The sequence below is a fragment of the Mixophyes fleayi genome, chromosome 1 (assembly GCF_038048845.1).
Source record: "Mixophyes fleayi isolate aMixFle1 chromosome 1, aMixFle1.hap1, whole genome shotgun sequence".
NCBI lineage: Eukaryota > Metazoa > Chordata > Amphibia > Anura > Limnodynastidae > Mixophyes > Mixophyes fleayi.
In genome coordinates, this window is record NC_134402.1 from 238,380,179 (window position 1) to 238,438,862 (window position 58,684).

At 39.3% G+C, this 58,684-nt stretch overlaps 1 protein-coding gene across 2 annotated transcripts; it reads left to right on the plus strand.

The window, feature by feature from the left end:
* The first annotated feature begins 18,457 nt into the window (after positions 1-18,457).
* On the plus strand, positions 18,458-53,289 carry GNE (glucosamine (UDP-N-acetyl)-2-epimerase/N-acetylmannosamine kinase). Of its 2 annotated transcripts, none has more exons than XM_075208078.1 (12): positions 18,458-18,667; positions 41,601-41,800; positions 42,650-43,101; positions 43,624-43,776; positions 43,896-44,108; positions 44,473-44,560; positions 44,649-44,859; positions 45,326-45,455; positions 48,908-49,129; positions 49,682-49,864; positions 50,790-50,906; positions 51,283-53,289. In XM_075208078.1, exons 1-12 carry the CDS (start codon positions 18,614-18,616, stop codon positions 51,516-51,518), a joined length of 2,259 nt encoding a protein of 752 aa, XP_075064179.1. In that variant the 5' UTR covers positions 18,458-18,613; the 3' UTR covers positions 51,519-53,289. The 2 variants fall into 2 exon arrangements, with proteins under 2 accessions (XP_075064179.1, XP_075064169.1); XM_075208068.1 differs by lacking the exon at positions 18,458-18,667 and adding an exon at positions 32,025-32,145.
* The last annotated feature ends 5,395 nt before the right edge of the window (positions 53,290-58,684 follow it).

A 58,684-nucleotide genomic window follows, 5' to 3' on the forward strand; every position in this document is an offset into this window, starting at 1 on the left:
AATTTATCTAATGGGCTTGCTTCAGTTAGTGGAATGGCAGATAACTTTTTTGCAGCAGCAGCAGCTGCAATGTTCTACATGCGGTCGCTGAATGTTGATAATGCCCAGAAAAAACCTGCACACACAAATACCCTTTTTTAAATATAGATTTGACCCTTCCAAAATGGACAAGTATTGAAAAATAGAAAAGATTACAATATGTAATGTTTTTGGGGTGCAGAGCTGCCTGCTGACCCTCACAAACACTCTTTTATAAATATAGATTTCACTGAATAAACCCTTCCAAAATGGACAAGTTGTGAAAAATAGAAAAAAATTAGAATATAGAATAGAGTTTCTTGACAGGATCTGCTGCTGACCCTCACACGTATATACTTCACACTGACACACAAAAAACGTTTTTTAATATAGATGTCACTGAAAGACCCTTTCAAAATTGACAAGTATTAAAAAATAGAAAAAAGTTTTTAAATATATAGCTTTTTTTGACGGGGAAGACCAAGCAGCAACAGGTAAGTGGGGATGGCAGGACTGGGAGGCATCCAAGGCTGAATGATTATTTTTCCAAAGCACATCGCATCATTTAATTTGATTTTTAAAACAAACTTATTCACCGGTGGAACAATGTTGTTCCAATTCTGCAGTGTGTACGCACTTACGGCCAGCAGTGTCCATAGATCTCTATGGAGTGTGCAGAATCATGATTTTTCCGTCTGATGGCTATGACAGATGAAAGTACAGATTTGAAGGTAAATCTTGTAAAACGTGTCTAGTGTGTACACATGAATCTGCATCCTGTAGTATATGTTCTCATGCACATATACTACATCTGAGTCAGCTCATTAGATTTCAACATGCTTCCTGTTACCTGATAAAGCATAATTGCTTTTAATACCAAATGTCTGCAACTTATGGAAGTTGATGTTAAAAATCTAATTTGTATATTTTCTTGTTTGGACTTTATGCAACAGTTGCATAATTGGATCATAGGCTGCTATAAATGTCCCTTAAAGATCATGTGATAGCACATTATTGTTGTATATATAGACAGTATATATTGTTAATGTGCCATGCTATTGCCAACACTTGATAAAGGCGGAGGAGTCCTGAAGTGTTGTGCTGACTCACTTGTTTCAAAATGAATATGCTCTGAATTAGAGCTTGGAATACATCCCTGAGTGTAGAATATCTTATCTACTATTTGATTAACATTGATATTCCTACAGTATCTGTGTTTGTTTAATGCAGCTTGGAAAATTAGTTTACTAAATTCATCATAAATAATGCTCAATATACAGTATGTTTCACAAATTGCAAATAATCACATTAAAACATTGCAATTATAAACTCATTTTTATACAAGTAGCATTAATATATAATTTAAACGTGCTTAAGTAACAATTATTTAAATTTCTCTATCTCACCTATTATCAGCGTTTAATAATGTAATCAGTTCAGTATTTGAAATCATCTTGGAGTTCTATGAGTTCTTTGAATTTGCTTGCACAGAAAACATTCCTTTTTACAGTTACTAAAAGAAACTTGTGCTACGACTATTTCTAGATGAAAGTGCTTGTATCTTACCTTCAAGACAGGCCAGTAGTAAAAGTTATTGCTGCACTCTAGTATAAGTTCTAAAATTACTGGCTTAGCCAGGTAGATTTTTGTCTTCTGTCCAGCAGAGATATTCTTAAAAGCACACACTTGCTTTAGTATATGCAAATGAAGTTGGGTGACATTCACAAATATGTAAAAGTTTCCATAATTCTGTATATGAGTAGTAGGATAATTCATCCCAAAGGTGTTTGATGGGGTTGAGGTCAGGGCTCTGTGCGGGCCAGTCAAGGTCTTCCACACCGAACTCATCAAACCATGTTTTTGCAGTCCTTGCTTTGTGCACTGGAGCACAGTCATGTTGCAATAGAAAAGTGCCTTCCCAAACTGTTGCCACAAAGTTGGAAGCATAGCATTGTCCAAAATGACTTGGTATGCTGCTGCATTAAGATTGCCCTTCGCTGGAGATAAGGGCCTAGCCCAAACCCTGAAAAACTACCCCATACCATTATCCATCCTCCACCATACTGCACAGTTGGCATAATGCAGTCAGGCAGGTAACATTCTCCCGGCATCCGCCAAAGCCAGACTCGCCCATCTGACTGCCAAACAAAGAAGCGTGATTTGTCACTCCACAAAACACATTTCCACTTCTCCACAGTTATTATTATTATTATCCTTTATTTGTTTGGCGCCACAAGGGTTCCGCAGCGCCGTACACTGTACAAAACAGTAGACTATACAGGGTAAGACATTACTGAACAATAAACAATAAATACCAAACTTCAGAGGCTCCAGGCAGGCTAATGCAGTAAGGACGGAGCAGAAGAACAGGTATGGATACAGGAGGGAAGAGGGCCCTGCTCAAGTGAGCTTACATCCTAAGGGAGGGTAAACAAGACTCAGGCACAAAGGGAGTCAGTTGCTGCATATGGGAGGGAGAAGGGGCCGGGAGGAGAGAGGGGAATATGGGTTAGGTGGAAGGATGGTAGGCTTTAAGGAAGAGGTGAGTTTTAAGTGCTCACTTCTTAAGTGCACAGTTCAGTGTTGGTGTGCTTTACACCACTCTATCCGACACCTGGCATTGGTCTTGTTGATATGAGACTTGCATGCAGCTGCTCGGCCATGGAAAACCATTCCATTAAGCTCTCGCCACACAGTTTTTGTGCTTACATTAATTCCAGTGTAACTTCTGAACTTTTCAGTTATGGAATCAGCAGAGTATGGGCGATTTTTACACACGATGCGCCTTAGCAGCCATTGACCCTGCTTAATATTCAGCAGGGATGAAATTTCATGAAACGTTTTATTGCAAAGGTGGCATCCTATCACAGTACCACGCTTGAAGTCACTGAGCTTTTCAGAACGACCCATTTTGTATCACAAATATTTGTAAATGGAGACTGCATGGCTAGGTGCTTGATTTTATACACCTCTGGCAACGGGTCTGATTGAAACACCTCAATTCAATCATCAACATTTATTGATATAGTGGCAGCAAATTCCATAGTACTTTACAATTGGGAACAAACACAGAAATAAAACAATACTAGGTAATAATGACAGAGAGGTAAGAAGGCCCTGCTCGCAAACTTATCATTTTGCTTTGGATTGCATCTTGAAGCTTTGTAAATTCTGCATAAATACTTAACTAGTATTACATACATCATTAGTAGATTTTAGTATATTTTTAATCACAGGGTAGTCATTTGAAACATGGACTCCACCAACCTGTTGGGATTCGTTTATCTTAAACAAGTATGAAACTGGCGTTGCTAGTCAAATCTCATCCCTCCCTCTATTTAAGGACACTATGAACAAGGTGACCAACATACGGGCAGAGAAACACCGGAGAGTTACAGAGGAGGAACTCATTCTCCACATCAGATGATCCACATGACAATATGAGTGCCACTGACTAACTGAATAGCGGGCTAATTGCTGTCTTCAAAACTTTCTCTGCCTGGCAGAGACATGCACAGAGAAATACATGTCACAGAGACAGCCCGTGCCACATGCTGGCATTTTCCGTGTGCACCCCCAAAAACCTTGTGCCCTGTCATGGGAAACCTCCTACAGTATAAATAGAACTCGTGTCTGTTTATTTCTCATTCAGCGTCGCATTCCGTCGTTTGTTGTTGGTTTCTTGTTTTGCCAAGCCTGTGGATTTATTTTGGGGTCCTTGGGACTGAAGATAAGCAGATTTCTCAAGCAATTTTGGAATATATTTTTGGGTACTTTGGACCGAGGTAAGAAAATCTTTACATGGGCTTTTGAGTACAATATGGGGTCCTTTGGACTGAAGAAAAAAAGTTTGTTCACATGGACATTTGGATACAACATGGGGTATTTGGTTTTGTTTAAGTATGGTTATAAGTCTTATTGTATTGAAAGCATTGAAGATTGGATCCTATACAGATGAAGATATCTGCTGGTAAGTATTTAAGGTTTTATTATTATTAATAAATAGATGTGGTTATAACAAGGGAGATGTGTTTTATTTTAGGGGTTTTTATTTTTATTAAAGTAGTGTGGTGATAATGAGGGTGTTGTGTTTTTTATATTTTAGTTTGTGGCACTACATGGCTCAGCAAGTCCTGGGTGTCAGGGCATGGCAGCACTTGTGGTTCTCCTGGCTGCCATAGGTATGCTGGTGCTTGTAGTTCTACAACCACCAGCATGGCCAAACTTAATGGCAGCTCGGGCTGGCTGGGATTTGTAGTTCCACAAACTACATATATTCCACATACTTTATTACCCTACACCTACCGCATCAGGATGTAGGAAGAGCCCTAGTGCTTTCAGCACTGGCCTGGTTCTTCCTAGAGTGGGTTGCACAATTTTTTGCAGACCCCCACTCCCTAGGGAATCCAACCTAGTTCTGAACAGCCTGGGGTTGGTTTGTCAATATGGCAGGGGACCCCTGCCGCGTGTCCCTCTGCTATAGTGCTACCCACCCGGCTGGTTGGCCTTGTGCTGGTTTCGTTGAAATCAGGGGGACCCCATGCATTTTTTTTCCCCAATGTCTCCACAACCAGCACTATCCTACCACAAGTAGGGTTAATACTGTTTAGAGGGGGGTGGACCCAATGTGTTTTTTTATAATCAATTTGTTTTACACAATAAAGAGCCGGTGGGTCAGGTGGCTGTAATGCCACACAATCTGCCGGCTCAGCAGGAGCTGACAGATACGTACCTGCAGCACCCATGTAGTAGTGGAGGGACAGAGCAGCCCTGTGCTCAAATTCAACAGGCCACAGAACCTGTGATCTGTGGCTTGATGAATTCAGGCGCACGCAAAGCTGAAATACAGGCGTCATATTCTGAGCGCAGGTTGCGCTCAGAATACATGCCCTAATGAGTCAGGCCCGTTGGGCGTAATTTACACTCAAAATGCTGTCCATAAAAATAGTATTTTTATGCCCATTATGCCATATCAGAGGTATATGGAAGGCATATTGTTGACAATATAGCATTTCTATGTCAGTTCATTCATTACAATCCTGATGTTATAACTTAGACATATCACATAATAATAAGACATAATTGAGCCATATTCAAAAAATTTAGATGTCTCAATTATGTCATCTATTATTATGATTATTAATATAATGTGATATGTCAAAGTTAGAAAATCATGATCGTAATTACAGCGACTCTAGATGGAATGGCTGTAAGCCACCAAGAGACTATGACAAGCTTTATTAATTATGACCACACTTCAATTAATAGTACAAGAAGCACAAGGAAAGTAAACACCTGGACTTGCCTCTGTCTCACATTTGTATGTTCCTACCACCATTGGTTCTGATGTTTCCCATACACCATGGGGGCTATGCAGTCAATACCAGTAAACAAGACTTTTACAAATGACAGCACACAACAAACAGCGAGAGAATTGAGCTACTAGATTCTATTATCGTCAGATAATTCTCGGTGCAAGGCTGCAGGAATGGATCATCTTCATATCCTCCAATTACTAATTAGTTAAGTTCTTATTACACAAATACGTGTTACAATCACCTGGGTATCTCCAGATATTCTACTATACCACTACTTTAACAGTTCATTTCTCATACATTGTAACAGCACTATCATTGTTATCAATTTAGTGGCAGGAAACTCAGCCATCTTAGTCACATTAAACAACACTAGCACCCACTCTAATCTGCAGACTATCTTCCTAGTTGTCATACTTATCCTATATCTCACTACATTGTAAGAGCCTTCCTTCCAGAGTACCCCTGTGATCACAAAAATCCTCAGGAATAACATACAGACTTAATTTTGTCATTGGGAGAAGAGGGTGAACAGATAAATAGTATCCCTAGAAACATCATAGATATTTATAAATGCACCTGCAGCTTCCAAGCCACAACATTCCAAATGGGAATGAAAAAAGGGTGACCTTGGTAATACTTCAAGCTGTAAGGGGCAGCAAACTGAATCAAGTAACCCCATTATCTGCAATATACCTCACTTTCCCCAAATGGCAATAATGATGCTGCTAATATCTTCTCCATCTCTTACAATGATGTTGTCAAGGCTATTAAGGAAACCATGGAGCCACTAATGCAGGCAAAAGCCAGCTAACTTACAGCTGCCATACAGGATTTGAAAGAACAACTATCACACACGGTGCAGCAAATTCATTTTAATGAACAAAGGATTGGGGAAATTCTACAAGACATTGTCATTCTGAAAGCACACGTTTCATCCTTATAAAAATTCCAGGAACAGATAATAAATTAGCTTGATGACTGTAGTGATCATAAAGGGATTACGCTTATAAGGCTTAACCCATCACATAATTGTAGGGAATAAGGCATAAATCATAACTGCAGTGTAAATATGTTATATCAAATAAATCCATTGATAAATTGAGCTACTAAAGTGTAAAATGTGAAGTCAGAGAGTCTGTTGTGTGTGTATTTGGTGGCTCTGCACATCCCAGTGTTATAAGATAGCAGTGTCACCTGTGGCAGCTTCAAAGACACCTGCAGTGAGCTATATCCTGGCCTAGGATGGAATTTTGACACCTGAACAGACTTTAAGGAACCACTCAGCATGGTGTCTGGTTCAAGGAGACCATGTGCTGACTTGGCTATATTTTATATAGACAACAATAATTCATTTTTCAAATATGCCACTTAAAATCAATAAAAGTAGTGATCAGCCGCATATTCCTCAATAGCGTGTTGAAGGGCAGCTCATATGTCAAATTAAGAATTCTACCACACAGAGAAGTTGAGGAAATGAGTATAAGTTCAACTGATACCCTGTACCTAGGTCTGTTTCGTATCAATAGATGGGTGAATTCATAGGGGATCTATTAATAATTAAATTGGGTCTGTGTGACACTCCACAGAAAAGTTAGGTCACATAGTAGAATTGAGTAGTAAATCAGGCAACATGCAAATGGTGATTGTAAAAAGTGTCACACACCACAAGCCCCCTGGCGGTTCCAAGTCAAGAGTGCACAGAGGGCAGTTTGTGACAGATAAAGGGGTTCAGGAGCAGTTTCCTGACAAAATAGAGGTGATATATTGTATGACTATTGGAATATATGATAAGATTTTAAATCAGGGAGTAGCTAGAGAGGGCTTATACCTGATAATGACCCAGAGAATAGGTCCAGTCAGATTAATTTATGTTTAGTTGGACTATCGGAAACTACAAAGGGTCTGGCACTGGACAAGTACTTGTCATCCACTCGCCATTTTTCAAATCCCAAAAGACCATAGGGCAATAATTATGGAACGGGCCATCAATTTGGCCCTCCAGAAAATAATATGGACCAAAGACCAAGAAAGTTATATTTAAATGACTGAATTTTGCACACAAAGTCTTACTCTGGTTTGCAGCCAAATCATTGGGCTCCATATTTTGGGAAAATGGACGCCTTCTCTTTTTTCAAGATTATCCCCCAGTATATACAAGATTGATCACTGCAAACAAGAAATTTGTGTTGCTATAACCATCTTATGACTGTGGATGACACAGGCTCATTTCTGGACAACGAGGAGGCAGTCTATTACCCATGGCTGATGTCGTTACGTGACTCCAATGCATATCGGATCTCTTCGGAATAGTGATCATTGCCATTCTTATGTCTCACAAGGCTATTCCTTTTATATAACTTAATGCAATATTATTTTTTCTTCTCTCGGTCCTTCTCATCTCTCTTTTGACATTTTTTATGCATAGTTGGTGTATAAGTATTATTACACGATTTGATGCTTCTTATTCTGCTTGAGGCACAGCACAATCCTTTCATATTGTCTTGTTCCCCATAGACACGGGACAGCATAGGGTGCACTCATTCCCCTCAACTGTATTTGGCCATACTTTATTTTATTACCATATCCATTTCCATCCTATTTTCCTCTTAGATTTGTTATTGCTATTGTTACTGATATTGTTATTCGACATTATAGAATTTGCAAACTTTAATGTTATCACGCCACTTTGTGATGGCGACATCTGTTGTGATACGGAGGGTTTTTATTTAGCCAGATGGTTCACTCACTCTCGACTAGGCTCACATTTGAGACATCTCTCTCCCATCTCATCAGCTTAACACACCTCCCAGCTTTTGATTTTACTGATTTCACTGTTTTAAGATTTCTCCTATTGTTTCTCTTTCAACTGACAACGGAAATTATTTCATATACTAAACAATACAGAAGGGATCAATCCGAGGCATATCTGGCAACACAAAAGGGATTAAGAGATGCACTTCATAAAGTGAAAGCTAATCCATCTTCTCGATATAAGTTCATATATCACCAAAAGAAAGAATCTTTTGACAAAATAATATCTCAGTTGGGAATAACCATGTCAATAGGGGGAAATTTCAGTTCTATAAACATTTTAACAGTGCAATTATTAAATTTCTAAACCAGGAAGGGACCCTGTGGATCCAACCTTTTATTGCCAAATATCTCTATTAGACGTGGACTATAAAATCTTCACCAAGATTCCAACTGAGTGGTTAAAAATAATTTTACCAACAATCATCCACCGAGGTTTAGGGCCAACAATCAGTGAACAATGTTAGAAGCTACTGACGATAATGCAGGCAATTACTGATTTGGGGACTCGAGACTCAAATCTTGTGATCTAAGGCATTTGACCTGGTGACCTTGTTTGAAGCTCTCCATAGATTTGGGTTCTCCAAAAATTTTTACAACAGTCTTGCTCATATTATATAGTAACCATCTACGCAATTCATAGCTGATGGCTACATCTCTATGCAATTTCCAGTTCAAAGGGGGACCAGACAAGGGTACCCTCTCTCTCCATTATTGTTTGCACTGGCGATAGAACCTGTAGCGATTGCTATACAGGACAACACATCTTACTCAGCAACAGTGACTTTAAGTTGGCACTGTTTGCTGATGACATGCTGTTGTTAGTGTCTTAGTCTGAGGTTTTCATCCTGTGTAATCTGGAAACTATCCATACTTTTGGTAGTTTTGCAGGATACAAAGTCAATGTCCATAAATCAGAGTTGATGCCTTTGTCAGGTACAGAACATATCCTTAATTACCCTGAGATTATTGCAATTTAAAATTTCGAAATGTAAATTAAAATACTTGGGAGTCCACATTACATCTCATTTGCATAATTTATATGGAAAAAGTGTCACGCCAATTATCAAGAAAATTGAAACCACCCAAAATCATTGGAAAAAATGTATGCCTTTCCCTCGCTGGGAGGCATGCAGTAATTAAAAGTGTTATTTTCCCTAAGTTAGTATATATCATACTAATGCTCCCAATTAGTATATCTAAATCTGAGGCTTAAAACTTTAACAAAATGTTTCTAAAAATGTTATGGCAAAACAAGAAACCTAAAATAGCTCGAGCCAAATTAATTCTTAATAGACTACAAGGAGGCATCAGTTTTGCTGACATAATAGCCTTCACAGCGGCTGTCTAAAAACTTGGAGGATGAACTTTTTGCCCACTACTCGAGGGTAACCTTGCTCCACTTGCCAAAATCACTGATTCCAAACCCTATACAGCATAATATACTGTTCACCCAGACTTATGAAGCATATAACTAAAAAATACCATTGAGACACTGACCACACTAAATATATAACTTTTTGAAGAAACCTTCCTTTTGACCCTAGCCTAGATAAAACCACCTTCCTCATGTGGAAGAATAAAGGGATAGATGCTATAAAGAATATCGTTGACCCAGGAGGCACGCTTTACACTTTTCAAAAACTCAGGGAGAAAAAAACTCCCAAATAATCAATTTTACATGTATCTACAAGCCTCACATTATACAATCATCATCATCATCATTTATTTATATAGCGCCAGCAAATTCCAATGTCTATTACTCAAAATAAAATTACTTTGCTGGCACCTGACACGTTTGAGTCACTATTACACTTCCTCATTAGAAATACAGAATTAGATACTTATATGATGATTTGATACCAACTGACCTACACTTGGTTGGTCCAAGAACTTAACCGCATGGCAAAGAGATATCCCTAGCTTAGCAGACCCATTTTAGACCACTTTGAGTAAATAGTGAAAGCCCTTATATCGGCTAATTTATAAGAAATACACTTTAAAACAATTAATAGGAAGTATTTATTGCCGAACCAACGGAAACATATGGTAGACAATGAGATGGGCCGTTGCCCAAAGTGCAAGCTCTCTACCATTACAAAGAGTTCAAAATCTCAATGTGCTATATTAAACTGCCAGCTAAGTTTTCAGAATTGTGTGAGCACCAATTACATATGACATTATATGATAATTAATCACAATGAGGCACTGATGTGCTGCTATTTCTGGATCCTCTAGATATGGTTCATCTTTGAAATTAGTTATCATCTTCTAAACTACATCTTGACAAAGCAGCCAGCAATGTCAAGAAGTAGATTGTGTGGCTTAATATATTTATTCAAATTTGAAGCACATAATTATTAGCATGAAAATCACACTTCTGTGAAACTCTCTTTACCATCCAGCACAGTGATTTGTATAAACAGAGAAAAAACAAGTTTGCAGGAATCTATGACCTGCAAACTTGCTTTGTTCTAGGTAAATAGGATTACCACCTAGCAACAGCTATTGGGTTAGGCCTTCTGGTGGCAGGGAGAGAAGTGAAAATAAATTTTCACTTCCCTGCTGCATACAAAGCAGGCAGTGTGAGTGCACACATACACCCATGATTATGTGCACATTTGTTAACACATGCGGCCCATAGTCATATTTTTCAAAGCCTTACTGATGGCAATCCATCCCTAGTGGAGGGAGAACAGAAAAGGAGAAACAGTTGTAACTTCCTGCTCAGGGATGAACACAAATAGCATAAAGTGTGTTGGAACCACTGCTGGATGTATACTGTAATATAACATATAAAGTTATATAATGACAAAGGTGTGAAGTAACAGAGTGTGAAAGATGAGAATTAGCTATCTGTGGAAACTATTGTGAAAGTTAATATGGTAAAAAGTATATATTGATCAAACTTATAAAATGAAAGTTGCTTTACTTTGTTTTCCTGAATATAATACTGACACAAGTGTTTTTTCTGTTTCTTTCTCATGTGAATATGCTGAGCTATATGTCAAACAATCCAGATATCAGAAAGGAATATCTGTTTTACAATACGCCCAGAGCCCGTGGTGAAAATGAAGACAATGAACTATCCTTGGAGATAAGCAGTTACAGGCCTTAACATCTTGAGCAGTGACTAAACAAAAAGATGTATAGACTCTTTGCTGCTGATACTATGTCTAATTTCACTGTGAACATGCAATAATTTCTAGATAACAAATGTGCCTGCGAGCACACTTATCATGTATAAATAAAGCGGTCTGACTATAGGGCAGTCAGAATTGATTCTCATTCAGCCCTGCAAAAGACTGAGTGTGTCTCTTTCCTATCGATCGATAACCCATTTATTGCACAGGTACCAGAGCTGATAAGTTACACTATTGGGGTGTAACTCTGACACTATAACTCTGGAGCTCTGAACAATATTACACTGTGGGAAAACTGTCAACTGTCTTAGAAATCTCCATCCTTGTTGCTTAAACTGCAATGTGAAATTGAGCTTCATTTTGTCTTCTTAGGCACTCGTCTGAGGTCTCTTCAGGCCCATTGCTGCGCCCAGCGGAGACAGCAGAAAATACAATAACAATATTAGCCAGATATTTCTCAGATGAAACAAGAGACAAACAACAAACCTAGCAACAGGTGTAGGTTGGGTAGGAGGGTAGCTGCTGCTAGTTGGCAATCGTACTTCTTTAGACTGAAGCAAGTTTGTAAACTTGTATTTGTAGTCTGGTCAGACTACCACATACCTAATAGTTGTTCTGAGAAACTCAATCTTTTGTACATCAGAGGGTCTCTGTAATGTTTCACAAAAGTCTGAGCAAAGGACCAGCGAGCAGCATGCATAATTGCTGAAAAGGTATGCCCCCTCCCTGTAGTGTGTGAATTTGTATTGTTACCGGCTTCTCTCATAGTCACGACAATCCACCCCCTAATAGTGGAGAACCTCACAGGCTGGAAGGTTTTCCTCAGTAGGAGAGCTGCATAACTCATTAGATGATCCTGACCAATCGGAGGCCTTAAGGGGTGAGACTAACAACTGAGGATTGAATGTGATTGGATGACAATTCCATCTGTCAGAACGATAATAGCGATAGACTATTGGTGTATGACACAATACGTCACTGGGGGGCCTGACCCTTACCCTACATAAGAAATGACAGTAAGTCACTCCGGCTGGCCTTGAGAAATCCATTAAAGCGAAATGCGCGTTGGCCTTCGCTCTACTACCACTACCTTCTCCGCTGTGACTCCTTTCATTTAGTCTTATCCCATGATCATCCCCAGATTTATTATAGGCAGGGACTTTCACAGATACCCCTGATCATTGGGATATAGCTACCGATTCTTTATTAGGAGATTTTAAGGGGTGGAAGATTGGTTAACATTCTGATACTGACCATAGGGATCTTTGTACAGACATCCTTGTGCTCATCATAAGTACTATTATAATAGCTATCTAAATGACTCCTTATTAGATAGTCGCAAATAATCTACTATTGAAGGAATGTACTGACCAGCATTATCTAGATTTAGCGAGCACTATTAGTCAGTCTCATATTAGTGGGACTATCAATACTCCTCTTAATAAGAATCAGACTAGTCTGTGATTTTAATATATACCCAATAAAATATTGTGATTTTAATAAATTCTGTATTATTATTATTATTAATTTTTATTTATAGGGCGTCACAAAGTGTCCGTAGCGCCGTACAGAGACAAACAATAGGACAATACAGGGTAAAACAGCACGGTACAGTGAACAATAAGCACTGTAACTAAGAAAGCTCAAAGCACAGCTAAAGAGACAGGCTGAAAGGTTAAGGGTGAAGGATATTAGCACAAGCTGAATACCTGTGCCCAAGAGGGTGGGCGCAGCTGACAGGTAAGAGCCACTGCAGAGAAAAGCGAGCGGAGACAGGGAGGCATAAGGTCCAAGAAGGAGGTGGGCTGAGTAGCTGGAGAGCAAAGTTAAAAGTGGTGGAAACAGGAGGAGAGAGAGCCCTGCTCAAATGAGCTTACAATCTAAAGGAAGGAGCAAGACGCAAGGGTGATACAGAGATAGATTCACATGAAAACAATAAAGGAAGGGGGAAGAAGGGATGAGAGAGATGTAACCTACAAGGTGGGTAGTTAAGCGGATGACTGAAGAGCTTTTTAGAAAAAGTAGGATTTTAATGCCCGTTTGAAACAGCACAGATTGGAGGATGTTTTGATGGAGCAAGGGAGAGCATTCCAAAAGAGGGGGCAGCTCGGGAGAAGTCTTGAATGTGTGCATGAGAAGAGGTAATCAGAGAGGAAGAGAGGCGACGATCATTGGCCGATCGCAGTGGGCGGGAAAGAGTGTGAATAGAGATGAGGTTGTAAATGTAGGGAGCAGTGGAGTTGGCGAGGGACTTGTATGTGAGGGTGAGGAGCTTGAAAAGGATTCTGTAAGGAAAGGGGAGCCAGTGCAGGGCTTGGTAGAGGGGGGAGACAGAGGTGGAGCGGCGAGAAATGAAGATAAGTCTAGCAGCTGCGCTGAGTACAAGAGTACTCAATAAGACTTCAGCCTGGAATGCCCCACTTATATACCTAATTTTTTCTTTTCTCTATACATATTCATTTTTAGTGTTTGGGTGCATCCTTCAGGCTCGTTACACTGTCTAATAATGTCCTGAACAATCAATTTAGACAGAGATTAAATTGGGGCAATTCCTGAAAACCGAAGGTCCACATCTCCAATCAAAACGCCATGCTGACAGGCAGTGATACCAAACACACAGGACTACGGCACTTCACTTTCACGTCAGCGCATGAGGGGAGGTTGTTTTCTTCCTTTTTTGCCTGTAAGGATTTCCGACAGGTCAGAAAGATACTCCCCATCAGAGAGGCTGTGAGGATAAGGTAGGCCTACAAGCAGAAAAGCACACGCAAACTGGTCTCTACTATCTTGAATCAGATTTAATTCTATGACGGACTGATTGAAAGTAAATATTTTAGTATGCCCATTCAAGATAAAATGGTATCCCCCTGGAGACTGTGTTAACCAGGGGTCTATAATGTGAATGAAAACCTGCTCTTCTAGCCTCAAAGGTCAATGCTAACAGGGACCCAGTACAAGTGAAGCAGGCAGGACCCCCCCATGCTCGATGCCCATCTCACTCTGCCCGGTGGACACAGTGGTGGAACGATGGTACGCAAAGCAAACACATGCTACGCCCCTTCCCTGTTGGTGGACTGTGTATTTTTCTCCTACCTGTTATTGCAGCATACACAACCTGCTGGTTTCTTTACTGGATCCTGCTATGTTGTGACGTGTTTGAAAAATATATAGGTGCATGAATTATGGAAAGCCAATCAAAAAGTGAACACAGTACATAACACAGATCACACAGTATATAATACAGGGTTAAGTACATATTATAGGTGGTGAAAAATCCGACACGCTTTATTCCTACAAATAAAATCCGAAATGTGACCAAAAACTACTAGAAAATAAAGAGACTTACCTGAAAACCGAAGGTCCACATCTCTGATTGAAGCGCCATGCTGACAGGCAGTGATGCCTGTCAGCATGGCGTTTTGATTGGAGATGTGGACCTTCGGTTTTCAGGTAAGTCTCTTTATTTTCTAGTAGTTTTTGTCACATTTTGGATTTTTTTGTAGGAATAAAGCGTGTTGGATTTGTCAGCATCAGTGACATGATTATCACCAATAATACATACAACTGACCTTCAAAAGAGCTGCATATTACTTTAAGTTTGAGAATGAAAAAACATCCCAAAAATGACCTTGGCACACCCACATCACTCATCACAAAATGCCCCTCACTTCCTCCAAAATAGTCCCACATGCTCTCAGACCCCCATTTGCCATAAAATGCACCCACATGCACTCAGACTTCCACAAGCTCTCAGATGCCTTATCTACACCAAAACTCTCCCACGCGCCCCTTAAGCCTGCCCACATGCCTCCCAGACCTCTACACACATGCCCTTTCCATGCCATTAGACCACCCTACATGCTCCACAGATCTATCAAAAGGTTTATTACATGTCCCTTAAACCTCCCCAACCCTTACATTCTCATCAGAGCTCTCTACATGTCATTTAAATGCCCATCAGACTTACCAAATGCCAGCTACTCAAGCCTCCACATGCCCATGTAAACTTGCAGACTCCTTGAGACTGCCATTGGTGAGATCCAAATGAAAATTCAGACTGTCACATAGATATTCATTGCAGAGTGCTCCTTCCTAAGCTCACTATACAGTGACGATGGGAAGATGAGTGTGACGTGAGGACACACCATCACTTGACTGGTGTGTACAGGGCAGCTGTCATTGTTGTGAGTGGAGCAGGTTTCACACACTGGGCTGGTCATTCAGAAAAAACACAGAGCAGCTTCCTGCAGCCGGACTCAGCGTCGGCAGGCCCCTGACTGATCAGTGGAAACCAAATTCTGGCTAGCCAAACTGGGTATAGGAGAATTATTTGGGTTATCTGTTCCACCCTGATCTTGTGCAGGACCTTCAACAATAGGGCTGGTTGGGGAAATGTATAGAAATGCCTCAGATCCTCCCATGAAAATTAACATTGTGTTCATCTTCCCAACTTCTTTTGTCCATACTTTGAAGATAAAACTAGGGGTCTGTGCATTGGAAAGGTTAGCGAAACAAGGTCCACTTCTGAACTCTCTAAAGTGTTTACTATCTTTTAAAAGATTTTAGAGTACCACTCTGTCAATTCATCTATTAGACATATTTATACGAGAAAAGTTTATTTAAAATATTTATATTTATAATTTGGAGATGCTTAAGTGAGGTGCTTATAACTTTTCGGGTAACAACTGATGTCTGAAATTTTTCTCTGCCTTTCACGGGGTGAAGATGAGTGATATCACCTGAGAAAATACACAATAATTACTGCATGTTTTGCAACTGAATAGGTTTTCTACAGCTGCCTATACTTTACTACAGTTAAAAAGGGTTCAGTTAAGCCTTTATCTAGTGAACATACATTTAAAAGTAAGACAAAAGAGGTACTATGTAGCACAAAGGTAAAAATATAAAGCAGTAAATGGGAAAAAATAACACACAATAACAAAATTTTCAAAATTCACGCCAAATTGAATTGTCCACATAATGTTAATCGCAAAGCTGAAATCTGCCTCTGCTATTCAGTTAATTAAGCCAAAACCCAGGCAGTGGGACTGGGATATAATGTATGTGTGGTGGTCGAGTACTGATGGGAAATCCTTCCCTTACCTTGTCTCCCAGATACGAGTCAGGTTCTTTTCTCTTTTGGATATCCGGTGGTCAGGAGATAAATACTTCAATGAAAGGGACAAAGATTGGTCAAACAACTTGATTTTATTGAGAATGCAGTAAGGATAGTTTTGGTAAGACACCGCGCCACTGACCCCTTCAGCTCAATAGTAATGACAAAATAATGCATCTGATCAGCATAGAGCACAATAGCATTTAACATATAACATACACCTGGTGAGTATAAGGCAGAATAACAATAACATCTTCAATACACATTGTCTAATAAGGCACACTGGTAATCACAGTTACTACTTTCACGTTAACAATATCTGACTGGTGATGATGCAATAACCATCAATAATAACCCATCAAGACTCTTACGGTCACTACCGCGCCCACTAGAGGGCTACTTCTTATTCAGGTGTTTGGGGTACCGTGCTATTCCCTATGGGTCAGGCGCCCCACTTTTAGCATCTACTGCTGAGTTAACTTGAATTGCAGCGGTACCACTAACACTGAATGTCACACCTTCAATATTAATAAATCAATTCTTAGGTAAATCACATAACATTAACATCATCTAAAACATTTGGTGCACCAATATTATCCCTGGTAACGTTACCATATTTTCCACTCAGTCCTGGGCTGCCCTGTGCACAGGAATTTGGGTAGTGTTCCAATGTCCTGCAGAGGTTTCCATCAAGGGTTAAGTATTGTAGTAGAAAGCAGGGCTGTTGCTCATTTCAGCCACAAGATGGCGCTCTTCTCTCAACAGTCAATGAATATGAGCACATGTGCTCTGCAGCAGGGTATATTGTCCAGATATCAGCACACACACACACACACATACACACACACACACACACACACGATATAGCTGAAACGACCGTCTTAATTGTTCCCTGCAGCCTGTGTATAGGTATGATCTGGGGTGAAAGCTCTCACAATCCTTCCTTGTACAAGAATGCAATGTCAGTTTTGGATAGATTCTCTCATCACTCTTCCCTCTGACACTGGGGTGTGTGCAATACACTGAAGGCTGAGGTTTTACCTTGAAAAGAGTTCTGTAGTTAGTGAATACCGTCTTTGGCGCCCCACTGCGTGTCCCCAGCTGTTCTCCGTCCGCTTTGCTGCAATGTCACAGTTCTGGCAGCAGCTTATCTTCTCTCTGCTCGGCTGCACATCCTTCCCCTTGTTCATTCTACCATGCTGCTCTCTCTCTCTCCCTTCCTGCACAACCTCTACCTGTTACTCCCCCAGCCAATCAGGGCCTTCATCCTCCTCCTGTCAATCACTCCTGGGCACAAGGTTTCAGGAGCACAATTAACCCCTTGTAGCCCTGCATTTTAAAAGCATTTATGCACTCCTCTGTGCTGTTCAACAGGGCTTTGGGGTACCACATTTGGATGTAGCTTGAACAGAAAAGGGCAGAACCAGCTGTTTGGAACCAAAAAAAGTGGTGCCAGTATTATTACTCAGTACATTATCTTTTCAAAACCAAGGGTTGTCAGGAGGACTATTAAGCTTTTTAAGAGCCTTTTCCTTAGTCACTGACCAAACTGCAGACAGTAAAACTTCCAGGTAATATAAAAATAATAAATTACAAGTTTTTAATATTATTATTTTACATTTCACAGATAAAACAAGATTTGTTCTTCTCAAAAACTAGTTGCTATTATCCTTTTTTAACAAATATATTCAGAGTTGAAACCACCTCAGTTTGTAACTTGATTTCCCTGACCATAAATATTGCAATTGTTACTATGCTAAGCTGTCATTGAATCGGAGAACCATAATAACGCAAATACTTTAACCCCCGTGGACATTCATGAATAAATGCAGGACAGCTTGTTGGGAAAAATGTAAATATTTTCACCAGCTGTTTCTCTTGACATATAGCTGAGCATGGAAAGCTATTACTGCAGTTTACTATGTCAAGCAAAAAGGTAGTTGATTCAAGTGGTGTACTGAAGGGAAGAGGAAAGAGGCGGGGGCAAGCCAGTCTGCTAGATGAGAGTGAAGAAGTCACTGCTTCATTAGCATATGTGGGCGTGGCTACGTCCTCCGTTAAGAATGGAGTGCAGATGCCAATCAAAGAAACTACATTTACATCAAGTACGGCTGCAGGGTGGATTAAAAGAGCAAGATCACTAGAGGCAAAACAAAGGGGGAGCAAATCACTACAGTCTACATACAGCAGGAATCCAGCTGATCGGAATGGGGAGTGATCTGCATCCTCGTAACGGAAACAGCACTATGCGGGGTCCTCACGTAAGTCAGATGTCCCGTGTTTCTATTGTCAGTAGACTCCCCATGGTGCAGAGGCCTGGGAACGTTTTGGATGTCATGTGTATTGGGTAACAGTGGGTGTGTGGGACCGAAATGTGTGTGTGTGTAATTTATAGTGCAAAGCTCAATTAGATCCTACACTGTTAGTTATACTGTGCTACTGCCACGTCCTTGCCGTATGTTCTAAGACAGCACTTTACTACATACATGGCACATACAAAGACGATTCTTTTTACTGTGTTGTATGACAGCACCCGGGATCTGGACTGATTTGTCTAGTCTTTCTGTTATTGTTCACTTGTCTCTTAGAACGTTCTTACAAACAAATGGAACCAGTTCAAAATCCTACCACGTAAAATCTAATGTAGCCATAAAACGAAATATATTTGTATAAGAGGAACATTCTGCTTATGTTTAAACCTTGACATATTTGACTTATTTCCCTCCTGAGTTGCATTTGGACACACTCTAATGTATGAAACATGTTAGCCCTTTGGAAGTTACTGTAATCATAAAACCAGATAAGCTTTTGAATATTTGTGCAAGCTGCTTAATAGTTTCGTTTTATATTAAGCTTATTTAAAATGGAGGTGATATCATTAGGAAAATGATTCACACAATATTTTTTTTTAATGTAAAAATATGCAAGTACAAAAAAATAAGAATATTTCCGTATTTGACCTATTGTCAATATGTAAATATTTTAGCAAATAAAAAGCATTTTATTTTTATTTTTTTATTTATTTCATAATAGTAGAAATAAAATAGCATAGTAAAATGTCAGGGAAAAACAATGCACAGTTGTTTTAGGTCCCTATTTATTAATGTCTGCTTTTTTAACATGGTTCCCTTCAATCCGTATCACAAAGATAAGGACTGAAAGATTGTGTGTATTTATTAAAAAACTTTAACAGGAAAAGCAGTCACGAAAAACTGCTGTTCCTGCGGAGACCCGTCTTCTATTTTTCCTATGGTCACTATCGCAAAGTGACCATCTTTGCGATCGTGACCGGAGGGGAGAGCAGTAAGATGTGGTAAGCAGTAAGTAAGATCCCTCTACCACAATGCTTTCCTCATAGGAGCAGAGCTGGCGTACATTACTGTATGTGTAAATGCCTTTTCATCACTTGTTAAAATGTGGAATAGAGCAGTCCTCATGACATCTATGTATTTCGAAGAAAAAAGGAAGAGCAACTACTAATAGATTTGCAGGATACTTAGATTTGCGTCTATTCTCCGAAAACGGCAGTAAACTAAATAAATAAATAAAACAAAAATGAGTTCAGATTTAATTTCCATACAATAAATATCACATTTCTTAAAGGCCTTTTTTTCATTTTTTTCTGTTAATTTTTCTGATGTCATAATCATCATCATCATTTATCTGGTTATACAGCGCCACTAATTCCATTAGCATTGTACAGAGAACGCACTCACATCTGTCCCTGCCCCATTGAAGCTCCAAATTTCTTAACACGCAGACAATTAATCTACCAGTATGTTTTTGGATTGTGGGAGGAAACTGAAACACCCCGCTGAAACCTCCGGGGAGAACATACACAGATAAGGCCATGGTTGGGAATCAAACTCATGACACCAGTGCTGTGAGGCAGAAGTGCTAACCACTAAGCCACTAGCATCCTATTTAGCGTCAATTTTACAAGGGACTCCTTTATTTGGTCTGTCACCCATTTTAAAAAAAAAATTTTTTACTTAGAGATCAATGATCTACATCTTATATCTGCATCACTGCACTTCCATACTGTATGTAATAGTACTCTACTCTCTTATCAGACATATGTTTAGATGGGGAGAGGATGTAAGAAAACTCGCTGTCTCCCACAGAAATGTATTTATCCATATGTAGACAATAAATAGAACAAAAACAGACTATATTTTAAATTAGTTTCCCTGCACGTAGCACACAAAAATTGAGCTCTGTGTCCCTTTAATAAACATGAATTTAAGAACATCGATAATCGTGGAAACTTTCTAATTGTCTTTAACTCCAAAATTGTCATCTTCATGAAATATCTTCTGCATTCTTATCCAAAAAATGTTAATAAATAGGTAAACCTCCCAACATTGTCCTGGAGGTAACTGGGACAACAATGCACACAGAAAAAGGGGCACGGTCGGTCTCCCTAGGCTTCCTATCATAATCAACCTCTTCTTCGATTCTGACCGTATTCCCAACCTAGATCATCGCTACATTTTCTTTGCGTGTACTTTCTTTCCCCTACCCCTCACCTAATCCCTCTTCCCGTCACCCCTACAACTTTGTACTTTTCCACTCTTTCCTCTCTATCCTATAAACCCTTTCCTTCCCTTCCTGTTTAAAATGTTAAAAACATAACATTACTACGATACAAGACCGGCACACAACTGATTTTACAATGTAAAAACGTCATTGGGGAGTGTTTACTACTGGCATTGTATATCACGCTTTGAACAGCTACATGCCCCATATTTGTATATATGTTATTTCTGGACTTCTGAATTTTTTCTGTATATTTCTGTATTCTTATGTACTCCGATGTTTTTAATAAAAAAAGTTGTTTTTTTATTTATTTATTTTTAAAAGTGGGCACGGTCACGCCATATTGGTCCCATAAAAAGGCTTTATATTGTTGCACCATCTGTTCACCATGGTGATGTATTTTCGGACTTCTCGGGAATAGGGATGTGCCGACTTCCTGGATGGCTGGACAGTCCCCTCAAATTGTGACTGTCTTGCCTAAATCAGACATTTGGGAGGTGTGACATGTCAAATTATCCTCTGATGTAAATCTAGCCAGTACATGTTGATTAAAACCGTTCTGGGCAAGATATACTGGTCATAAACCAGGGGCGGGCTGGTGACATGGGGAAAAAAAACTACCACTCCCTTTCCATGTACACGCTTACAAGTCTTAGAAAAATGTCAATATCAATGTCTTTGAAATCACCTGTTTTCTGTTTCCTTGTTTGAATTCAAATTTGGCTTGACATCATTCCATTGTTTACATCACATGTGCAATTTCTGCTCCAATTTTTTATTTGATTTCCTGTATTGGGATTTTGTGTGGATTGGATCCCTGGTGCAGAGGGCTGCATGTAATTAATTGCACCGATTAACCCATATATTTTTTTTTGGGGGGGGGGGGGGGGTTTGTATGTGACACCCAGTTGAAGCTATCTATTTGTAAAACACAAATAACAATAAAAAAAAGTGTTCACATTTTTACAGCCTTTTAGAATGTATATGTATTTCCAAAACATTAATTGCACAACAATATGTATCTTTGACAGCCAGATCCGTGACTGTTTCTAAATCTGCATTATTGCTAGGTGTGTTAATATTTTATCTGTAGCTTTGACTCACTATTTCAATGTCATGTTGCTTCAGTAAGTGTGAGTATTTTCTCAGGCATATGCACTGAGAAAATGGGTAAAACACAGGTAAACTAACACAGGCTTTAGATAGGTATTTTTCACATGTTTTATATGTGATGCATTTTTACCAATACTATCAGTATACTACTACTACGCACGTATCTAGGCTTTGCATATTCCAGAATTCATCAAGGCGCGCATTTCAAGATACGTGTACTGTTGAAATCGGAGGCAGATCTGCTGTGCTCTACTACACAAGATGCTGCAGGATACGTCCAATACCTATGTGGATCATAAATGTGCAAATAAAACCCACAGGGAAAAAAATATTGAATAAATGTCACCTGGTAATAATATAGACATTAATGGAAAAACAGTTAAATGTACGTGATTGCAAACACATGTTATAGCATGTATACTAGACTGTCAACACTACTCATCAGAACTTAGACTTGCTCTTTAGCTGGAGCAAGAAATACGGCAGAAAAACAAGTAACTTTCAGACGATCAGAGCTTGAATTGGACGTGGCTGTGCGTGCTTGAGTTTAGCACGCCCCTACTTTTAATTCACTATGGCAAAATGCCCCTTCCGCGCTCCAGTTCACTCCCTGAAATCATAGGCTGTAGTAAGTGTCCTTTGCGTACAAAGATGCAACAGAGATAGCTGCGTTCATGGACGTATCTACCTGTGCTGGGCATGCGCAGAGTGATTTTGTGGACGATACGCACAAAATCAGCAGATACGTGCCTTGACGAATCAGGCCCCCTGTGTTTAACAACTTTGAAATGATTAATTGGTATGAAACTAGAAATTTTTATGATTGTCATATTTTAATATCAGCGTAACAAGACTATAGAAGGCCTCAACTCTTACACAATCAAAAAATTCATATGGCAAGATGTTTAAATCAGTTTTAGGGAAAGTAAATATGAACTGTATTATTCATTTTTATTTAAATAGTGCTAGTATATTCTGTAGTGCTGTAGGATTGTGGGGTATATGGAATAATATAGTCCAATACAAATGTTTTTTCAAGAGATTACAGTTAGCTAAAAGATGTAATTATTTCCCAGGTCAAAGGCGTGCAACATACAGAGTGCAACCCCAACTGGGGCCAGTAAACCTTTTAAGTACAGTTTTGTACTAAAAAGGTTGCATGTATTGGTATATTGCTTTTAGTATAACTGAAAAGAAAGAAGTGGAGACTGAACAGTTACCTTTGGTAGGTGAAGTATTTTTTTTAGAAAGTAGGATTATATTATTATTATTATTATTATTATTATTATTGTGATATGATTATAGTTAGGTACCCAGGAGTTTCCTGTACTATATATACAAATAAAAAACAGGCTTGTAGTTTGTATATTTTCGTAATTTGTTAGTAAATATAAGACAATTGTGTAATATTGAAACGGTTATATTTATGCCCCCAGTCACTCTTTGTCCCTAATTGTGTGAAACTACCCTGTAACCAGTAACCAGTTTACAGGACTGGTCTATAAAACAATTCAATATTCTACAGCAGTGTTTATGACTCGAGTCCTGGCACACACCCGTCAGCTCATGTTTTGAGGATTCTAGTCTGTGGAAACAAGTAGGATAATTACTGACCCAGCCAAGTAGACTAGGGCAGTGTTGGCTAACCTGTGACACTCCAGGTGTTGTGAAACTATAAGTCCCAGCAAACCCTTCCAGCAATAAACTGCTATATATTGGCAAAGCATGCTGGGACTTGTAGTTTCACAACACCTGGAGTGTCACAGGTTAGCCAACACTGGACTAGGGGGTATATTTACTAAACTGCAAGTTTGAAAAAGTGGAGATGTTGCCTATAGCAACCAATCAGATTCTAGCTGTCATCTTGTAGAATGTACTAAATAAATAATAGCTAGAATCTGATTAGTTGCTATAGGCAACATCTCCTTTTTCAAACCTGCAGCACGATTAAAAAAATACTGTTGGGGGGTGCGTGAGAACTGGAGTTAAGACTGCTCTGTGTTTTTCTTTGCTTATGCAGCAATTTACTTTATCAGATCTTCACTTATTATTCATACTGACCTGTATATTTAGAACAATTAAGAGAGTTATTAAATTAAATATATGAATTAAGCATAATTATGCCCTTCAGTAGTACAACTGCAATATACACTAGGTTTTGGATTTCATATAAGTAACTTAACTCTTGCATCAAAATAATATATCTGTCATCCTTTGACATCACTTGTCACGAACACGCTCCCAACTTCTGTGACTTTGGGTGTTTACTGTATGAGGTTACACACTATTCCATCACTCAAGTCTCTACCTATCACACAGGTTATAGACCTGCTGAATCGCCCCACAACAGGGCTCTTACACCCACACACACTTCAGGTTTACCACCACATATTGAATACAGGCAATAGAACCCCAATATACTGTCCCACACTGGCACACAAGGCTTCTGGCTACCCACAGGTTAGCAAAGCCCGCACCAGCAATCAAAGGATTAACTCGTCACACCTCCAGACTGTTACACAAATGTAAATTCAAGAACACTAGGCTTGTTAGCCAAATGTGTTAACAAATCACAGACCGGCACTCAAAGGGTTAACTTGGTCGAGCTATATTATTCTTCTTTATTCGTTAGAGTATCAAGTACGCCACTTATTAATTATAGATTTAATATACAAAGGGCATTCAGATATAAAAAAACAATTAATTAACAAATGACATAATATACACAAGCAAAACAGTTTAAAATAAAAATTATTACATTCAGAGTATAACTTACATGATTTGTATAATCTGTGCCATGGGCAATTGGCTTGGGAGATGGACAGCTTATCAATGTGGATTGATTTTCCCAAAAGACTGACAATTTGCCACTTCCCAACACAGGTTTTTTAAGCAAAAATGAAAGGGGATGGCCTTCACAGGGGCAGTGTTTATGCTAAGAGGGGAGTCAGGGATGTCCCCTGGGTGTCACTAAATATTCCAAAAGTTTTGACCTTTGGCAACTCTCCACAGATATATCCCAGAAACATAGCTCCCCCTTCAATAAACCGGTCATAATCTCCCGCACATTTAAATACCAAACATGATGGAATTATGACAATGTGACATACCTTTCCCAAAGACATGTGATTTATAGCTGTTCCCTGATACCGCCAGTACCTGTCATTCACAACCCTGATGTGAATTCTGCCCCTCAGTATGGAGTGGCACCCAGATTTCCCAAAATATGAACTATGAAGACCTTTTCCTTTGAAGTTCATATTTCTATATACCCGTATAGGCAGCCTTCAAATGCTGCCTTTGTCTGCAAGGATGTCCAGCTGTGAACGGCCCCACAAAGTCTATTCAGGTGTCCAAAAAACTAACTTGTGTCAGGATATAGCTCACAGCAGGGGCCTTTGAAGCTGCTACAGGTGACACTGCTATCTTCTAAAATGGGGATGTGCAGAGTCACCGAATACACACACAACAGACTTTCTGACTTCACATTTTACACTTTAGTAGCTTAACTTATCAATGGATTTATTTGATATAACATATTTACACTGCAGTTGTGATTTAGGCCTTATTCCCCACAATTATGTGATGAGTTAACCCCTATAACTGTAAGTTCTCTATGCAAAACAGAATGATCAGATACAGCGCTTCATACAATTGCAGCAAGAAAATAGCTTTCAACAACCGTACATAAGTTGGATGGTATATCTAATCTAAAATAATTTGAAAGACACTTTCTGCGCTATTGGTTCCCCATCCCACAAAGAGATACATATAACAAGTATGGTAATTAAGGCTGATATGAGCACAGGAAACAGCAAACAACTAATTTGTCAGGGGATAGAGTAGAGCGTATTCGGTTGAATAGCATTACGCAGCAAAATACAATAAGAATGCTACAAAGTATAACCGATAAATACGCGCTTCCTGGATCCAGGGACAGTCGTCAAAGCTTATGTCTGTCACAGAGGTCAGTATATCCACAGTTTGGTTACAATGAAACAATGATGATGTCACAAGTTTATTTGCAAATAACACTAAGAAAGTTCTTCATTGGTTTATGGTTTATGATGTTCCAGTAGACTGCTGGTCATAGGTCAGTTCAATTGATCTACTTTGTAAAGGTGGGGCAACTCCAACTGTTGCATATGTGTCTTCCCGCCAAATAATCAGTTAGAACTGACCCTTAAACAAAGTGCTTTTGAATATTAATCTCATTATTCATAACTAGCGATCGCTATGTGTGATCTCTCCTCTGTTGATACTGGATTTCTGCTTGTAAAATATGGATTAATATGAGACCAAGCTCCACACATTTCTGAGGACCTGAACCATAAATACCTTTACTGTAGTTTTACCTATGTATAAATAATCTCTAAATTGGTTATCTATAAATGAATGTGGGTTGGAACTTTAATAAATGTGTCCTATCTACAAATGTAGGTGTGAATGTAAGTGTATGTGCTGTTTACCTGTGCGCACGGTAAACCAATATTAATCAATTTAGCCGACTTTATCCAATTATTCGACTTCGACAGAGCATAGCAGACTTACCCCAGATTTCAGAAGCACACGTATTTAGAGATCATGAATTCAGGAGTACACAAAAACAAAATACGTGCGTATAATACTGAACTTGGGTTGCGCACACAATACATGCCTTGATGAATCAGGCACTTCATCTTCATTTGTGGAATCAAATAAATAGAGGGTAAGGGAACAGGTTGTTGCTCGAGGAATAGGATACCATTCATATTCATCTGAAAAGTCTCAAAATAGGGAGAAGGATTTTGGAGCGGTAGGGAGAAAGATTAATGGTGGTTGGTGGGGTTGTTAAAAGGAGGTGTCCATCCCATCCTCCTTGTCTGTGGGAGGGTTGAGATGAGAATGTTATGTATTCAAGAGATTTTTGGGGGTTAGAAGCCTGAGCAGAGTTAAGACATTGGCAGTATTTGTTTGGAAGTGTCCGGAGCATTTTGGTAGGCATGATAAAACAGCAATACATTTCAGAATGACAGTACATTTCCTTTGTGTGCTGCAGAGGTTGTGGTTGACTCTGAGAAGAAAGATTAGCTACAGCTACTTTATCAAAAGCTGCTAGTGTGTGATTAAGGTATGTGACTGCAAAATAGGACAGGATATTGTAGATAGTGGGAAGACAAGTTTTTGCAAAAAGATGAAAAGCTGTTGAAAATTTGGTGCAAGGAATTCATGGGGTGTTACAAGATTAGATTAGATCACAGCAACATGCTAAGAGAAGAGTTTAAAATTCCAGATACCATGTACTTTAAAAGAGGGTGATGTGAGTGATGGAACAGGTAGAACTTTAAATGTGCATGTGACTGGATCACTATTAAATACCTTTTTGGAAAAATTTATTTAAAGCAAATGGGGCAGGGCACTTATTTATGTAATTGCACATGCACTTATTTTTTTATATTGTTTATATTGTGAGATAGGTAATCGTTATTTCTGAGACCAGGGGAGGAAATTTGTCTCTTGTCTTACCTTGCTATAGGATATGCCTATTTCTGATGTATATATCTGATACAATGAGCCTGTGTTTACCAAGACTTTGGTGTATTGTGGCTTGGGGAAGTGGCTTGTTGTGGGTCCTTTTGTTTTTCTGTGGATATGTGTATTTGGCGACTGTCTGAAGTATTCATGCCAGTCAGACCTTTTGACTTGCTAGTGGGTCTCCTGTCTCTGACATAAGATCCAGGAAATTCACAGCAAGGTTTTTAAGAATTTCATAGCTAAGTATAAATATTAGTGGCTTTGCAATGTATGTAAATCAATGTTTTGGTAAACGGGGTTACATCCTGATTCTAAAAATAGCCTATGTCAGAACTGTATAAAATATGAGCTGTGTGAGCATGTAATGTATCATTCTTCTGACTTCATCTGACCTGATCACCCTGGTACCTTCAGCTAGGGTGAGAGAAAATAAACGATCTTGCTTCAAAGGTCTGCTTGGAAACATCTTCAATATCGCTGTATTCCTGTGATCTACAGATTAGACCCAAATCTAATCCGTTCTCCGGCTGTGTCTGAGGTTTGGACCCAAGCTTTTCCAGTACCACCGCTCTGCCTGCTACCTATGCAGCCTGGTTAGTGTGATAGGCCAGGGGGGATCCATTCACAGAAACCCGGATCCATAGTAAGAAGTCCGGAGTTACCAGTCCGGGTACACCAGCAACGAGGTACACTAGCAGCGTCATTTACCCAGAAGAAACCCGGTACTGGATGCCGGTAAGGAGTCCAGTGGTGGCAGCATTATAAGCCCCTCCTACTGCGGCAAGAGCGCTTTTTGGATAACGAAAGGGAACGGTGGCAAAGTAAACCCAGCCGGTTCCTAGCAACAACAGACAGGGTGGCATAGGCGGTCCATCCTGTCACAGTGCATAATTAGCAAAGGAGAAGTCCAGCTCCTCCTCATCTGCTTACAGACCTGTAGATGTGGGTGAATTAGAGACCACAGTGTGAAATACGTCATGGTTAAAAACAGAGCGTGCTTTCCAAAAGACACACTTTAAGGGGTATATTTACTAAACTGCGGATTTGAAAAAGTGGCAATGTTGTCTATAGCAACCAACCAGATTCTAGCTGTCATTTTGTAGAATGTACTAAATAAATGATAACTAGAGTCTGGTTGGTTGCTATAGGCAACATTTTCAAACTTTTTCAAACCTGGGTTTAGTAAATATACCGCTAAGGATCTTGAAATTGACAGGATACAGGTGATATGTTTGAAGATTTCTATAATGTGAATAATCAGAATGAAGAGTATGGAAAATGTTGGTGACTGGATTTTTGATAAATCACTGACTTCTAGAAGGATAGCGGTAAGGAAGATGATTGTAAGGTTGAATGGGTTTTATTTGATGCCAACAGATTGAAGAATGTAGATTGGAAGAAGTTCATTAGAGTTAATTAGAGGTGGAGTAGTGAGCTAAGAATATGGATGCCAGTTGTAAAGCACTGCTCTGTATGCTGATGCTATATAAATAAATGTTAATAAATAACATGTATACAAAGTGGTGTGATGCAGGTAGAGTCAGGGATGTTGTAATTCTAAGGTGAATTCCATAGAGGGATAGTAAGAAAGACTGATTGTTAAACATTGTGAGATTTGAAAAGGGCTTGAGAATGGCAAGAGAATAAGGCAAACTAAAGTAAATAGTGAGAAATAAAGTAAGCACGTTGCATTGTCCAGTGTGAGAATACAGTTTCTGGACGTAGTAAATAAAGCTAGCTGCTATCTTTGGATGTTGTTCAATACTGTGCACCTGTATTGCTTAACAGTGAGTTCATATGCATTTGTAAATAGATCACTTAAAAAAAGAATAATATATGCATATTCCTTGACTGGCTTTCAATATAGTTACAATTAAAGAACCATGTTAGCAAACTGGCCAGCCGATCAAAGGCATACATGTGCAGAGAGGTAGAGCTACTAACAATCAAGCTAGTATAGTATCAAGTTCATCACTAGTCAAGAGTTACCATAAGGAATAATGGTAGAAACATACCTGTAGGTCTCTGAATCTTCCACCTAGTCATAGTCCGTGCTGACAGTGAGACAAGAGGGGTACATGGAGCGAATGTGTACCTATCTAGCAGGAGTTATACAAACATTAAAGGGTTTGTAAACCTACATGTTAAGGATATCCTCAAAACATGACATACCAAGAATACTTGAAGACTTGTTGAGTATTCCTGCCAAATACAAATTCGATTTGACAAAAATGCAGTTGGAACTGCCAGTACCAGTTACCTTCTATCCCCTGAACATGCTTTGTACACTACCTGGATACTCCCTATGGAACTGTTTGTAATGCTTTTTAAAACTGCTTATTGATCTGACCTTTATTTTGATGCTCTTTGTGAACTCACTGAAACCTATCATCACTCATTTATACCCGCTCTCTAAGGTGCACACTTTGTATTATTCACCTTGGTTTACTAAAAACATCTTTGCCCTTTCTAATGTTTAAGTATAACCAGTTTCTTTTTGTCATTCCTTATTAATCTCTATTTGCAACTGCCCACCTCCATTGCCCTATACTGCTTGATTCAAGTACATCAATCCAATTCCTTTATTCTCATTCCTCTCATTGTGAGCACAGCGACAACTAAACACTCTTCACCAGATCCTTTTTTTAGCCTCACCTGTACCACTATTATCTCCTATTACTTACCTACCCTACCCTGATGAAGCAGTTTATTTATACAATACTACATTCACTGCAGCCACAGACAAGGCACCTTGCATTCAACCAAGACTGCCATCACTAAGGTGACCAATGATCTGCTACCATCTAAGTTAAAGGGTCACTTTCTTGTCCTCTTCCCCTCACGTTTCGCATTACTTTATTCCGTTCTAAATGCTGCAGCGACAGTGATCTTCCTCTCGTCGTTCTCATCCACTGCACCACTCTCCAAGGGGCATATTTAATAAAGCACGATAGTGCTTTTAAGGGGTCATTAAGGTGTCCTCCTGTCCTCTGCAAATTTATTAAGGGTGCATCGCAGCAGATATCATGCCTATCTGCTGCTTTGCATTCCTCTTCGTTTTTGGGAGCAGTCACCATTCAACAGAATGGTGACTGCTCCTGGCCGCAATCTAACAAGTCCCGAAAAAACATTTTTTTTCGGGAACTTGTCATGTTAATGTACGCCAGCGCTGGCGTACATCATCGGAATTGAAGAAATCTAATGCTGTCAGCTCTGCTCCGAAGAGCAGAGCTGTACAGCGCATGTGTGGAGGGATCACATGATCACTCCCTGTCACTCAGCGCGCTCTCTGCAACTATCGTTGCAGAGACAGAGAGGGGATCTGTGTGCGCATGTCCAGTTCTTGGAACTGGACATGCGCAATTGAAGAGTGAAGAGAAGACCCGGAGACAGCGCTTCCGAAGAGGGGGGTAAGAATGATTTTTTTTATCACTGAAACAGCAGTTTTTTCGGAACTGCTGTTTCTGTGCAGGGCTGTACATAAATGTGAGAAATAGTTCAATCCTTATCATTGTGATAAGGATTGAAAACTACTTTTCACTTTATGTGAATATTGATAAATGTGCCCCCAAGTCCCTACAGTGACTCCCCATAACTCCAGAATCCTGTTCAAGCCACACACCTTCAAAGCCCTTACCAACGTAATTCATGTCACATTGCACAGTGGGACCATGATGACTTCAGGGAGAGGAAGGTGGTCTACTCTCCTGGGAGGATGGGAGGGGTTCTTGAAATTCTGGAGTCTCCAGAACGTTCTGGGAGAGTAGGCTAGTGTGCTTTGGCAAAAAATACTAAGGTGAAGCTACAGTAGTCCTGTAGTCCATACTACTAAATATTCTATTAACATATTAAATATTACACCCACATTGTATTATTTAACTAGTCCAATTTATCAGCCACAGTGCATAAATCATATTGCACATAGTTAATTACCAAACACATTATACAGAATCTGGAATGGAAAGTCTGTGGAGGAGTGGCATCAACACTTGCACAGTTTGTTTCAAACAGGCAAAGTGGGAAAGACAGAGGGAGTGCAGTGTAGTAGTATCACAATAAATGACTGGAGACATCACAGGGATTTGTTCTACACAGGTTAATATGTCAGCTATGCTGTGTCACAAGCAGAAAGAAGTGGTATACTACATGAAACTCTTTGTACTACAAACCAGTTCAATGAACTAGAAACGCAAATATTGGAGCTCAGGGTCACCTGGCAGCGCAGGGAGCTGTTAACATTACACATGACAGTATTTCCCGGCAGATACTGTACCACTCCCATTATGTGACGGCTAAAGAACGCAGGCGGCGGATGTGCCCGCCCACTGACTCTGGTGCCGAGCTATTGGCGGACAGCTGGCTCAGCCCACCACAGAGTCATTTCGTGGCGCTTGCGGCCGGTGCTCTATGTAATTATATGCAGCTTCCCCGCGAGCCTCCGCCCCTCCCCCTTACGTCACTGCAGAGCTTCCAGACCGCTTCCCGTCTTGCCGTCCTGTCTCGTGCCCGCGCACTATCCAATCCGCGTTACCTCGAGCTCACAGCGCGACCCCGGTACCCGACACCCCTGCAGGTAAGACGCCACGTTGGAAACCCAAATGATGGGCGTCACAGTGTGTCGGCACCATTAGGGGATGTTGTGCGTGTGTTTCTTATTATCAATAGCCTGTGTCCTCCCTCTGGCACATTCTTTGCCCATAGCTCATTCCAGCTGTATGTATAAATGAGCATTGCATTGATGTCTCATTGCCTTGTATCTGGTCTATATAGTTGTACTTGGTAGTTTTAATTGTAATTGCAAGGTCATTTAGCTCCCCACAATAATGTAAATTAAACCTTTTAAATTACTAAAATGTTGGCTATTTTTTTTCCCTAAGGTATGTACTGACCAGTGCTGCTTTGATTTGAAGGTGAATGCTACATAAATGTTAATCATAAGATCATTTTAATAATCACTATAGCTAGACTCGCACAACAGAGAGACCAAGGGGGTATATTTACTAAACTGCGGGTTTGAAAAAGTGTAGGTGTTGCCTATAGTAGCCAATCAGATTCTAGCTGTCATTTTGTAGAATGTGCTATATAAAGGACAACTAGAATCTGATTTGTTGCAATAGGCAACATCTCCACTTTTTAAAACCCACAGCTTAGTAAATCGGCCCCAAGAATTCAGTTGTGTGCACCATCGTGGAATTTCTGATATTGTTTAAAACTGATTGAGCATTGTTGCAGTATAAAGATTAGGGAAGTCCTGAAACATAGTCTATGAATAGAGCCTGGGTGATGGTGGGCTTCATTCTGCTGTGTGGTTGGATTTGGAACACTTTTTCAGTATAAAGCAAAATTCAATGAATATTTTACAGAAACAAGTTAGAAGACTTCACTCATCTCTTTTACAGTGGTTATGATCTATTTTGTAAAGGGCTGATGCTGCGTCCTGTAAACCCAGCACAAGATCCAGTGGTAGTAGTTATGCCACCTGTGGGTATGCCTGCCCCCCAAGAACAGTGATACATGGCCGCACTTGAATGCTGTAGTTGTACATCTAGGAAAGAGCAGTGTTATTAACAGTTGATTTTGCCTTAGTGACACATTGAAGTGAAGTGTAAACAGTTCTGCCCTGTTACCCAGGAGCATTTGAACTCTAAAGATGATGCAGCATTTTCAGGGCTGAATCGCTACTTTTGACACAGGATGAGAATTTCCCATTCACTGTAATGTGTCAGCACTGTAGTGGTTCAGCTCTAATGTTGTTGTTTTGTAGCCTGAAAGCCATAATCGGATGCTGTCATTGATCCTGCTCTCAAAAGGATTTGTATACCTTCATGTTAAACTTGGCAGCCCTCATGTACCCCTTTTTTTATCACATTGCAGCAACTCACTGACAGCTCTCAGTAGAAAGGGGGCAGATTCTTGCTAAATAGTGAATGTGGCTCCTGAATGGAAAGGATTTCCATCAAGCAATTCAAGAGTTGCATTGACTAAATCCTCCTTGTTCTAGCTGCTTGATCAGGTAGGGTCTTTTGACACTTTTTATTATAATGTTTTCTTTATAACGCACAACAAATTTTTTACAGTGCAGTATATAGTAGGCAAATAGAGTGCACATTTAATAGTGTAACACAATTTACAGAGCTACAAATACGTTTTATACAATGACCAGTCAACAATGAATTAACTGGCTATAAACAGAGAACATAGATTTGCAGATCCAGCTATCGAAAAGACGGTGAGGATGTGATAAGTAGCACCTGCATGAAGTAGGCTTGTGCTCATGATCATGGGCTCAAGATACAGGGCTGGGGAGACAGACCTAGAGGTACAATAGTATAAAGGAAAACACAAGGAAAGAGGGCCCTGCTCCTGAGAGCTTACATCCTAGAGGGAAGGAGAGACACAAATAGGGTGGCACTGAGTAGGGAGGAGAGATGGTAGCAGAGGAGTTGGGTGGAGGTTGGCTGATGGGCTTGAATGAAGATATAAGTTGTGAGGGCACGTTTGAAGCCTTAGATTAGCCACTACACTCTAAAGCCTTAGGGGCATATTCAATTGTTGGCGGAAACTCCGAAAATCTTGCGCTCCGTGCACTATTACCGTAATAACGGTAATAAAAACCGTCAGGGATATTCAACAATTGAATATGCCCCTTAGGGGCCCCTACGGGGCATATTCAATTGTTGAATATCCCCGCCGCGTAAAAACTATTACCGTTATTACAGTAATAGTTAGCTGGATTTCAGCTCGTGGCTCAGGGAGCTGCGAGCTGAGATCCAGCGAGAAAACTACCGTAATAACGTTTTTTTCCACGCACTATTACTGTAATAACGGTAATAATGCGCGGACCGCGAGATTTTTGGCGTTTCCGCCGACAATTGAATATGCCTCTGTGAGTCTAATAGCGCATGACAGTGTGTTCTACAGGTCAGGAGAAGTACAGGCAAAATTATTTCAGTCTTTCAGACATATTGAGTTTTAGCAAGCGCTGGGACATCCAGGATGAGATGGCCAAAAACCAACTGGAAACACGAGGCGGGGGGAGATGAATTTGGGTTTTATCAGCATACAGATGATGTTGAACACCATATGAGCTGATGAGATCATCAAGTGGAGAGGTGTAGAGGTCAAATAACAAATACTCGTTGGACTCCAAAAGGTAAGGGAAGAAGGGTGAAGTGGTCAAAAAAGGAACAGTTGGTGAGGGAGGAGGTAAACCACGAGAGGACAGTGTTGCGGATACCGATGGAATGGAGGGATCGCAAGAGAAGAAGGCAGTCAAAGGCAGCAGAGCGGTCAAGAAGGATAAGTGACCCTTCAATTTAGTTGTGAGAAGATAATTGGTGAGGGCAGTTTCTGTGGAGTGGAGAAAGCCAGATTGATTTGGGTCAAGGAGGGAATAAGAGGAAGGCGGTGATACGGTTGTAAACAACCCTGCTCAAGAACCCTGTAAGCAAAGGGAAGGTTGCTAATTAGGGAAAAGGGCATGGTCAAGGGAGTTTTTTTGTGTGTGCGGACAGACAAGGGCATATTTAAAGGAGGAGGGGAAGGTGCCAGAGGAGAGGGATAGGTTGAGGTGGTGGGCAGTGTGTTAGCAGGCACAAAATAGGTAGACAGGAGGGGGGGGCGGGCAATACCTGTGATTCCGTTCCAGCAAGTGGCGCATAAAGATGGAGCGGGAGCCCCTCACTGCAGTCGGTGTGCCTAAGTAAAAATAGGTGTACAAAGTGTACACCCATTTTACGTAGTTCGCATGGTATACTGTTTGTTTTGTTTGTAATTCACTCATGATGCCAAGTCCACCTGAAGCAGTGCATTCTGTAAGCATCTTAATCAGCAATGGCAGTATTCTTCCTAGAAAATTTTGCTAGCTGAGAGGGGGCAGTGTAATACTTTGCAATACTATTGAAAAATGTTGGAGGCAATTGGACCCACCTGCCAGGACTGGTCAGACTGGTGGTCAGTGGTCTAACACACACTGCTGCCTGTAGTACTCACATAGTGCCTATTCTAATAGGAAAAACAATGGTTTATTCTATTATTATAGGACTCTGTTGTACGCCAAGAGCTGGGTGGCAAGTATAAACAGTCGGGTGGAGCACCCTGGAAATAGGTGCTGGGGAAAACCCTGATTGGCAAGTCATTCCTGCCAATTTTTTGTCTTGGTTGGACTATATAATTTAGAAAAAACAGAAAATCCCACAGCGCCTTTTGGTCGGCTATATAATTAAACATGTGTTTTGTAGGAAAGCATAAACCATAATAGAAGTACACAAATAATTGTGAAGTAATTGGAACCTGAACAAAAGAAACAGTCTAGTATTTTTTTAATAGGAATTGAATGGTGGTAACATTTTGAACTGAAGACACAGCTTCAGAGTTGATATATTCCTGTAAAGGAATTTCAGGAATGTTGTAATCCAGACACAGTAAGACAAATGTTGCTTGTAATACAAGTTATGGTAACACAAACCATCTGAAAAGCTGAATGACAGCATTTGTACTATATACCAGGTTATTAAATTCCTGACTTCTATAAATCAAATTCATTAATTTAGAAAGATAATTATCGCTGTAGCCAAATTGCTGGTCAACATCCAGTTTAAAATAGATTTTTCCCAGCACAAACTTTGTATAGACCAACAGTAGTCTAAGAAGTATATATGCCTTTTCCTAACTACTGCATACATTTTCTGTTTCTATATTTTTTTTCTAACTTGTCAAAAGTACTTGATTCAGTGTCTACACTAAAATAATTTTGAGCACTATAAAAAGAACACCCCAAGGTTGTAGAGCCTGTAATTAGGACTTATGACTGCTGGTCACTTTTGCAAAGGAGGTGTTTGCGCACACTCGTGTTTTTGTCCATCAGTAGACACCTGAGGAAGTGAGAGCACAGCAGTCTGAAGCAAGTGTAGCCAGTCCACTAGTGGACCAATGTTTACCAATGGCCTGTCTATTCAGATATATATTCATTGGCAAAGTACTCCTGGTTGTTAATGCAAATATCTAATCTGATTATGTGGCGGCAACTTGATGCATTCAGACATGGTTCAGTTGTCCAGACCAAACACCAAAATGGGTAAGAAATGTGATTTAAGAGACTTTGACCGTGGAATGACTATTGGTGACAGACGGTGATTTGAGTATATGAGAAACTTTTGATCTCCTGGACTTGACAGAGAACGGTGCAAAAAACAACAAACAAAATCCAGTGAATAGCAGTTCTGTGGGCGACAGTGGTATGCAGAAAAGCAACACTGAATACACAGCACATTAAACTTTGGAGTGGGTGAGCTAAAGCAGCAGAGGACCACATTGGGTCCCACTCCCAGGAAACTTGGGCCACAGTAGGCACAGGCTGACCAAAACTGGGCAACTGAAGATTGGACAAACGTTGCCTCATTTGGCAAATCTCGATTTCTGCAACGACCTGCAGATGGTAGGGTCAGAATTTGGCATAAACATTGATCCTTTCTTCCTTGTGTCAAAGGTGCAGGCTGGTGGTGGTGTAATGGTGTGGAAAATGTGTTTTTGCCACACATTAGGCCCCATAATACCAGATGAGCATTGTTTAAATGCTGCAGCCTACCTGCATGTTGTTGCTTACCATATGCATACCTTTATGGCCACAGTCTACCCATGTTCTAATGACTAGTTCCAGCAAGATAACGCGGCATGTCATAAAGCACACGTCCTCTCAAACAGGTTCCACGAACATGACTGAGTTCAGTGTAGTCCAATGATCTCTACAGTCACCAGATTTCCATGCAATAGAGCACCTTTGGGATGTAGTGGAGCTGGAGATTTGCGGCATGGATGTGTAGTTGACAAATCTGCAGCAACTGCGTCATGTGATCATTTCAGAATGGACCTAAAAGTCTTAAGGACCTTGTTGAATCCATAACTTGAAGTCAACACACACACAATGATTGAGAATGTGAATGAGGACAGGAACAGCAGTCATCAAATCTGAGTCCACATTAATTTAACACCTTTCATCTTAGCTGATCAGATCTCCATGGTATACTTAGTACTCCAATCTTTAAAGCGCTGCTCTTCCTGCAGTTTTAAAACATTGTTGAGGATCTCCTCTGCCTCACTGTTACCTGGAAACGTCACCAGCCAAAGTGCTACATGGCAAGCACTGCTTTGTCCAAAGTGGACAATCTTATGACTGAAAAGTTATTTTATAGTTACACAAGATATTTCAGACTCTTGCCTCTGTTAATTCTGAGTAAATATATTTGTTTTGACCTATGAGAAACTTTTCTTTTCAAACCAAATAAATTCTGTTGACCTGTCAAGCTTGTTGTACTGCCCTGTGTAATCTGACACGGTCTCATGTAGCAAATACCACAGGAACCTGATGAAAGTATTGTAGATTTCCATACTGGGGTCATTGTGTAGTTTATTGTTTGACAAGGGTTTGTACGCTTTCTTGGAGTAAGGAAAAATCTGTCACTTCTGTTTTGCAGCCACTGTCTGTGTCTAAATAGATGCACTTTGTGTATAAAGCATACTTTACAATGCTGCATTCCTTCTGACAGCTTGTTAAAGTTTATAAATTAGTGAGGGCTAGTACAAGGCGTTGAAAAACAATAATCGTTACAAGTGTAGAAAAACCTTGTACATTGTCCTTGCTTTTTCAGAGCTTTAGAAGCGCATTTATTAATGCGTCTCAAAAATTCCATGCTTTGTTACTTTGCCTGCAGCATTCAGGAGCATTACAAATGTTGAAATTGATGTAAATAGCACACTTGTCAGAAAGTGTGTATAGTTCCATACGCTTTTTGCTCTTCTTTTTTTTTTTTTTTTTTTTTAAACTTTCACTTTAGATATAAAACAAAAAACATTTTAACAATAGAGTAATATTAGTCATGTTTAAGATCTAGACCACAGGACTAGTCAACACACGATTTCCCAGTACCTTTATAGATAGATATATTTAGTGCGTGTTTCCAAAATGTATGAATTTTAGGGCAGTCCCACCAAATATGCCAAGGGTCTCCGCTGCTAACTTGCATCTCCAGCACTTTTCCAGTACCAACTGGTAATATCTTATACTGAATTTCTAGAACTGTATAATTTAAGAATCCTGTGTATATTGAAACCTTTTTTAACACTGGGACTTGTTTAGAGGTCTTCCTAGATCCTGTTCCCACACAGATGTGAATTTAGGAAGAGAGGGCAATACGTCTTCAATAAGTAAGCTATCAATAGCTGACACTACATGTTTTTGGTTATGTTGCATAACGCCCAACACACAGTTGCGAATGCTAGATTTTATATGAATTTTAGTCTCTTTAAAGTTTAACTGAACTGCAAGGTTAAGTCCTTGGTTGAGCGCCAGGATCTAATGGATGAGACTCTTTTCTATGAAGACATCATTTACACATTCGTTCACTAGAGGGAGCTACCAACTTATTTTATACAAGTTAACCCGTGCATGATACTCATGCATTCTAGTCAAATCAAGCTACTTAAGGTGTTAAAAAGGTTCTTGTCATGCATTTGGGCCATAGCCCAGGCCTCAACCACCAACCACTCCCCACTGTCACCCCCGGCAACCACTCCCAACTGTCACTTCTCCTTCAAGAAATGTATATATATTTTTTTAAAATCTTTATAAACACTTTTAACAATTAACAAATTAAATTAACAAATTAAAAACATCTTAGTATACCAAATTTCAGCCCTTTCTGATTTTTTTTTTCCACACACACTAAGAATTTAGTAGGTCAGTGTATAACTCCGCCCAGCAGGTGGCGCTGCAGCTTGGTTTTATATTTTACACACACAGACAGACTAACACACGCCACTAGACATTTATATTATAGATTGCTTCACTGAGAGTATATTCAGCCTACCATTGATCCTCAATCTACTTTTAGTATGTTCTACTGGAAGTCCTCCACGCCCCCGCTCAATGATCCTCCTTCTACACTAATGTGGCTGTTTGAACATTCCACTAAACCCTAATGGGGGATAGTAGCTGTGGTCAGCTCCCACAACATACATTATATGGACAAAAGTGTTTGGCCACACCTGTTAATTATTGAATTTAGGTGTTTCAATCAGACCCGTTGCCAGAGGTGTATAAAATCAAGCACCTAGCTACGCAGTCTCCATTTGCAAACATTTGTGATACAAAATGGGTCGTTCTGAAGAGCTCAGTGACTTCAAGCGTAGTACTGTGATAGGATGCCACCTTTGCAATAAGAGGGTTTGTGAAATTTCATTCCTGCTGGATACTCCACGGTCAGCTGTAGGTGATATTATAAGAAAGTGGAAACATTTAGGAAAAACAGCAACTCTTCCATGAAGAGGAAGACCGCGTAAAATCACAGCGGGGTCAACGTTTGCTAAGGCGCATGGTGCCAACGCTCTGCTGATTCTATAACTGAAGCGTTCCTAACTTCCACTGGCATTATTGTAAGCAAAATAACTGTCTGGCAGTAGCTTGGTGATGTGAGGCTTGCATGTATCTGCATGTAAGCCTCACATCACCAAGACCAATGCCAAGCGTTGGATGGAGTGGTGTAAAGCACACAAACAATGGACTGTGGAGCAGTGCAAACGTGTTCTGTGGAGTGACGAATCACGCGTCTCTGTTTGGCAGTCAGATGGGCGAGTCTGGGTTTGGCGGATGCCGGGAGAACGTTACCTGCCTGACTGCATTATGTCAACTGTGAAGTTTAGTGGAGGAGGGATAACTGTATGGAGCTGTTTTTCAGGGTTTGGACTAGGCCCCTTATCAGTGGAGGGCAAGCCTAATGCTTTAGCATACCAAAGTCATTTTGGACCATGCTATACTTCCAACTTTGTGGCAAGTTTGATGAAGGCCCTTTTCTATTCTAACATGACTGTGCCCCAGTGCACAAAGCAAGGACTACAAAGACATAGTTTGAGTTTGTTGTGGAAGAACTTGATTGGCCTGCACAGAGCCCTGACCTCAACACCATCGAATACTATTGGGATAAACTGGAATGGAGATTGCAAACCAGGCCTTCTCTTTCAAACATCAGTGCCTGACCTCATAAATGCTCTACAGAATGAATGGGCACAAATTCCCACAGAAACACTCCAGCAACTTCTGGAAAGTCTTCCAAGAAGAGTGAAAGCTGTTATTGCTGCAAAAAGGGGACCAATTCCATATTAAAGTATATGTATTTGAATACAAGGTCATTACAGTCCCTGTTGGTGTAATGGTCAAGCCACTGAATATTTTTGTCCATATAGTGTATATTTCAGCATATACATAAAAAGAAGAATTTTGTGCATAATATGGCTATATTAGGATAACGTCAATGCATCTCCTGTAGCTGACCTAGCATGTAAAACAAATGTATATTGAGGGTGTTTCATTTAAAACTTTCCCTGAGACTCCACTTTCTAAGCTTGCAGCACCTGAGGGAGGAGTGTCCTGAATCCCAAAAGACAAACTAGAAATTAGTGAAAACAAGTTGCTCTCCTTTAATGTAATGTGTACAAGTGAATAAAATTGCGTGAAAAGTACAGCCAGGACACTGAATGTGAGAACAAAAGAAAATATAACAAGCTCTTTCTTAACACTTAATAATATTTTATTGATCAAGGCTTCTCTGGACATTGGCATTCCTTGCACTAAATAATTTATATGAAGCCATAGCTTATTCCAACATCTTGGGTGTGGATCTTTACTGGAAATACTTTCGTTCTTGGCATACTTTAATTACTTGAGTCATAGTTCCATTACATGGTACACATTCAATTTGGAAATGTTTGTTTGTGCAACTTCTTCTTATTTAACTACTTCCTCTAGAATTTTTATTTTAGTCACAAGAAGTGGCATGGTTTCCGTGGAATACTAAAGAAAAGTCATGCCTCTTTAAGAGCTAACTGTAGTGGATATCATTACAACTTTTCAACCTTTTAATTTGGAAAATGACTTTAAGGGGGCAAAGAAGTATAATTTAATTATTTTTCATTTGATGAATTTTTGTTTGAAAAATGTTGACACTTTTCTTACTGTCACGTCTGCTGTCTTTTCAGGCACTGTATTTTGAAAATTTATCAAAGAAAGTTGTCATGGAGAAAAATGCAAACCAAAGAAAACTTCGAGTATGTGTGGCTACCTGCAACAGGGCAGACTACTCCAAGCTGGCTCCTATTATGTTTGGCATCAAAGCAGAAATGGACCACTTTGAATTGAGTGTAGTGGTTATAGGCTCTCATCTGATTGATGACTATGGGTATGTGTTTATACTACTTGTTACATTTGGCTTCACATAGTGCATATAAAATTGAATTTCCACGTATAGCGGTGAGCAGATGGCTTATAGTGTGCTTTTGTGAAAACTGTACTGATTCCCTGACACATGTGGAGAACTGATGACAATTAATTAAAATCTTGTCATAGAAGGGCACCTGCTGATGCTTTTACAGGTAGCAAATGGGAAGCTATTATTTGAACAGTAGACTGAATACTGCTGCTATCGGTTCATGCATAAGCCCTTTGTGAATGGATAGCACTAAATATTTGTACTAACTCTAATTTTAAATGTCTTGAGACATTTAAAGAAACATATAACTGATTAGTAAATAGTTTTGTACTGCAGTATCAAAGGTTACATTGAAATGTATAGGATAAAAAATGTACTTAAGATGTTTTGACATTAAATATGTGTTTGTTTTTCGGGGGGTTAGGGCTGTATTTATTTGTGCACGTTTTCAGCTTGGCAGGTATGTAAAAAAACTTTTTTCACATTGTCATTATGGGGTATTGTGTGTAGAATTTTGAGCGAAAAAGGGAATTTATTCCATTTTGGAATAAGGCTGTAACATAACAAAATGTGGAAAAAGTGAAGCGCTGTGAATACTTTCCGGATGCAGTGTATGTATGTTTGTGTGTGTGTGTTTGTGTGTGTTTGTGTGTGTGTGTGTGAAGATAGAACAAAATTTGTAAAATGTATAACAGTCAAAAGGTAAATTTGTGCAAAATTGGTACTATATGTAGCATATATTTTTGCTTTGTTGGATATGATGATAATGTTTTCATACTAATAAAGTTCTCCTTTTTTTTATTTTTTTTTTTATTTCAGGAATACGTATCGTATGATTGAGCAAGATGATTTTGACATCCAGGCACGGCTACATACCATTGTAAGGGGGGAGGATGAAGCTGCCATGGTGGAGTCGGTAGGCCTTGCTTTGGTGAAATTGCCAGATGTTTTAAATCGGTTAAAACCAGACATAATAGTTGTCCACGGTGATAGATTTGATGCATTAGCATTGGCTACAACTGCCGCCTTGATGAACATAAGAATACTTCATATTGAAGGAGGTGAAGTCAGTGGAACAATAGATGACTCAATCAGACATGCCATCACTAAACTGGCCCATTACCATGTCTGCTGCACTCGTAGTGCAGAACAGCACCTCATTGCCATGTGTGAGGACCATGACCGCATTCTTCTGGCCGGATGCCCTTCTTATGATAAGCTTCTCAATTTGAAAAACAAGGACTACATGGGAGTTATAAAGATGTGGCTCGGTATGTATAATTCAACAACAAGTCAGAGCTGCAAACACTTTAAAGTGTTGTTTATAAATAAATAAAAAAATATATGATATGTTGAAGCATTATTCACTGGCCCATTTATGTACCCATAAAACCGAAGAATGTTTGTTCGTTTTGGGGGATTTATTCCTCTTAAGTGTGTAAAGTAGTGTACAGGATTTAAATATGTTTTACTTTTAAGTTTTTGTGGTAAAATTGGTGTTCGTTGAAAGTTCTCTATTTACAACCACTAGAATGCTTGCTGAATCTATCTTCTTTATTGCCATTACTTGAAGTTCTCTTTAAATGAAAATGCTACTGTGCTCACTTTTTGACAAAATGATTTTCCCCAGCTAATAAAATTTCCAGGGTCCTTTCCTGGGACCTGAACACATTGTCTGGGCACTGCGACCTGTAGAAGAAGGAAGCTGGTTGTGTGGGAGAGAGATATAACTTGCTAACTGCAGGAATTCCACTACTTAAATGACACATTATTTATATATATTCTCTCCACAGGTGATGATGTGAAGCCTGAGGAATATATTGTAGCGCTCCAGCATCCAGTCACCACAGATATTAGGCATTCAGTCAAGATGTTTGAATTCACCTTGGATGCACTAATCTCATTCAACAAGAAAACCTTGGTTCTGTTCCCAAACATTGATGCAGGTGAGTTACTTTGGCAGTGTAGATGGTATTTTATGCAAGAAATTGTATTTTTCAGTCATTTTCATTGTTCTGATTTGGACTGCTACAGCCGTTGAATAATGAACTTGTACTTGTTACAGGAAGTAAAGAAATGGTACGAGTAATAAGGAAGAAGGGTGTGGAGCACCATCCCAACTTCAGAGCTGTGAAGCATGTACCATTTGAGCAGTTTATACAGTTGGTTGCTCATGCAGGATGTATGATTGGGAACAGCAGCTGTGGTGTGCGGGAAGCAGGAGCTTTTGGAACACCGGTCATCAATTTAGGAACACGTCAGACAGGCAGAGAAACGGGTGAGGATATGAGGACTTTATCTGGATTAAACTATACCAGGGCTGAACAAAACCCGGCCACCAATTTGAAAAAATAAAGTACCCTGACAAAAATATTAAAACCATTTTATTTTTTTTGCACACCAACTTAAAATGCCCTCTTATCCTTGTTGAAAATAATATTTGGTTTAGTGTAACATTGCACATTCAGTATATATATTATGTATATCAAGATGTACTTTGGTCTAGCTCCTCAAGTGAGGCACAACTAGCATTGTGATGGGTAAAATGTTTGGTGTTTTACAATAAAAATATCAATACTTGGAGATGTGTGCTTGTACATGATTCTTATAGAACATTCCTTAATGTGTGTTGTAATTGTCAGGTGAAAATGTTCTCCATGTTCGAGATGCAGACACAGAGAATAAAATCGTTCATGCACTTCAGCTTCAGTTTGGAAAACGTTATCCTTGGTACGGTTGTTTTATTCTCTCTACACCGTTTTTAAGGTGTGTTTTTGTTTTGTGTTGAAACTGACTGTAACGTCTTTCCTTTGCCCAGCTCAAAGATTTATGGTGATGGCAGTTCTGTACCGAGGATTGTGAAGTTTCTGAAATCAATCAGTTTGTCAGAGCCTTTACAGAAGAAGTTTTGCTTTCCTCCTGTAAAAGAAAACATCTCTCAAGACATTGATCACATTTTGGAAACGCTGAGCGCTTTGGCTGTTGATCTAGGAGGGACAAACCTTAGGATAGCAATTGTTAGCATGAAGGTAAATTTATATTGTATTACAGCCTGTCTTCTATTCTTCTTTATTTGTAAAGCTCTCCCATATTATGCAGCAATGTTTGAATAAGGAGACACAAAGAAAGTTGATGACATGACATTTTATGAAGAGGAGTCATAGCAAGATTTGTTTAGTATTTGTTAGCTTTAGATGCAATTATATTTTCTGTGTACTGTTGAGTTTTAGCACCACAAAAACCAAATTACAGGGATAAAATGTTTACCTTTTTCAAATCCATAATATATATGTATAATTATTTTGGTAGTTTAAGAAATAGAAATTTTGTTTATTCTCAGCTAAACTGACAGAAAAAAAGTGAAAATTAATGTCCATTAACCCTTCAACGGGAGTGCATTTTAATCTGTTAATGTTTAAAGAACGCCTTACAAACATGATTTAATAAAAAAAAAACTTACGTTCCAGTTAACTCCATTAAATTTCTGTTTTGCAGGGAGAGATTATTAAGAAATATGTGCAACCTAATCCTAAAACCTATGAGGATAGAATCGAGTTGATCCTGAAGATGTGTGTTGAAGCAGCATCAGAAGCGATTACTCTGAACTGCAGAATTCTTGGAGTGGGTATGTACTGCTGTCCACCTCCTGCTCGGTGCTGGAGGGGGTGAGAGGGACAAAGAAATGCTTTGTAGGTATACTATTAGGATACTGCCAATTTCCTCTGTCTCTCTCCTGAGTGAAACGGGAGAGTGAGGGGACTTTTTTTGTTTTGTGTCTCTGGGGATGGTCTTTGAAAATCCTGTCCTAAATGAAAGAGGATATTTCACAAATAGATTGAAGGATATTGCAGAAAAATAGAGATACGGAGAGGATGATTAGTGAATAGAGAAGTGAACTTTGTTAAAAAAAACAACCTGATATTTTCTTCAATTTTGATACATCCACTTTATACACATTGTTAGGCAGGAACAAAGGTATTACAGTTATGGTATTTGTTATTATAAAGCATGTTATCCAGAAAGGGAAATTTAAAAGAAAACAATGGTGCATTCTGTTGACCATGTCCTACGTACAGACCTGATTACAAAGCGCCTCCTTTATAGACTGATATAAATACTACTAAACAACTTGGGGAGAAGGAGAATGCTAGGCAAAGTGTGGGGACAGAGGTGGAAGTCATTTTTATTTGTAATTGTTTTATATTTTAGGCATGGTGCTCCAAATTACAGCAAAACATTCCAAAAAAAATGAATATCATATCTTTACTGTTATAAAGTGCTGTAGTAATAATTAACTGATAGTACAATTTTTTTTTTTTTTTTTTTTTTAACATACAAGGGTTTCTCATGAGGCTTAAATGACCAGTAAACCCTGACAAATAGGTTAATCCATCCAGAAAACCTGTATGTCTAGTAGGGATAGAGGACTCTTACCAAGAGCTGAGCTTATCGTGCTACTGTCCTTAAACACTACTGGATTTGGTCAGATTAGTTCTTTGATCTCTCCATCATGATCCTTGTGCTCTTACTTCTGGTCTAAAGAGCGGATGAAGGTCTGTTTTCTGTAATGGTTATCCCAGCGTGCATTTACACATTCAGCATCTATTAATAAATGGAAAAGGTGGTAATTGACAACATGAGAAGGGGGGCATAATTTCTTTAGAGAAACAGTATGATGCCAACAAATATAACCTGAGCTAATATAACTGATATATATATATATATATATATATATATATATATATATATATATATATATATATATATATATATATATATATAATTAGTATAACTTGCATTTCTGACAATTGGGGGATCCCAGGTATATAACCTGGTATAGCTGGTACATTTATAATTTGTTGCATTGTGAAATACAAAAAAGACCAAAATTAATCTATTAGCAAGTAGGGAAATTTTGGTACACTTTGAATACAGTAGCTAAAGTTGACAAACTTACAATCTCCTTTATGAATAGCAGGAATATTTGTATGGAAGTCTCAAATTATTTTCAGTCTGTGGGTATAGTTACTGTTCCCAAGATATTGGTGGTTAATTAGTTCTCAATTGCCCTTTTTAGAGTTTTATACCAGGGTTCAACATGATGACCCTAACCATGGTTTTAAAATAGTGTTGAGTGTGTACTACACACTTTGTATGCTTCTATTATCCTGAAGCGGCATCGACCTTTATTCACCATGTCACCGAAGACCTAATGCATATATATTAACAAGGTGTGAGTGAGCAACATATCCATGAATTTATTATCTACAATGTTTGACTTTGATTCTTTTATGATTCTTACTTACTTTAGGTGTTCTCAGTAGAACATAAGTACAATAAAAATAATAAAAGCAGTTCTAAAGGTTCACTTTACTCTGAGAGTACAGCGTAATGTTGCACAATTTTAGCAAGAGTGGGGTCTATAGATAATTTAATAAAGGTTGTGATATACAGTATATTATACAAAATATTGTTGCCCCTGCAAATGCGGAGCCAGCCCAGCGGATAGCGGCTAGATTCATCCGCGCTTACTGGGTAGTGATATCATGTAGCCCTGTCTCCTTGCCATGCAATGTATGTGGGTTTACAAACCAAACAGGATATGATATACAGTGTTCTCACCAATTTCCCAGGTGCTCCGCTTGGCTGTTTTTACTTGCCATCTGGCTCTTGGAGCCCAACAGAGTCCTATTAGATCAGGCACTATGTGAGCACTACAGCCAGTAGTGTGTGTTACACCACTGACCACCAGTCCTGGCAGGTGTGGGCAATAACCTCCAACACTTTACATTATTAATGCAAAGTATTACAACTGCCCCCACCCGGCTGGCAAAAATTGGGTTGCTGAACTGCTCAGACCTAAAATACTTTTTACATGGTAATGAAGTGCACTCAGTCTTCACCTGAGTTTTCAGTGCAGCATGAAGTGTTTTGGAATAGTTACTCCTGTCTGTCAGGAGTAACACATTAAAGTCTGCTGATCTACAACTGAAAGCGTAAACTGAAAAATGAGATGTGAATATTTGTACCAGAGAAATTCTGAAAGTATTTAAAAAAAAAAAAATGGCATTGGGTACTTCCCATAATCCTCTGACTTCAGTAAAGATGGAGTGGATAAGCCGTCTCCTTTCAACAGCTGCTCCTGTCAGTCAACTGTAGCCATTTCAGTGCAAAGTGTGATTATTACTCATCAATATTTTCTTTGGTATAGCAAAATTTCCTGAAGACTTTTTCTAATCACTGACAGTATTACCAGTTTCCGTTCTCATGTTGTCTTTCCAAATACGTGTTTTATGCGTATCAAAAATCATTTGCTCAGGCTCTATGAAAAGGAAAGCACATCACATCATATGAGACAAAAGGGAGATGGCCCATGGTATCTGTCTGAAAACCTTGATAAAAACATCATTGATAATTCACCTATATCAATCTTTATAATTAGTGTACCTGCCCATTCAGGATTGTTGTAAATCGTTCAACTCAGTATCTTGGCATGTGACTTGTTTATAAATACATTTTCAGTCTTGCATAGTATGTATGACACACACAAAATCTACCATATTTGATGAGTAGAGTGGATTGATGCTGTTCCTTTCCAAGTGCTGACTAGGTGCATCTGGGTGTGCACCTATGAATGTGCTAGACAGGAAAATGGCAATGTTTGCTCTAGAGTTAATGACCTTCAGTGATTGCTGCAAAATGCCATTAAATAGATTATTTTCAGATGAGACCTATGTGTGCTAAAAATGACTACCCCCATCTCTATCTGTAGTTTGGTAAGGAAGTGGTGCATATGGAAGTACTGTAGGGTCAGACAGGGACATCTGAGGACCACTCATGGCTTCCTGCTGTGTTTAAACAACCTGAACATAAAAACAGACTATATTCTCAGGTTTATATTCCTGTACATAAGATAACTGAAGAAAAAGTGTTTAGAGGTTAGTGTCCTTTTTTAATAACCTAGGTTCAGTAAACCGTTTTTCACAGTCTTTCAAGGAGATGTAAGTGAAACTAAACAGTTTAAACTTTAATATTGTGTATAAAAGATATTCAGTTTTTTTCTCTTCTATTGCGTAGGTATTTCTACAGGTGGACGTGTAAACCCAAATGAGGGTGTGGTACTGCATTCTACAAAGTTAATCCAAGAGTGGTGTTCTGTTGACCTGCGAACTCCTCTATCGGACACTCTTCATCTACCGGTGTGGGTGGATAATGATGGAAACTGTGCTGCACTAGCAGAGAGGAAGTTTGGCCAAGGCATAGGAATAGAAGATTTTGTCACCGTTATTACAGGGACAGGTATTATATTACAGTACTATGGGAGGTCAAAGATGATGACTACCATAATAAAGTTTTTTTTTTTTATTTATTATTATTTGTTTTATTGAGTCATTAATCTTGGATGGTAGAGATGCAGTTAACGCCTATATTAGACATATTCATTTGCTTTATGTTGTGGATTTGTTCATGAATTACCCTGTTGGTATGATGAGCAGCTCCAACTAATATCAGATTACAGTTCCACTTCTGATATAATTTAAAGGATATGCAGTCAAGTGCCACCTTTTATTTTGGTAGTATGTGGTGTCTGCGCTCCAGGCTCAGTGTAGGTAAACCTTTAAACCAGAGATTAGGAAAGGGCTTTTTTGTGAACATCGAGTTTGTGTAAGGGTTCTTTAAAGCCGTCATAGGGAAAATCCACCTGTAACATTCCCATCCATTTTTCCTCCTTTTTAATCTCCTTCAGTCTTCATTGCATATTCGTATGTGCTGCCTTACTTAATTACAACTGTGATCTATCTATCTGAGATGAACTTTCTAAGCTGCTGATACATATCTTCCCTGTTTCAGGTATTGGAGGAGGAGTAATCCATAACAATGAACTTGTACATGGCAACACATATTGTGCTGGTGAGCTGGGCCACATCATGGTGTCTTTTGATGGACCTGAGTGTATGTGTGGAAGCCGTGGCTGTATTGAAGCATATGCATCTGGAATCGCCCTGCAGAGGGAAGCCAAGAACCTGCACGATCGTGAGTCCTCTTGAAAACCTTCAAAACTTTTAGGAAGGCTTGAATGCCTTTTATTTTAAAAATAGTACATCTACTTAGGCCTTAATGTAAACTGTGACCTCATTATCTATTGCCCACAATTGGAGCACTTCACTTGTATTCCCTTTCAATAGTTAGCATTTATATTAAATACTGTTGTCATTGGATATCAATATAGAAAACGTATGTGAAGGGACCAAAGAGCTTTCTATTTTAATAACTGCTCCAGAAAAGTGATTTAAAAAATTAACTTTAACAAACATCCATACATTTAAATAAGTGTACAAATGTAGTGTTAATTGTACATGTGTTTTGCAATTTCATTTCACCCTGTGTAGGAAGAAAGGCTTTATTATGAAACTAAAATCCAAAAAGTACTTAAATATGTTGTGAATGATTTGCGCCAAATTTAGTCAAAGCAATTCATTTTTCACATATGTCCATTGCATTGAATGCAAACAAAACAGAGACATCTTCATGTCAACTCGCAGTAATAACATATAATTGATGTATGTCTATATATATATATATATATATATATATATATATATATATATATATATATATACCGCTAAAAAGACTTTCTTCATGCAAAGTAAAGTGCAGCCACTAGGTGCCAGTGTAACTCTTAACTCTTGCCTTGGTTTAACAATTGTATGTACAGTTGTTTGTCACATACTAAAATTTATCACAATCTGCCTTTGCTGGTATTCTTCCAGATTTTCTAGTGCATCTCCAGTGATTTTCATAGTAGCAAACGTGTACCTTTTTAGAACTTGTCCTGTTTTATATTTGATATTAGACAAAGACTGAGTAACCGACAAAGCTTTAATTGTTAGCTTAACTCGTGAAACCTAATATAGCACTGTAAATGTTTGACACCTTTTCTGTTTCCCTTGCTGCACAGAGGACTTGCTGTTAGTGGAGGGTATGTCCTTAAAGAATGCGGAGTCTGTTACAGCTGTTCATCTTATCCAAGCTGCAAAACTGGGCAACACACAAGCCTCCAATGTTCTTAAAAAAGGTACTAAAGTTAATCAATTTACATTTTGACTGTCTAACTTGGCAGTGGTCTGCGTCTATTACAGGGAGCTTGCATACATCCACCCATTGTTTTACAGAGAGTCATTGGGTAGCACATTTATCCATAAAGACAGGGGAGAACGCCAGCACCGTGTGTACCCCATAGCCTAAGAAGTAGTTTTATTCATGATTGGTTATTTATTGGCCCAACTGCATAGAGAACTCTAACTAAAAATTACTGTTTGAAAGCCATATGCATGACTTCTCGTTATCCATAACTGGTATGAGTTGTTACCTGTATTATTTTTGAGTGATTGTTCAAAATTTCATCTAAACTTTTTTTTATTTTTTCTCTCTCTCCCTCTACTTTAACACAGCTGGCACAGCTCTAGGCATTGGGATTGTGAACATCCTGCATACCATAAATCCATCATTGGTAATCCTCTCTGGGGTCCTAGCAAACCAGTATGTCAGTGTGGTGAAAGAAGTGATACGTAAAAGAGGGTTAGCATCAGTCCAGGATGTCAACGTTGCTGTGTCAAACTTAGCTGACCCTGCTCTCTTGGGCGCAGCCAGTATGGTTCTCGATTACACCACTCGCAGAACATTCTAGACTTCTAACAGGCTGTTCTTGTGATTCTGAACATGTCGATATTATGCTTTCTTGGACAAGTCAAGTTTTTTGTATCCGGATGAAGCTGATTTATATGCTCTCACGTTGTATTCTTTTACATTGTGAAGAGATTCATTTCTCCAACTTATTTTTTCCCCCCCTCCCTTTTTAATTACATGTTGAATTTATATTTTTTAAGGAGAAAACTATTTAGCAACCTTGGGTGACAGAATTATACCCTGACAAGTTTTGTTTTGACATGTGCAATGGATGAAGTCTCTGCATTTTAAGACCTTCAAAACGTGAAAGACCAAATATTTCCCAAGCTGGATAATTGTTGCCATTGCTTTATATTTGTAATAGAATGCATATATTTTAGGGAGGTTTAAGGGATACTTGAGAAATGGAACTACGAGCATTTGTAAGTTTTGCTTCCTCATGGTTAATTCTCTCTTTATTTTATATTTTGATGTATGCATATGATTTTATTTATATTATGTAAACCTAGTGTAAAACTTTACAGCAATAGTGTTTTATAAAATGTTTTCGATACTGTGCAATGTTGTGAAATTATTTATCTGTTTGATCCAACCCTAGCTACAATACTGTAGATCCCTGTTGTGGGGCCTGTGTTTGTAAATGAGAACCATACCAAACCTGAAGAGCACTGTTTTACATCACATTACAAGCTTAACAAAGAGATGCTCTCTCTTCCATACATTTAAACCTGATACCGATAGTGTATCTGCTTTTGGTTGTGTTTTGTCTAAGTGTTTTACATACATTCTATGTAGTGGGGTGGGGGGGGGGGGTGGGGGGTTGTTTTGTTTAGTTTATCATCTTGGTTTTGAAACATTTCAATTAAGTTTTATTGATTTACATGAGAGTCATCTATACACCCTCTCCAAACAAATATGTATGCAATTTGCAGTACTGACATGGCCATTGTTCCAAGTTAGTGCGCCTAGCTATATTACAGCCCGGTTCTTGTGAAAGGACCATTATTTAATTCCCACCTGCAGCTGGACTACATTCTGTGAGAAAGGTGACTGTAACTGGATTACAGTTGTGTTAAATAGGACTGCTAATGAGCTCTTTCCATTTCAGTGGAAATGTTGAATTAAAATAACATGTTATACCTACTGTAGTTGAGTGAAGACTGGAAGAACACTAAAACGCTGGTATGTGCAAAGTGAATCAATGTAATAAAAGCTTTGTCCTTTGTAATTATATGTAATTATGAGCTACTTGGTAACTAGCTTATCAACATTTTAGAATATGTAATATATTAAAATTTTATTTGCATCTTTTTAGAGCTAAATTTTTTTACCATGTATTGTTATATAAGATTATCTGAAACATGAGGTTCAGGTAAATAGTATTTTTAAGTTTACAATGATGCAGGAATTTACTAAATGAAGTCTCTGTTTTTAAATCTTCTGGTAGCTATTAAACCAGAAGATCCTTCTATTATGTATTTTTCTGTGCTTTCATTGTATGCTTATAATATGACTGACTTATTTTATTTTTTGAATACCAAATATTACAAGCAGTTAATAGTTACGATATGAACATTCTGTCTACATTCCACCTTTGGTTATCATATCCTCATTTAATTTCTTGACTTGGTAATGTTTCTGTAATAATGACTGTACGGTACAATTAGTGCAAAGAAGCACACAGTGCATATTTTCTTTAAACTCTGACAAAGGTATATAATGAAATGTTGAACGTGTCAGTGATCATGTAAATAAAACTACAATGTTTTAAAGTTGTTGTTCTTCTGGGTTTTCTTATTTTTTTCCTTTTAACACCAGTATATAGCAGCTTTTTTCTTTTTTCTTTTCTTTTCCCCCCTCCTCCATGGCAGCATACACTATTGGATTAATTCCCCCTTACACATATGTCAGGAGAGGAAAGACTCACTTGGAGGGTATGTAGTGCCACACCTCCATCCTCTGTGTCTTGTTTCCTGTCCTTGTAGTAGAGTCAGGCAGACAGTTGAAGTTCACTTTATTCCATTCTTGTATACATTTTTTGCTCTGGCTTTTTTTTGCACCTCCTTCAATCCTTCTATACATAGCATACTTGAAGGAGTTAAGAGGAATTGTAGTTCTTTTGGTCAGCCTGGCTACTGCTGTGTCCACCCTTGGGGTGTATCCCAAACCATAGTCTCCTTAGAAAAAAAAAAGTGTACATTCTATAAAATCTATTCATGTTAAGAGAACATTTATGTGGGGACTTCCATTCCTCTGATATTTTCGGATGATCTCAATGAAAAAAGGCAACCCTTCTTTTTAGGCCCTTGAAAATAATGCTTCCTGCAAAGATTGCTCCTCTGACACATCCTCTATTTCCTTCAGTTTGTGAATGGCTTTTAACAGATTTTCCAACAAATCCACACTGAAATGAAGCTTCTCTTCACACAGCTGAGCCTTCATCAGATAGCGGACATGTCTGAACTTCCACCTGCTGCACACCAGACTCAATCTTCTGCGGCAACACGAATTACTGATCCTGACACTCGGCTACTGTGAATCATCTTTAGTAACAAATGTTTTAGCTAATGCAATTTTCATCCATTTTAAGCATAGGGGGGAGGCTGTTGCAGTTCACTAGAGCTACATGCTGTACATATCTTTCCAGAAGAGACTTCCCACAACTTTGTCAACTCCCACAAAAGAATAATTTTTTTCATTTTTTTATTTTTTATTTTTTTTTTGCAGTTTTCTCCACAACCTTCTGCAGTTTGGGCTTCTGACCTAGAGACAATATCAGCCTAAGTAACCTACATATATCGTTAGTGGTTAGCCTGACCGGTGCCCTTGGGACACCATTTTTCATCCATATTTGCCTTCGTTTTGTTTGGTACACAGCGTGTGGAAATCCTGTTTCATACAATGCTCCACTACCTGCTTCTGGCAACATATTTGCAGGCTTTTCTGCTCCTAGCATGCACCGAGTCGCCTTATGCGTGACGTCCCAACGTTAACTCCCACAGTGCATTATCTTAAAGGCGCGGGGGCAAGAAAACAGCCAGCAAAAGCAAAAGGTATCACCGGGGTAAGACAAGGTGCTTTTTATATTATGTGGCTCTCCTAGCTGCCAGAGGATGAAAGCTCCTATAAGTGCATTGCTCTGAATACTGGTGACATGCAGCATCTCATTGCTGCCAGAGGATACAAACCCCCTATAAGGACAGCATCACTCCATGAGTGGGCCGGTCGCACCACCTGTGCTCCGATAGTAGAGGAGTGCAACTGTTAGACCTTCAGGAGGAGCTAACCCCTATCCTTCTGTCAAACATAGAAGTAGGTAAGCACAGAAAATAAACCTCTAAAGATTGTCTCAAGAAACGCAGTTTGGCGAAATAATTTGTGTATGAAACATCCCTGGATGCAATTGGACTAGCTCCTCAGTTGTCCATAAGAAGAGCAATACGGTGGATTTACAGTAAGTTGATCACTCCCATTTGAAGGGGATTATCTGTTTTTCCAAAAATTACATTATATCACACTTGGGGGAAATTCAGGCTGGCTTCCTCAAGATAGGTCTACCATTTCAAGGTATTTTTTTTTTTTTTTGCCAGTGCTACAATTTGTTTTTTACAATAATGCCAGAAAGACCCAATCAATGATGATGAAGGTAGGAATTATATATATATATTTTTGTTTTGTTTAGCAGAATGCGCATTAACCACAACAGACAAGTGGGTACAATGTACAATACAGCAAGGTTACAGACAAGTTCCGATCACAAATTTCAAAAGGAGCATTCCAAAGAACACCAAATCCCAGAAGCTGGGAAAAACGGGTAGTAATGAAGCAAAATCTATAAATGTAAGAAATAGTTCAATCCTTATCCTTGCGATAAGGATTGATAACTGTTTCTCACTTTTGCCGAATAATGATAAATGTGCCCCTAACACTGAAACAATTTTACTTTGGTGCTAACAACTCCGCAGGAGCCACCATGCACTCTTTCACAAACGCTCTCACTATGGGGCACATTTATCATTATTCGGCAAAAGTGAGAAATAGTTATCAATCCTTATCGCAAGGATAAGGATTGAACTATTTCTCACATTTATTAAAAAGGGAACACAGAGACGGCAGTTCCGAAAAACTGCTGTTTCTGTGATAGAAAAAATCACACTTACCCCCCTCTTCGGACGCGCTGTCTCAGGATCTCCTCTTCTTCCTTCAATTGCGCATGTGCAGTGCACATGCGCACAAAGTCCCCACTCTGTCTCTGCAACTATCGTTACAGAGTGAGCGCGCTGAGTGACAGGGAGGGATCATGTGATCCCTCCACACATGCGCTCTTCAGCTCTGCTCTTCGTAGCAGAGCTGACAGCAGTGGATTTCTTCAATTAGGATGATGAAGCTGGCGTACACTATCAAGACAAGTTCCCGAAAAAAAATAATTTTCGGGACTTGTTAGATTGCGGCCAGAGCAGTTACCATTCTGTTGAATGGTGACTGCTCGCAAAAACGATCAGGAGTGCAAAGCAGCAGATATCCATGATATCTGCTGCGATGCACTTTTAATAAATTTGTGGAGGGCACATCGGGACTTTAATTCCACGGTAAGTGCACAATAGTGCACTACCGTGATTTGTTAAATATGCCCCTATATGAGGCCTCAGCTTCTTTGTGATTAGGTCGTTCACTACATAATTCGTCTGAATAACGTCTCTGTCACAACAAGGCATAGTGAAAGGGGCTTGTTGTGATTCAAACTCTGCCGAAGAGCATTGATTTTAACCAGTTGCATTTGACCTCCCAATTCATTGAGTTTGGCATATTTTGAGCTGTAATAATGCTCCAGATTAGCATTTTGAATTATTGCTAACACATCACCACAAACTAGGCACACAGGTTTGCCTTTGACTTCAACAAAAAAATTATAATTTGTCCATTTCTCTTGGAAAGAGCAACACTCTGCATCAACATCCTTTCTTTGCCATTTGTAGGATGTCACACCTCTTAAGTTTTAATAACTATCCAGCGAGGATTGTTGATCGTGAAAGTGTGGATAAAGGTTGGATTGGTATTATGGCCTGTGTCAACAAAGACAATGAATAAATGTGGGCTCTTAAAAAAATGGCAAGCTATGCAACAGCCAAGTGGGTCTCTTTCAGGCCGTGCCCTTTATGCTGTTTTTCTCCCCTTTGTCCCCCCCCCCTCTTTCATATTCTTTTTTTCTCCCCTTTGTCTCCTCACTTTCATGCTGTGCCCGTTATGCTGTTTTTTCTCCCATTTGTATCCCCTCTTTAATGCTGCGCCCTTTATGCTGTTTTTTCTTCCCTTTGTCTCCTTTTTTCTGCTCTTTTTTTTTCTCCCCTTGATTTATCATCATCATCATCACCATTTATTTATATAGCGGCACTAATTCCGCAGCGCTGTACAGAGAACTCACATCAGTCCCTGCCCATTGGGGCTTACAGTCTAAATTCCCTAACACACACACACACACAGAGTCAATTTGTTAGCAGCCAATTAACCTACCAGTATGTTTTTGGAGTGTGGGAGGAAACCGGAGGAAACCCACGCAAACACGGGGAGAACATACAAACTCCACACAGATAAGGCCATGGTTGGGAATTGAACTCATGAACCCAGTGCTGTAAAGCAGAAGTGCTAACCACTACGCCACAGTGCTGCCCACAATCTTATCTTTCGATTGCCTTCTTTGTTCTCTTTTGCTTTATTTTCTTCAAGTTCACTTCTTCCCCTTAGTAATCTTTGTGGCTCCTCACTGCAATTGTAGGGTGTGATGACGTCATGCCTGACATTCTGTGCATAGGGAGGAGGGGCGGAGTGCGCCGTTCCGGTCTGTCAGAACATTTGTTTGTTTGGGGTTTTGCTTTGTTTTTTTTGAACAATATTTTTTATTAGAAGCATTTTATACATACAAAAATCATGACATCGGTCACATGTTTTACAAAGGTGCATTAGAAATTAAGATATCAGCTTAAACACCGGAAGTTATCAAAAAAGCTTATATCTGGGTTTTTTTTTTACTTCTTTTGGGGCGGAGCGACGGGGGAAGGCAGAAGCCCACACCAATTGATTTTGTGGGCCTTGTGCGTCCTGACGGCTGGATAGTCCCCCCTCTTATTTATAAGGTGCCACAAAGGATCTTCAGCACCGTACATGACATATACAGAAAGTTTTTATCCATATCATAATACATGAAAAACAAAATACAAAGACCAGACATATTGAATGAATGAATAAATAAAGGCAACATGGTAATGCAGATCACATTATGTGTGGGTCAGTGAGTGAGAGTAATGGTAGTGACCAGCGAGAAGAGGGCCTAAGCTTAAGAAAACAGAGCTAGGGAAGCAGGCCAAGAGGTACTAGAAGGAGAGCACAAGGAAAGCGGGCCCTGCTCATGAGACCTTACATCCTAAAGAAAAGGGGGAGACACAAATGGGGTGGTATTGATTGGGGGAGGGTGGTGAAGGCCGGGACAAGGGAGTTAGGTTGATAGGTTTGAATAAAGAAATGAGTATTAAGGGCATGCTTGAAGCCTTTGAGAGTAGAGGCTAACCTGGTAGGTCATGGGAGATTGATCCACAGCTGGGGAGTGGCCCGGGCAAAGTCCTGGAAGCGTGAGTGTGAAGAGGTGATTAGTGGAGTAGAGAGGTGGCGGCTATTGGCAGTGAGGAGTGTAGGTAGAGATGAGGCTAGAGATGTAAGGGGGGAATTGATTGAGAGCTTTGAAAGTGAAGGTGAGGCGTTTAAATTTAAATTTGTGAGCCAGTGTAGCGACTGGTGGAGGTGGACAGCAGAGACAGAGAAAAAGAGTGAGAAAAGTGAGGCAGCGGCAGCAGCATTGAGGATAGACTTAAGAGGGGGAAGGTGGGGAAGGCCAGAGAAGGATGTTACAGTAGTCAAGGCGAGAAATTACAAGAGTGAATAAGAGTTTTGGTGGCTTCCGTGGAGAGAAAGGGTCGCATCTTGGATGTATTCCTGAGGCGGAAGTAGCAGGATTTTGAGAGGGACAGAATGTGCAGTTTGAAGAAGTTAAAGATGGTCCTAAGGCATCGGCCTTGAGGACAGAAAGGACGGTAGTATTAACAGAAAGAGATAGTGTGGTTGGTGGGAGAGCCCTGGAAAGAGGGAAGACGATTAGTTCAGTCTTGGAAATATTGA

Coding starts and splice junctions, on each gene's coding strand:
- GNE (XM_075208078.1), top strand. CDS start 18,614: ATGGGGAGTGATCTGCATCCTCGTAACGGAAACAGCACTATGCGGGGT. Junction 41,801..42,649: donor CATCTGATTGATGACTATGG/GTATGTGTTTAT, acceptor TTTTTATTTCAG/GAATACGTATCGTATGATTG. Junction 44,860..45,325: donor TAGCAATTGTTAGCATGAAG/GTAAATTTATAT, acceptor TCTGTTTTGCAG/GGAGAGATTATTAAGAAATA.